This window comes from Bombina bombina, chromosome 4 (assembly GCF_027579735.1).
Source record: "Bombina bombina isolate aBomBom1 chromosome 4, aBomBom1.pri, whole genome shotgun sequence".
NCBI classification, from domain to species: domain Eukaryota; kingdom Metazoa; phylum Chordata; class Amphibia; order Anura; family Bombinatoridae; genus Bombina; species Bombina bombina.
Window position 1 is genome coordinate 1,094,711,470 of NC_069502.1, and position 72,089 is coordinate 1,094,783,558.

The following is a 72,089-nucleotide window of genomic DNA, read 5'->3' on the forward strand; positions in this document are numbered from 1 at the left end:
ATTAACTATATTAACCCTAATTATATTAGGGTTAATATAGTTAATATAGTTACTATAGTATTTATATTAACTATATTAACTCTATCTAACCCTAACTAAATTTATATTAAATTAATCTAATTCATTTATAAACTAAAATATTCCTATTTAAATCTAAATACTTACCTATAAAATAAACCCTAAGATAGCTACAATATAATTAATAATTACATTGTAGCTATGTTAGGGTTAATATTTATTTTACAGGTAAATTGTTAATTATTTTAACTAGGTATAATAGATATTAAATAGTTATTAACTATTTAATATCTACCTAGTTAAAATAATTACCCAATTACCTGTAAAATAAATCCTAACCTAAGTTACAAATACACCTACACTATCAATAAATTTAATAAACTACTAACATCTATCTAAAAATACAATTAAATTAACTAAACTAAATTACAAAAAAAAACAAACACTAAATTACAAAAAATAAAAAAAAGATTACAAGATATTTAAGCTAATTACACCTATTCTAAGCCCCCTAATAAAATAATAAACCCCCAAAATAAAAAAAATTCCCTGCCCTATTCTAAATTCAACAAATTTCAAAGCTCTTTACCTTACCAGCCCTTAAAAGGGCCTTTTGTGGGGCATGCCCCAAAGAATTCAGCTCTTTTGCATACAAGAAATACAATACCCCCCCCCCCCATTACAACCCACCACCCACATACCCCTATTCTAAACCCACCCAAACCCCCCTTAAAAAAGCCTAACACTACCCCCCTGAAGATCTCCCTACCTTGTCTTCACCACACCGGGCCGAACTCCTGATCCGATCCGGGCGATGTCTTCCTCCAAGCGGCAAAGAAGAATTCTTCCTCCGGCGATGTCTTCCTCCAAGCGGCAAAGAAGAATTCTTCCTCCGGCGACGTCTTCCTCCAAGCGGCAGCAAAGTCTTCATTCTTCTGGCGGCATCTTCAATCTTCTTTCTTCGCTCCGCCGCCGCGGAGCATCCATCCCGGCCGACTGCTGAACTTGGAATGATGTACCTTTAAATGACGTCATCCAAGATGGCGTCCGCCGAATTCCGATTGGCTGATAGGATTCTATCAGCCAATCGGAATTAAGTTAAAAAAATCTGATTGGCTGATTGAATCAGCCAATCAGATTCAAGTTCAATCCGATTGGCTGATCCAATCAGCCAATCAGATTGAGCTCGCATTCTATTGGCTGATCGGAACAGCCAATAGAATGCGAGCTCAATCTGATTGGCTGATTGGATCAGCCAATCGGATTGAACTTGAATCTGATTGGCTGATTCAATCAGCCAATCAGATTTTTTTAACTTAATTCCGATTGGCTGATAGAATCCTATCAGCCAATCGGAATTCGGCGGACGCCATCTTGGATGACGTCATTTAAAGGTACATCATTCCAAGTTCAGCAGTCGGCCGGGATGGATGCTCCGCGGCGGCGGAGCGAAGAAAGAAGATTGAAGATGCCGCCGGAAGAATGAAGACTTTGCTGCCGCTTGGAGGAAGACGTCGCCGGAGGAAGAATTCTTCTTTGCCGCTTGGAGGAAGACATCGCCGGAGGAAGAATTCTTCTTTGCCGCTTGGAGGAAGACATCGCCCGGATCGGATCAGGAGTTCGGCCCGGTGTGGTGAAGACAAGGTAGGGAGATCTTCAGGGGGGTAGTGTTAGGCTTTTTTAAGGGGGGTTTGGGTGGGTTTAGAATAGGGGTATGTGGGTGGTGGGTTGTAATGGGGGGGGGTATTGTATTTCTTGTATGCAAAAGAGCTGAATTCTTTGGGGCATGCCCCACAAAAGGCCCTTTTAAGGGCTGGTAAGGTAAAGAGCTTTGAAATTTGTTGAATTTAGAATAGGGCAGGGAATTTTTTTTATTTTGGGGGTTTATTATTTTATTAGGGGGCTTAGAATAGGTGTAATTAGCTTAAATATCTTGTAATCTTTTTTTTATTTTTTGTAATTTAGTGTTTGTTTTTTTTGTAATTTAGTTTAGTTAATTTAATTGTATTTTTAGATAGATGTTAGTAGTTTATTAAATTTATTGATAGTGTAGGTGTATTTGTAACTTAGGTTAGGATTTATTTTACAGGTAATTGGGTAATTATTTTAACTAGGTAGATATTAAATAGTTAATAACTATTTAATATCTATTATACCTAGTTAAAATAATTAACAATTTACCTGTAAAATAAATATTAACCCTAACATAGCTACAATGTAATTATTAATTATATTGTAGCTATCTTATGGTTTATTTTATAGGTAAGTATTTAGATTTAAATAGGAATATTTTAGTTTATAAATGAATTAGATTAATTTAATATAAATTTAGTTAGGGTTAGATAGAGTTAATATAGTTAATATAAATACTATAGTAACTATATTAACTATATTAACCCTAATATAATTAGGGTTAATATAGTTAATATATATAATGTAATACCTATATTAACTATAATATACTTAGGGTTAATATAGATAATATAACTGGCGGCGGGGTAGGTAGATTAAATTAGGGGTTAATCATTTTAATAGAGATGGCGGCGGTGTAAGGGGCTTACATTAGGGGTTAATCATTTTAATATAGATGGCGGCGGTGTTAGGGGCTCACTTTAGGGGGTTATAGATATAATATAGCTGGCGGCGGGGTACGGGAGCGGCGGTTTAGGGGTTAATAATTTTATTAGGTTGCGGCGGGGTAAAGGAGCGGCGGTTTAGGGGTTAATAGCTTTTTTATTGTTAGGCTAGTGAGGGGGGATAGCGGATAGAGGGTTAGACAGTGCGGGCTATGTTAGGGAGGCGTGTTAGACAGTGCGGGCTATGTTAGGGAGGCGTGTTAGACAGTGCGGGCTATGTTAGGGAGGCGTGTTAGACAGTGCGGGCTATGTTAGGGAGGCGTGTTAGACAGTGCGGGCTATGTTAGGGAGGCGTGTTAGACAGTGCGGGCTATGTTAGGGAGGCGTGTTAGACAGTGCGGGTGTTTTAAACTTTAGTCAGGTTTTATAGGCGCCGGCAGATTCTAACGTGGCGCAAGTCACTGGCGACGCCAGAAATTTGTACTTACGCAGATTTCTGGACATCGCTGGTTTGTCAGACTTACGGCACGTTAGCATCTGACGGCGACTTATATGGGATGGCTCGAGTTGCGAGCTGAAACTGCGGGCGACGCCGGTTCCCTCGCTTGCGCCGCAAACTGCGATCGATATCGGATCGCGCCCATGATACCTAAAGAGGGTTTAAAGGGCAGTTGATTTTAGAAAATGTTTCAGTATAACTTTTATGTTTTTACTGTTAGATTTTAAAGTGACCATTTTGCTTCTTTTTAAGAGAATATTAAACAGTGCTCATTTAGTAAAAATAATTATGTTAAATTGAAGTAAACATAAAAAGAAACAGGTTGTGTTAAAAACAGCAAATAACTTATTTGTTTTCTTGCTAAATGAGCACTTAGAAATTCTCGGTGTAGCCACTGCCCACACAGCTAGGTAAGAGAGCTACCATTACAGAACTTAGGTTACATGGTTACATGATTTTTGCAGCAAAATTCCAATAAGGAACATGGGCAATATGCTAATTTCAACTAGCAGATAGGTGATAGGTGTCTCCTACCAAAACTTCAAAGGAAAAACTGCAAACTTGCCTTGCTGCAGAGGCCCCAGCCCCCTTGCAGGGCTGTAACAGGAAATAACGGACACTGCACAAATTAAGTTAAAAAAAGTAATAAAAGGTAAAATCCATTTAAAGGGATAAATAATACATATTGCAATGATTAATATTAAGTATAACCATCTGCTTAGAGTTTTTTATTACAACAATAAAACAGATTTATATACTATTTATTTATACTATTTACGATTTATACAATTTATATAATTTGAGCTGCAGCACTTGTTTTTTTTTTATTATGGTTTTTGACCCCAGCAAAACTGGATACAACAACAGAAAAATTAAGTACCACATATAAAAAAAAAAAACAAGCCTTATGATACAACACAAAAATACAACCTCTTGATTGTAAACATAGATCTCTGTCTCTCACCACCATTTTGTTGGGATTTTCCATTTTAACTCCACTCGGTAATAAACCAAAAATGTGTAACATCAAAATTAAAAAAAAGAAGGAAAAGAAAAGAAATAAAGAAGAGAGTACCCCCCCAGTCAGGTTTCATTATATTAAATTAAAATAAAATAGGTTCCTCACCCTCTACTCATCAGCTCTGGGGTACAGCCATTTGCCCCTTAAATTGGATTCTAATATAAAGATTGAGTTTTTAAAAGGAAGAATGGCTAATTTTTGGGCTTTAATGTCTAGTGATTTAATATACTTCCCCCATTTTGCAAAGAAGAACTTAATATTATTTTCAGTTTCCATCTGTATTGAAACTTGTTCTAAGAACATCTGATACAATATTCCACTCAAGTTCTGAGAGCTTAGGTTCTTTATGAGACTGCCAGTTTTTCAAAATAATTTTCCTACCCAGTAAAATAACTGAATTTAATAGTAGAGTATTTCTACCAGCTTCCTCCTTGGTTATTAAAAAAAAGACATTCTGACTATTTAAACATATAAATTGGCTTAAAGTTTTAGTGGCCCAGAATGAAATTTTACCCCAAAATCTTTGGATAATTGGGCAAGACCAAAACAAATGGACCATATCTGCCAAACTAAATTTACACCTAGTACATACTGGTTTATTCCCTTCCTTGATCCAATATGAGATAATGTTAGGGGTGATAAAAATTTGATACAGTATCTTCACTTGTGGCTCCCTATAGTATTCCCCCCTCATAGTCTTGGTAGCCCTAAACACAGAGCTCATCATTAACTCCACCTCACTCTGATTTACACAAAACTCACTCCATTTTAACTTAAGATATCTAAAATTTCTTTGTTCCTGTGCAAAAAGTAAAATATTGTACATAGGTGAAATAGAAAATTTCCCTAGCCGAAATAGTACTGTTATCTGTTTCAGAGATTCATTATTCCAATCTAAGTTTTTCAGTCTCAAACATTGTTCGACATAATGCCGAAGTTGTAAATATGAAAACAATTGATGATTAGCAATCCCGAATTCTGACTTACATTCATCAAACGATGTAATACTGTTATCTTCCCTATTAATTAATTGGACCAAGTATCTAACCCCCATGCTTGACCAAGCGTCGAACCTTGCAGATTCATAACCTTCCACAAATTCAGGATTCCCTCTAATGGTCAGAAAGGGTGTTACCCTATAGTTAACACACATTTTTATACAAAATTTGTGCCACGCCCGAATAGGCTACTTCACAGTGATTTATCACAATTTCTAATTTCCTAATATTATTCACTAATGTCCTTCCTTTAATAAACCCTGTTTGGTCCGGATGAATGAGAGAGCCTGTAACCATTTGAAGTCTATTAGCCAAAATATGTGTTCAAATTTTATAGTCCACATTTAAAAGGAAAATAGGCCTATATGAGTCCATTAGTTTCAAATCTTTCCCTTGTTTTTGGATCAAAATTATTCTGGATTCAGTAAAATATTTAGATGGTGATTTTCCTTCTATAAAGAAGGAGTTAAATACCTTGTTTAATAAAGGGATAATTTTGTCATCAATAATTTTATATAACTCTTCTGGAAGGTCATCCGGACCTGGAGCCTTATTAAGCTTCAATTTGTTTATGGCTTTTTTAATCTCATCATCAGAGATAGGAGAATTCAACAAATCTAAATCTTCCTTTTCTATTTGGGGGAGTTTAATTTTCCCCCAAAAGAAATCTTTCTTTTGTTGGTCCACTACTTTCACCCCATACAATTTTTTAAAGTATTGATGAAATTCACCAATAATATCTTGGCAGTGACTGAATAATGTATCCTTAACTTTAATGACTGTTATTAATTTGTTTGGCTTCTGATTATTCACCAATCTCGCTAAAGATTTCCCTATTTTATTGCCATAAAGCATGAATTTACTATTTCTCCTAAGCTCACTTGGGTTTCTTTCGAAATATACCAGGTATCTCTTTGCCTTTTGGCTTCTAGATACTTTTTCCCAGTTTGTTTTACTATTATTCCTTAAGTAATTTTGGTATTTATTCACTATTTGATTGGTAAGTTGTATCCAATAATTATTATTTTTCCTCTTCATTCTGACCCCGTATGACTGCCTTGAAGGCTTGCCAAATGTTTTCTGTGTTCTCGACTGATTCATTATTCCTATTGTAATAATCGACCCATTTGTTAACCAAAAATTCCTGAAACTTCAAATCCTATATAATAAAAGGCCAAGTGTGTTTGTCCGAAGCTGTCATGCGTAGTAGACAGCACAGCACGAGGACAAACACACCTGTCCTTTGAGAGTCCCTAAGTCTCTGCTCTTCAGTGCGAGCAGAAATGTGCGTGACCGAGCGTGGCCGGGGGCGTGAAGGGGGCGTGGTCGAGCGCGAGGGCTGCGAGGGGGCGTGGTCAAGCGTGAAGGGGCGGGGTCAGGCGGCCCGTGAAAGGCTGTGCAGTGAGAGCTCAAAACAGCTCAAAAGAGGGGAGAGAGGGGGTAGGGAAAAGATAAGAAAGGTGAGAGAGATCAAGAGGGGAGAGAGAGATCAAAAGGGGAGATAAAGGGAGCACAAGAGAGGGAGCAAAAGAGAGGGGGAGGGAGAGCAAAAGAAAGGGGACAGAGAGATCAAAAGAGAGGGGGGGAGAGAAAGAGAGGGGGAGGGGGAGAGAGAGAGGGGAGGAGAGAGAGAGAGAGAGAGAGAGAGAGGGGAGGAGGAGAGAGAGGGGAGAGAGAGGGGGGAGGGAGAGAGGGGAGGGAGAGAGAGAGGGGGAGGGAGAGAGAGAGGGGGAGGGAGAGAGAGAGGGGAGGGGGAGTGAGAGAGAGAGGGGAGTGAGAGAGAGAGGGGAGGGGGAGAGAGAGGGGAGGGGGAGAGAGAGGGGAGGGGGGGGAGAGAGAGGGGAGGGGAGAGAGAGAGGGGAGGGGGAGAGAGAGAGGGGGAGAGAGAGAGGGGGGAGGGAGAGAGAGAGGGGAGGGGGAGTGAGAGAGAGGGGGGAGATAGAGAGGGGGAGAGAGAAAGGAGAGAGAGGGGGGAGAGAGAGAGGGGAGAGAGAGAGGGAGAGAGAAAGGAGAGAGAGAGGGGAGAGAGAAAGGAGAGAGAGAAAGGAGAGAGAGAGGGGGAGAGAGAGAGGGGAGAAAGAGACAGAGGGGGAGAGAGAGAGAGGGGGGAGGGAGAGAGAGAGAGGGGGAGGGAGAGAGAGAGAAGGGGAGGGAGAGAGAGAGGGGGAGGGAGAGAGAGAGAGAGAGGGGAGGGGGAGTGAGAGAGAGAGGGGAGTGAGAGTGAGAGAGAGAGGGGAAGGGGAGAGAGAGGGGAGGTGGAGAGAGAGGGGAGGGGGAGAGAGAGAGGGGAGGGGGAGAGAGAGAGGGGAGGGAGAGAGAGAGGGGAGGGGGAGGGAGAGAGAGAGGGGAGGGGGAGGGAGAGAGGGGAGGGGAGGGAGAGAGAGAGGGGAGGGGGAGTGAGAGAGAGAGGGGGGAGATAGAGAGGGAGAGAGAGAGAGAGAGAGAGAGAGAGAGAGAGGAGAGAGAGTGGAGAGAGAGAGGGAGAGAGAAAGGAGAGAAAGGGGGAGAGAGAGGGGGGAGAGAGAGGGGGGAGAGAGAGGGAGGAGAGAGAGAGAGGGGGAGAGAGAGAGGGGAGAGAGAGAGAGATAGAGGGGAGAGAGCGCAAAAGAGGAGGGGAGAGAGCGCAAAAGAGGGGGGGAGAGAGAGAGCGCAAAAGAGGGGGGGAGAGAGAGCGCAAAAGAGGGGGAAGAGAGAGCGCAAAAGAGAGGGGGGAAAAGAGATCTCAAAAGAGAGGGGGAGAGAAAGTGCAAAAGAGAGGGGGAGAGAGAGCAAAAGAGAGGGGCAGGGAGAGAGCGCAAGGGTTGGGACTGCTGTACCCTGCAAAAAATGGCCCGTGTGAACGGGCTTTAGGACTAGTTGTTATATAAATAGCTAGGGGAAAAGAGTTTGTTATTTGGTGGATTACCTGGCCTAATTGATAGTGACAGCAATATTGGGGCGTGGTCCGAGATAGTAATTGGGAGAATTTCTGACTTCAGAACTAAAGAGAATAAATTCTTACTAATTAAAAATATGTCAATACGAGATAAAGATTTGTGTGCCTTAAAAGATCTTTAAACATTTTGGTATCCCTGTTACCTAACAAATCCTTTTTCCCCATTTGTTTCCTATCCATAAGCCCAGAAGCGACCAAGTTCAAATCAACCCCCAATATAATATTTTTTATCAAATTCCATAAGTTTAGATTGAATAGTCTCCCAAAAAGGCCCTTTCTTTTCATTCGGACCATATACATTACAGAGTACTAATCTTTTCTTACCTATTTCCAATTCAAGTACAATAAACCTGCCAAGATGATCGACTTAACGCCTAAGAATTTGATATTGTAAATTTTTCCTAAACACTATGGCGACCCCTTTCTTCCGATGTGCCCGGCAGCATATACAACCTCCCCAACCCAGCCCCATTTTAATTTTTGGCTTTCAATTTCATCCAAATGTGTTTCCTGAAGTAGACCTAAATCTATTTTAAGTATTACGAGAACCGTCTTCCTCTTAATAGGGGAGGTAAACCCTCCCACATTCCAAGAGCCTATCCTATAAAACCCAGACATTCTCAACTACTTTGATTACCAAAAGCTTCCACTTGCTTCCCCGTAGGGGGGAGAGGGAGAGAAGAGAGAGAAAATAAAAATTAAAAAAAAAATATTATTGCCTACTTCCTTGAGACTATCCAGTATTAATCATATTTGGAAACAAATTCTCCTAAACAGTATATCTGGCTTAACGTTAATATTTAGATTCATCCCTTAAAATGCTTTCTGCTTCCAGAGGATTGTCAAAAGTTTTAAACCCTTCCTTGGTTTCTATGCTTATTCTGGCTGGGTATAGGAGCTTCACCGACCTCCCTTCCTGAATCAACAGCGAACATATTGGTGCACATAATTTCCTCTGATTAGAGGTCTCATAGGAAAAATCTTGAAATATTAAAAAATTCTTATTTTGATAAAATTACCCCCTGAACACTCTTATTTAGAGGTGCTAATTAAGAAATTCAGTAGTTACCTAAAAACCTATATGAATACAAAAACTCTAATCACCACTATAATAAATTAACCCTTGCCCACATACTGGATATCATTAGGCCTTACAGACAAACCAAAAAAAATAAAAAGGAGAAGGTCCCCAAACTGTAGCAAGAGCCTTAAAGGGCCACTGTAAGTAAATATTTTCTATGCCTGTTACTAACTAACTACCCCAAATATGCTTTTTATCAATAGCATTTCATTAACATATCTCTACCGTATATCAGAAATCTTGTCTGCAAATTTAATTGTTTTCCAAACCCACTCCGTGGGTATCCTTTGCTCTGTACCAATCCGTTTACAATACCTAGGTTTCAAAATGGCGCTTTAAACACAAAGTTATTGGTTTAAGTATTTTGAACATGCAGTGCTGAAAATAGTGGGCAGGATAACGTGACATCATCGGCGAATAAAATATATAACTTTTAGAACGTTATGAAACTTCGTTTTGGAGAAAATATAGGTCAGTAGGTTTTAATTAATGTTTATTAACTTTAATATGTTAGTTGTTTAGCTTAAAAATTATAACAGAAAGTAATCCTTTAATCGAGTTTGTAATAAATATGATACTTAAGTGAAAAGTTAAATGATAAAGTCCCAGTATTTTCCAAAGAACCAGGAGTCATACAGGTGATCCCTTTATTCGGTTGGCTTCTTGAGTATTTGAAGATTGTTCTCCACAGTTCTTTTCCCTTAGCTGCCAGCTTGGTCCAACATTCTAGGAGAAGTAATAAAGAAAGCACCCCATTTGTGTATCGATAGCGAAATAGAAATATATGACACAAGTACATACAGGGTACTCACATATTCCAGCGGCACTCAGTTGTGCTTATGGTTACAGGCTGGATCCAAAAGGGTAGCGTTGTTGATCCTCATACATATATGAAGAGGGAGATAAAATACAAACATACATACAAAACATGTGTGAATCTGTCAGGCCAGGGATGTTATAGAAGGAAGCAAAGCTGATTGCAGAATACTCACAAAGATAGCGGCACTCCAGCGTGCCAAAAGAGGCCGGCTGGGCCTTTTACAGCAGCCCAGCTAGCTGCTTATACTTTGGGTCACCGTATTCCAATTTTGAGATAGTATCCCTTTAAGAAAATAGGAGGAAAGGCTATGTCCTTTTACTTCCCCCTTCCCTCCTGTGTGCCGTAAAAGTCCCTTCTGCCAGCTTTAATTATAAGTCACTGTTGCATGTTCCACACGATGCTACCCTCTGAGAAAAATATGTTTAACAATTTAGGAGCAGGTCTTACCCCTTGGGAGATTCACCTGCAGCGACGTCTCACCAAGACCTTCCCTTGGTGCGAGTCTCAGGCGCCTACGTCAAGCGTGCACATCAGCACACAGAACCGCCCCGTCCGTTTTCTTCTTTTTTCAATAAATGCCTTGATATGGTGAAACTGCTTCTAAGAGTGTCGAGCTGCAGCACTTGTAATGAATTAGAATACACTATATGACCAAACGTATGTAGAAAGTGCATAGTGTGTAAAAAAAATGCCTATCATCTAATGCATCACTTACTACAGAGTTCCAAACTGCCTCTAGAAGCAACATCAGCACCAGAACTGTGCGTCGGAAGCTTTAAGAATTGGGTTTCCATTGTGGAGGGGCTGTACACAAGCCTTGTATGAGCGAACTTGCAGTCGAGAGTTAAGAAGCAGTGGTCATCAGACCGCTGGTTCTTAACACACTTGTTATGTGGCAAATCTTAATCCTCCCGGACCTTTCTGATCGGGGAAATTGATAGCCCCTGCTTGCACGTGATTGGCTGTGCGAGAACTGGGGACAGCGTTGCACACTAGCCATAGTGTGCAATGATAAATGCAGGGAAGCTGGGCAGGTATAGGCCCTTTGTAGCAACAGTTTGGGAAAGGCCCTCTCCTGATCCAGCATGACTGTGCACAAAGTGATGTCCATGAAGATATGGTTTGAGGGGTTTAGTATGGAGTTGCCTGCACAGAGCCCTAACCTCAAACCCATTGCACACCTTTTTGAATGAATTGGACGCTGATTGTGAATAATACCTTCTTGTGCAACATCAGTGAATGACCTCACAAATGCTGTTTTGGCTGAATGGGCACAAATTCCCACAGACACAGTCCAAAATCTTGTGGAAAGCTTTTCCAGAAGAGTGGTGTGCAGTGTCCGGTATTTCCTGCCACTTGTAATGGTTGGTTATTTATCATGTGCCCGTTAACCAGCAAATTTGCCCGTTTGAAGGCGTGCAATAAATTAGTGCTCCACTTGTAATCTAGCCCATAGGGTGGTGGAATCAACCTAATGTATCTTTCTTTAGATGGCAATACCCATTGATATAGTATCCTGTTAAGTATAATTAAAGGGACATAAAAGTCTAAATTAAACATTTGTAGTTCAGATAGAGCATGCAATTTTAAAAGATCTTCCAGTTTACATCTGTTATTTGTTCTCTTAATATCCTTTGTTGGATAGCATACCTAGGTAGGCTCAGGAGCAGCAATGCACTACTGGGAGCCATATATGGAAAACATATATTATATGTTTTTTTGTCATTGGCTCACCAGAGCCAGATCCCAGTAGTGTATTGCTACTCTGGATCTGACATGGGTTTATTTGCAGGGGCTAAACACATAGTTATATGTAAGAAACAGCGAATAATACAATTATCTAAGACATTATATTATTTTCTTTTGCACTTTTATGTCAGTTTAAAGAGCCAACAAGTGATCTTTTTTGTTAGTAGATTTCTGGTTGTGTTGTCAGAGATTACGATTAGGGCACACAAATAATTTGCTAGTGCTAGTGTTTTTTATTTTTATTTCACTTACCTCTGTTTGTATGTGACTGTGCTTTAATGGATCCCACAACACATAGACCATTAATTCTCTTTTTTTCTAATTGGTCCACCTTGTAGCACAACGGTTCAAAGAACATTTGTGCTAAATAAACCACAGTCTGGAGTTGATAATATTAGAGTTTTACAAATATTTCCTGTGAGTAATGTTTGGTTTGAAGGATTTTCATTTTCACAGTGCGTGGGTGAGAGTTCTGGTAAGTAAAAAAAATTGCTAAAAAAAGTACTGTTCCTTTAATATGTAAATGACATGACATGCAAGTGTGCAGTGTATAAAAACAGTGCTAATAAAAAGTGTACAGTGTGTAAAAGCAGTGCTAATAAAACGTGTACAGTGTGTAAAAGCAATGCTAATAACAAGTGTGCAGTGTGTAAAAGCAGTGCTAATAACAAGTGTGCATTGTGTAAAAGCAGTGCTAACAACAAGTGTGCAGTGTGTAAAAACAGTGCTAATAACAAGTGTGCAGTGTGTAAAAGCAGTGCTAATAACAAGTGTGCAGTGTGTAAAACAGTGCTAATAACAAGTGTGCAGTGTGTAAAAGCAGTGCTAATAACAAGTGTGCAGTGTGTAAAAGAAATGCTAATAACAAGTGTGCAGCATGTAAAAGCAGTGCTAATTACAAGTGTGTAGTGTGTAAAAGCAGTGCTAATAACAAGTGTGCAGTGCGTAAAAGCCGTGCTAATAAAAGGTGTGCAGTGTATAAAAGCAGTGCTAATAACAAGTGTGCAGTGTGTAAAAGCAGTGCTAACAGCAAGTGTGCAGTGTGTAAAAGCAGTGCTAATAACAAGTGTGCAGTGTGTAAAAGCAGTGCTAATAACAAGTGTGCGGTGTGTAAAAACAGTGCTAATAACAAGTGTGCAGTGTGTAAAAACAGTGCTAATAACAAGTGTGCGGTGTGTAAAAGCAGTGCTAACAAGTGTGCAGTGTGTAAAAGCAGTGCTAATAACAAGTGTGTGTGTAAAAGCAATGCTAATAACAAGTATGCGGTGTGTAAAAGCAATGCTAATAACAAGTGTGAAGTGTGTAAAAGCAATGCTAATAACAGGTGTGCAGTGTGTAAAAGCAATGCTAATAACAAGTGTGCAGTGTGTAAAAGCAGTGCTAATAACAAGTGTGGAGTGTGTCAAAGCAGTGGTAATAACAAATGTGCAGTGTGTAAAAGCAGTGCTAACAACAAGTGTGCAGTGTGTAAAAGCAGTGCTAATAAAAGGTGTGCAGTGTGTAAAATCAGTGCTAATAACAAGTGTGCAGTGTGTAAAAGCAGTGCTAACAACAAGTGTGCAGGGTGTAAAAGCAGTGCTAACAATAAGTGTGCATTGTGCAAAAGCAGTGCTAATAAAAGCTGTGCAGTGTGTAAAAGCAGTGCTAATAACAAGTGTGCAGTGTGTAAAAGCAATGCTAATAACAAGTGTGCAGTGTGTAAAAGCAGTGCAAATAACAAGTGTGCAGTGTGTAAAAGCAGTGCTAACAGCAAGTGTGCATTGTGTAAAAGCAGTGCTAATAACAAGTGTGCAGTGTGTAAAAGCAGTGCTAATAACAAGTGTGCAGTGTGTAAAAGCAATGCTAATAATAAGTGTGCAATGTGTAAAAGCAGTGCTAATAACAAGTGTGCATTGTGTAAAATCTATGCTAATAACAAGTGTGCAGTGTGTAAAAGCAGTGCTAACAAGTGTGCAGTGTGTAAAAGCAGTGCTAATAACAAGTGTGCAGTCTGTAAAGGTAATGCTAATAACAAGTGTGCAGTGTGTAAAAGCAGTGCTAATAACAAGTGTGCAGTGTGTAAAAGAAGTGCTAACAAGTGTGCAGTGTGTAAAAGCAATGCTAATAACAAGTGTGCGGTGTGTAAAAGCAATGCTAATAACAAGTGTGCAGTGTGTAAAAGCAGTGCTAATAGCAAGTGTGCAGTGTGTAAATGCAGTGCTAATAAAAGGTGTGCAGTGTATAAAAGCAGTGCTAATAACAAGTGTGCAGTGTGTAAAAGCAATGCTAATAACAAGTGTGCGGTGTGTAAAAGCAATGCAAATAACAAGTGTGCAGTGTGTAAAAGCAGTGCTAACAACAAGTGTGCAGTGTGTAAAAGCAATGCTAATAACAAGTTTGCAGTGTGTAGAAGCAATGCTAAGAACAAGGTGCAGTGTGTAAAAGCAATGTTAATAACAAGGTGCAGTGTGTAAAAGCAATGCTAATAACAAGTGTGGAATGTGTAAAAGCAGTGCTAATAACAAGTGTGGAATGGTGTGCAGTGTGTAAAAGCAATGCTAATAACAAGTGTGCAGTGTGTAAAAGCAGTGCTAACAACAAGTATGCAGTGTGTAAAAGCAATGCTAATAACAAGTTTGCAGTGTGTAGAAGCAATGCTAAGAACAAGGTGCAGTGTGTAAAAGCAATGTTAATAACAAGGTGCAGTGTGTAAAAGCAATGCTAATAACAAGTGTGGAATGTGTAAAAGCAGTGCTAATAACAAGTGTGGAATGGTGTGCAGTGTGTAAAAGCAATGCTAATAACAAGTGTGCAGTGTGTAAAAGCAGTGCTAATAACAAGTGTGGAGTGTGTGATTGCAGTGGTAATAACAAATGTGCAGAGTGTAAAAGCAGTGCTAACAACAAGTGTGCAGTGTGTAAAAGCAGTGCTAATAAAAGGTGTGCAGTGGGTAAAAGCTGTGCTAATAACAAGTGTGCGGTGTGTAAAAGCAATGCTAATAACAAGTGTGCAGTGTGTAAAAGCAATGCTAATAACAAGTGTGCATTGTGTAAAAGCAGTGCTAACAACAAGTGTGCATTGTGTAAAAGCAGTGCTAATAACAAGTGTGCAGTTTGTAAAAGCAGTGCTAATAAAAGGTGTGCAGTGTGTAAAAGCAGTGTTAATAATAAGTGTGTGGTGTGTAAAAGCAGTGCTAATAAAAGGTATGCAATGTGTAAATGCAGTGCTAATAACAAGTGTGCAGTGTGTAAAAGCAGTGCTAATAAAAGGTATGCAATGTGTAAATGCAGTGCTAATAACAAGTGTGGAGTGTGTGAAAGCAGTGGTAATAATAAGTGTGTGGTGTGTAAAAGCAATGCTAATAACAAGTGTGGAGTGTGTGAAAGCAGTGGTAATAATAAGTGTGTGGTGTGTAAAAGCAATGCTAATAACAAGTGTGGAGTGTGTGAAAGCAGTGGTAATAATAAGTGTGTGGTGTGTAAAAGCAATGCTAATAACAAGTGTGGAGTGTGTGAAAGCAGTGGTAATAATAAGTGTGTGGTGTGTAAAAGCAATGCTAATAACAAGTGTGGAGTGTGTGAAAGCAGTGGTAATAACAAATGTGCAGTGTGTAAAAGCAGTGCTAACAACAAGTGTGCAGTGTGTAAAAGCAGTGCTAATAAAAGGTGTGCAATGTGTAAATGCAGTGCTAATAACAAGTGTGCAGTGTGTAAAAGCAGTGCTAATAAAAGGTATGCAATGTGTAAATGCAGTGCTAATAACAAGTGTGCAGTGTGTAAAAGCAGTGCTAATAAAAGGTATGCAATGTGTAAATGCAGTGCTAATAACAAGTGTGCGGTGTGTAAAAGCAATGCCAATAACAAGGTGCAGTGTGTAAAAGCAGTGCTAATAACAAGTGTGCAGTGTGTAAAAACAATGCTAATAACAATTGTGCAGAATTTTTTTGGATGAACTGTCCCTTTAAATGTAAATGTTCTCCTATGCCGCTGGTATTACAAGTTGAAAAAAACTAGAGGTAACCCGAAAAGCATGTGCATGTATTCCCCGTAGAAATCAGTGGAGACAAAAAAGTGGATAAAAAAACACCCTACTCGCAAACGTCCTCGCATTCCCCATAAAAGTAAATGGGGAAAAAAAAACCTGACTTCCTACCATAAACCCCAAGCCTAATAACCGCTAATCCGCCACCCCCCCAAATTGCAAACCCCTAAATCTCCATCCCCCACATCGCAGCATACCTAAATAAACTATTATCACCTAATCCACCATCCCCCCACATCGCAGCATACCTAAATAAACTATTAACCCCTAATCCGTCACCCCCAAATTAGCAATATACCGAAATAAAGCGCTAACCCATAACCGCAATCCCCCCATATCGCAAAGTAACTATATAAACTATTAACCCCTAAACCGCCATCCCCCTACAACGCAAAGTTATAAATTAACATCTAAACCCCCTAACCTAACACCCCTAACTTAACCCAAATTAAAATAACTCTAAATTAACTAAAAAAAAATCCTAACTACCTTAAAATAAAAAAACCTACCTGTAAAATTTAATAAAACCTTAATCTTACCTTTAAAGAAAAAACTAACATTACTGAAAAATAAAAAATCCTAGCATTACGAAAAATAAATAATTCTACCACTACAAAAAATGCAAAAATCCTACCATTGCAAAAAAAAAAAAAAAAAACTACCATTACAAAAAACCCCAACAACCTACTATTACAAAAAAAAAAAATGCTTTCTCTTTTCATTTTATTTTCTGATTTGAATTTTAAGTTTCAAATCAGCCAATGGTAATGCAAGGGTACCCCTGTATAAAAAGGGTACCTTGCATTCACTGTTCAGTGTGCAAATGGAGATAGCATGAAGAGGTCCTCCGTGTTGAAGGTCTGAAGAGGTCCATCCACCACCATTGCCCCCGACCTCGTCACCTCAGGGATGAAGTTAGAAGATGGATCACGGCCGGGATGAAGATGGAAGAAGATGGAGCGCCACCCATCATTTTGAGGGGGGGGTTTAGATAAGGTTTTTTTAAAAAATTTGGGAAGAAAAAGAGCTAAATGCGTATCCTAATGCCCTTTTCGGGGGAAAGGGGAGTTTAGGATATTTTTATTAAGTTTTTTTTATTTTGTGTGGTGGTGGGGTGGGGGGGGGGTTGTAATGTTAGGGGGTTAGTGATTTTATAAAAGCAAAAGAGCTGATCACTTTAGGACAATGCCCTACAAAAAGCCCTTTTAAGGGATATTGGTGGTTTATTTTTAGAATAGAGTTTTTTTATTTTAGGTTTTTTTTTTAATAGTAGGTTGTTTTTTTGTAATGGTTGTGTTTTTTTTGTAATGGTAGGATTTTTTATTTTTTGTAGTGGTAGAATTTTTAATTTCTTTGTAATGGTAGTATTTTTTATTTTTCAGTAATGTTATTTTTTTTATTTAAAGGTAAGATTAGGTTTTTACTTAATTTTATAGGTAAGTTTTTTTTTTTATTTTAAGGTAGTTCGATTTTTTTTTTAGTTAATTTATGGATATTTTAATTTGGGTTAAGTTAGGGGGTGTTAGGTTAGGCGGTTTAGATGCTAGTTTATAACTTAAGGTTGTGGGTGAATGGCGGTTTAGGGGTTAATACTTTTATTTAGTGTTTGCTATGTGGGGGATGGCATTTTAGGGGTTAATAGTTTATTTAGGTACGTTGCAATATGGGGGGATGGCAGTTTAGGGGTTAATACTTTTATTTAGTGTTTTTGCGATGTGGGTGGATGGTGGTTTAGGGGTTAATAGTATTATTTGTTGTTTGCTATGTGGGAGGATGGCGGATTAGGGGTTAATAGTGTAGTTTATGAGTCTAAGTGTACTTTGTAATGTATTTTGTTGTGTTTTGTGAAACTTTTTTTCCGGAACCCAGTTCACCACAGCTCTTAGATCGCGGTAAGGTTTGAAGCGGAAAAGGCGATTGCGCAGGGGCAATCGTGATTTCGGTGAACTTGTAATATCATCAGAAGGAAAATGGTTTACAAAATCGCGATTGCACTAGTGCAAATCAGTTTGTGCTGTACTTGTAATCTAGTCCTTTGTGTATAAGTGATGTAATGTACTCCACTGAGTTAAAAAAAAATGTAAAAAGGGGTTTCCATAGAGCCAAACTTGAAGGCAGTATTTGTTGGCAATATAAGGGGCACAAACCAACATATACAAAATGAAATATGGACATGAGTGTAAATCTACTAATTCTTGGGGATGAATTTGACCTTCTTCTGTACTGAGTGGGCTAGTAAATTTTTTTGCCCTGACTAGCAAGTTTTTTCCCCTAATAAACACAAATTATATTTTTCCAGCATTGAAAATGTATATTAAATCTTCATGGTGAGGAGTGAAATAATCGATTTGTAGAGAAAATGTAATTCTGTTGATTGTCCGATCTTCTTTCTCCTTCATGGCTCTGAGAATTTGATTACAGACTCTAGGCCATGGGCTCTATTTATCATGGTCTGGCGGACCTGATCCAACACTGCGGATCAGCTCCGACAGACCTCGCTGAACACGGCGAGCAATAAACTCGCCGTATTCAGCATTACACCAGCAGCTCACAAGAGCTGCTGGTGCAACGCCGCCCCCTGCAGACTCGCGGCCAATCGTCCGCCAGCAGGGAGGTGTCAATAAACCCGATCGTACTCGATCGGGTTGATTTCCGGCGATGTCTGTCCGCCTGCTCAGAGCAGGCGGACAGGGTTATGGAGCAGCGGTCTTTGTGACCGCTGCTTCATAACTGCTGTTTCTGGCGAGCCTGCAGGCTTGCCAGAAACACGGGGCATCACGCTCCATTCGGAGCTTGATAGATAGGCCCCTATGTCACAAGTATAGATCTTTCTACCCATGATAACACGCTGAGATAATGTCCATTTCAATCATTTTGATTGAAGGTTATTTTGTGGAAATTTTCTTTAGGATTAGGGTTTGTATTAGGAGCAATGCATTGCAATCCTATCTGGTTAAAGGGATATGAAACCCAAAAAATGTATTTTGTGGTTCAGACAGAGCAGACTATTTAAAAAAAGTTTACAATTTATTTGTATTATCAAATTTGCTTTGTTCCCAGGACATTCTGTGTTAAAAAGATACCTAGGTAGGCATCTGGAGCACTACGTGGCAGGAAATAGTGCTGCCATATAGTGCTCCAGAAATGGACCAGCTCCTAAGCATACGTCCCTGTTTTTCAACAAATGATAACAAGAGATTGAAGAAAAATGTATAAATATGTTAATTAGAAAGTAATATTGAATGCTCTATTTTAATCATGAAAGAAAAATTGAACAAACGGTATTGCACCACTGGCTGCCGTGTTTGCAGCATTTATGCACAGGAAGAGTAGAATTAGGTAAAATGTATGACAAATGGAACATTTAGGGAAGAAAATAAGCACTTGACGGTAACATTGTGGCCCCTGGACCTTAAATGAGGCAACCGTGCTTACAATATTGCATACAAATGAACTACTGTATATTGCATTCATTCAGCCATCAATAGAGTTTCATGGTGCTACTGAGGGGGGGGGGGGGGGGGTGAGCACCCTAATTTTTTATGCTAGAACCCATTTTCCAAGGTGTCAACAACAACAAACTTGCAAGGCAGTCCAATATTATATGTCTGGGAAGTACCAAGAAGGAAAACTTTTAACATAGAAAAAGGGTGTTATATAAAGAGAAACGCAGGAATAAGGACTATAAAATGATGATCCCAGTCATTAGTAACCTATAAATCGTTACTTTTTAAAAGTATGATTGAGAACTAAGCATTTTCATGTGCCTTTCATTTCTATTCCATAATTTATTTCCACTGTACTATGTGGCAGAATAATTTGGCAGTTTAGCTTTTACCTTTTTGCTTGCTATAAATGTTTATGGTGGCTCCTAATGCAGACACAAAACATGACTCTTTAGATCACTTGAAAGCTGCTTTGTCAACAAAGCCCAAGGTGAGATAAGATTTTAAGGAAACAGTTGGAATCTGTTTCTGATTTTCTTCATACAGAAGTGCTCTCTGACCTTGTAAAGAGGTTGATGGATAACATCACTAAATCTTGCTTCTTGGAACACAACTTTTCCATCAAGCTATGTTTTTGATGCACCCCCAGGCACAGATTGCTAATTTAAACCACACATTGCTATTTTCAGTGTGCCACATTACTTTTTTTTTTTTTTATGTAAAAACCCATCTATCTATTCAGGATTATTGCTGTCTTTAGGAAAAATGTGCACACATTTTTGTTAGAAATATATATATATAAAATACAAACGTTTACATAAAATTGTAAAGCATTATATTATAGTTGCTGCACCTTAGTCGATGACCCACTTACCTTGACATTTTGACCTTCCGCCTAGTCTGCAAATCTTACTTTTATAGGTTATACTGAAATGAGGGTTAAAGATTTCAGACTATAAATCTAAATCACATAGTTATTCTCTATACATATACAAAGTTCACGAACTCTGAAGGCTGTAATTTACTTGAAATAGTTTACTGTGTTTTTGACAGTTGTTTTCTTCTTCCCCTATTTTAATTTTACGTTACGCCTATTCTAACTGCATGTGGGTCTCGTTCAGCTTCTAAATATAGTTGCGACATCACCACCGACGTCACCCATTTTTGACAACTTATGCTCAGTGGTGCATAGGGTAATGCATGTTTGTATCTCCATTAGAGCAATGTTCTGGCATAAATAATACATTTGCAGACTTGGCTTTAAACATGCATGCTAACAAATGATAGCTGTGCATGCTCTCTGCAAAAAAAGTATATTTAAATATAAGCCACTATTACCAAATTCTGCAGGAAACAAATAATGTAGAGATAGCTCTAAAAGATCAACCTTTGGTAATTTGTAGCTTTAAGACAACATTATGCTATGGAGGTTTTAATAGAGGAGTCTTCATTTTGAGTACATTTTTATGCCTTGTTAACATTTACTGAATCTGAGCATGTGCAGAGTCTCAAACAATGGGAAACAAATTAATATGATCAGTTTTATGATAAGTAGGAGGAGATAGGTGCGCCTCTCCGAGGGTGGACTCTATAGAATTCAGAGGAGAATATGATGGATAATTCACTAGCCCATACTGGTGTCACTGTCACATCACTTGAAACTCTGGAATTGCACCTACAAAACAGGAAACTCAACAAGAGAGGGTAGGAGGTCAAAACGGCAGGTAAGAGGATTTGTTTATAACTTGAGATGGGGAGGTTTATACCAGGCTGCAAGCCAGCTCCCCAGCTATCTGGCAACCAATGTCCTCTGTTGCAGTGGGAGGACCCTTAAATGGTTACAGTTTTACTGGAATCCTTACACTTCCATTATCTGAAAAATGCCCACCAAAATGTACGTTTATTATTGGGTGTATAGAGTACTTGCAAAATAAAGAGATCCAGTTATGAATTTGGAGTTATTTATGAGTCAGCACTGATTGGCTAAAAAGCAAGTTTGTAAAAAGCTAGACAATGGGTAATGAAGATTATCTATTCTTTTCAACAATAACAATTTTCAAATAACTGTCCCTTTAATATATCACCTGACCTCAGTAGATGATATGAAATAGGAAGAACAGACCTTAAAAACTAGGATCAAAAATAGCGCAGGGATTGAATATGAACGGAGCGACATAAGGGCTGGGCTCCTGGCTGGAAGGGCAAGGGGGAAGGGAGAGGGGGGGGGAAGGAGTTAGGTTAGAAAATAGGGAAGTATAAGATAAGAAGGAGAGGAGGGACTGAAAAGCAAGAGATAGGAAAGGGGGGTTGGAAAAGGTACATATAGGGGGAACAACAGGAAGTGGCTTTAGTACTAACCTTTTTTGTTTCAGGAGCTGCTTGTAGCTGATGCAGAAGAAGTTGCTGAAGATGACGGCCAGAAGCAGGAGAATTCCCAAACGGTTCCTTACAGATGATGAGACCCTCTGGAAGACGAGAGCAATCCGGGCTCAGAAGAGATTGAAGCTCCTGGAAAAAAGGCAGGGAGAGAAACAGAAGAAGCAGGAGACGGTCTTGGAGCAGAAGGCAGCGGTAACCCCCCCTGAGAGAGAGCGGATGCAAGAGGGTAACGTGAGTATGAAAGACAGGGCTGAGGCAGAGGAGGGGGCCAATTCTGATGTGAGTATGGGGGAAGTGGCGTTATTTAGTGAAACGGACCGGTCCAGCAGTCCGGAGATTCCCTTAGGCCAGGGGGGCAGTATGGGGTGCAGGCGGCGGCAGGCAATGGCGCCTCTAGGGGGCAGCAAGCAGGGCGCGCGGCGGCGTAATTGGGGCCTAGAAGATGAGGGCCATAGTAGTAGAGCAGGCGGCAGACAGTCCAGGGGCAGGGTCTGGCTTAGCAGTGAGCGGTCTGGTAGAGGCGCAGTTGCGGGCGCGAGTGGCCGCCATAGGCGCAGCAGTATACCCCCTTCCTCCCCCTCCCCCTCCCCCTCTTCTTCCCCAGTCAGTGAGCGCGATATGCGCATGCGCACGCCGATACGGCGTGCGCTACGTGATGACGTCATCATGAAGGGGGGGGGCGGGGGCCGCACGGTGCGAAAGGGATGATTCCGTTGCAGCAGGGGTAGTGGAGAGAGGGCGTCAGTCGCCGGGAAGGGGAAATAAGCACAAGGTATCAAGCGGTGCGGGTGGGAAGACGAGCAGGGAACCAAGAAGGAGGGAGGAATTAAGGAATGCGGAGGCAGATTGCTGGGGACCCGGTGGTCCAGGCACACACACATGCGAGTCAGGGGAGGAGTGGGAAGGCCAGGACAGAGCTAGAGCAAGGGGTAAGGAAAGGAAAAAGTACTGTGAAGTGTACAGAAGAGGGGCGAATAGCAGGAGGGCAGCAAAAAGGGTCAGGTTAGAAGAGAATAGTGTGGAGCGCCCCAGGATGATTAGGGATACGGAGGGGTATACATATGTGAGGGTAGAGGAAGAAGGGGAGGATGAAAGGAGCATTAGGGATACAGGGAATGGGGGGCGCAGCAGTAAGAGGGCAGAGCACATGTCTGTGAAACAGGTTCAAAGAAAAGGGGGGGATGGTACTAATGTAAATATGAATATGTTGCAGAAGAGAGACAAAGTGGGTAAAGTGAACAATGGAGCAGGTGACAAAGAGGTCGAAGGGAGCACGACAGGGCCGCAGGGAATGGCGGCAGCAGACAAGGAAGGACAAGACGGGCATCGTGTGAGCCATAAGAAACACGGTAAGCAAATGTATTATAGTGACAGTAGTGAATCTTCGTCAGATAGTTCCACGGATGATGACTTTGAGGATGATAAGCGTAATGGGAGGGGGCATAGAAAAATCTTGAAAATTGTAAGAAAGTTATATGCTAAGCAAGAGAAAAATAAGGTGGTGAAGGAAGGGTATGAGGACGGGGACAGCAGTGATAATGTGGTGAATTTAGACGATGAAGTAGCAGCGACCAAGCTCTTACCCCTTCCCACACATTTAAAAGCGAAGGTTGTTAGGAAAGCGCAGAGAGGACGGTATGTGGATGTGTTTGAAATGACTAGGGAAGCTTTGGCGGTCAAATCTAATGAGGGAAGGGGGAGAAGGGCAAAGCAGACATTTCCAGAATGGGTGAAAGGGATGGTCATATATGCAGAATGTTTTCTAACGGCCAATCCAGATAAGATGAAAGGGGTGCTGAGATACATACATTTAATAGCGGAATGCTACACCACATACGGGGGTTTCGCATGGAAGGATTATGATAGGGAATTTAGGAAAGGAAATATACAATTGGGAGGTAAAGGTAGGAAGGATTTTGGGGTAAAAATACTAGATACATGGACGAGGGTGATGAAGGTCCCTGAAGCACAAGGTAGGCCCATAGGGCAAGGGAAAACATTCAGAACAGAGGCAAAGGAATGCTGGGCGTTTAATGACAAGAGGTGCGACAGGGGGAATTCATGTAAATATAAGCACGCATGTAGGCATTGTGGCGGAGCGCACCCAGGAGTGGATTGTAGGAAGGGTAATGCCAATAACAATAGCAAGTTTTCCTTTCGAGGGCACGGGGGCAACGGTAGCGGAGGAGGAATGGCGGGTAATGGCCAAAACACCGCTGAGGGTAGATAGGATCATTGAGGAATTGGCAATGTACCCGCTGAAAGAGGAAAGGATTTTGTTAACAAACGGTTTGCGTGTAGGTTTTGTGGTCCCAGTTAAAACAGAAGTTAAAGGGGCTATGCAGGCGAGAAATTTAAAATCTGCAGCAGAATTTCCAGGAGTACTAGCGGAAAAATTGAGGAAGGAGGTTAAATTGGGGAGAATGGCAGGGCCATTCAAAGAGAAGCCGTGTGCTGACTTGATTGTGTCCCCCCTGGGAGTAGTTCCCAAGAAAGAGAAGGGTAAATACAGGATGATACAGCACCTGTCCTACCCCAGGGGGAATTCAGTCAACGACGCAATTGACAAGTTGGATTCTTCAGTGCAATATCAATCATTTGATAGTGCGGTAAGAATAGTGAAACGGCTTGGAAAAGGGGCGTTGATGGCAAAGATAGATGTGGAATCTGCTTTTAGGTTATTGCCTTTGAACACAGCTAGTTTTAATTTAATGGGTTGTAAGTTTGATGGTGATTATTACATAGATAAGTGTTTGCCCATGGGGTGTTCGGTTTCTTGTTCAGTTTTTGAAAAGTTTAGTTCATTTTTGCATTGGTTGTTTACAGAAAAAACAGGATGTGAGAGTATGTCTCACTACTTAGATGATTTTTTGGTGGTAGGCAGGAAAGAGACAGGGGAATGTAGAATCTGGAAGGAAGAGCTAGAGGCAATGTTCAAACAGTTGGGAGTGCCAGTAGCAGCGGAAAAGTCGGAGGGGCCGGGTACGAGGCTGGTTTTCCTGGGTATCATGATAGATTCCGCAAAGGGGCAATGCGAGCTCCCTGCGGATAAGATTGAGAAGGCGAGACATATGATAAAAACGATGTTGAAAAGGAATAAGGTGACTCTTAGAGAAATGCAGAGATTGCTGGGGGTTTTGAATTTTGCGTGCCGGGTAATACCGGTGGGTAGATTATTTAAAAGAAGGTTGGAAATGGGGACAAAAGGGGCAAAGCTGCCCGAGCATATGGTGCGCGTCAATAAGGAAATGAAGGAAGACCTCAGAGTGTGGGAGGCATTTTTAGATGAATTTAATGGTATCAGGATATGGGAAGAGGCAAGGTCAGTGGAAGAATTGGAGTTGTTCACAGATGCAGCAGGCAGTGCGGGGTTTGGAGCGTATTTGCAAGGTAGATGGAGCGCGGGCGAATGGCCCGCAGATTGGAAGGAAAAAGGGTGGATAAAGAACATGACTTTGCTTGAATTGTTTCCCATTATAGTAGCGATAGAGCTGTGGGGCCATGTATTAGAGAACAAAAGAATCATCTGTTGGTCCGATAATAAGGCAGTAGTGGATGTAATGAATAATTTGTCGTCATCATCTAACCCGGTTATTAAGTATTTGAGATATTTTGTATTAAAGTGCCTTAAGCACAATATTTGTTTTAAAGCACAGCATATACCAGGGTACAGGAATATTGTAGCAGACGCACTGTCAAGGTTTAAATGGGAAATATTTAGGAAGGTGGCTCCAAGGGCAAGGAAGGAAGGTGAACCCTGCCCTGTTCTTCTTTGGCAGATTGGCAACAAATAGACGGAATCAGGGAGATGGTAGAGAAGTCCGTGGCGCCAAAAACGTGGGCCGTATACAAGAAGTATTGGGAGCGGTGGTGCGAATTTAACAAGATTATAGGTCGCGAGGAAGAAACGGTTTTTCTAGAATGGCTATGGGTATTGAAGCAAGGGGGGGTGAAGAAAGGGCAGTTGGGCACAGTACTGGCGGGGGTGTCGTATTTTGCGCAGTTATATGGGAGAAAGGATATAACAAAGAGATTTGTGGTAAGGAAAGTATTCAAGGGGTGGAGCGTAGGAGAGAAGAAGCAAGGCGATAGAAGGGAGCCGATAACAGAGGATAGGTTGGCGGTAATGTTAGCAGTGCTCAGCAAAGTATGTTTCAATGACGATGAGGCATTGGTATTCAGGGTAGCTTTCTCTTTGGCTTTCCATGGGGCATTGCGCATAGGGGAATTGCTGGCGAGGAATAGGAAAGACGTGGGCGGTGGTGTAAGGCGAGAAGATGTGAAATGGGGCGTGCGAGCAGTGCTAGTTTTAATTCGGAAATCAAAAACAGATACGGAAGGAAAAGGGGTATGGGTGTCAATGGGGAGGACAGGTGGCGCGACTTGCCCGGTGGCAGCAGTAAGGGATTATGAGCTAACAGCAAGGGCAGAGGGCCCGCAATTTGTTAGGCATAGGGACGGATCCGGCGTCACGGGTTTTCAGTTTAGGAAGGTATTGGAAAGAACGGTAGAAAGACTGGGTTGGTCAGATGCATACTATGCGCCGCACTCATTCAGAATAGGGGCAGCAACCAGTGCGGCATCTAGAGGATGTTCGATCGAGCAGATTAAAAAAATGGGAAGGTGGAAATCAGCAGCATACAAGTCCTACATCAGGCCAAAAGGGGGCGTTTGATTGCGATTAGGGATGCGAAGTCATGGCGCCAACCGGAATGAATTTAATTCTCCAATTTTCTTTGTGATTTGTTACAGGAAGAGCACTAAGGATATGGGTGGTAGGGCATTCATACGTATACTGGGCGCAAGTTAGGGCTGCGACATTGGCAAAAGGGACACATTTGGGATTTAGATACACCGAAGCCAGTGTTAGGTGGATAGGAAAGAGAGGAATGAGGTGGGAAGAGTTGGTAAGCACAATACAGCAGGCAAGGCAGAGATGGGGGCGCCCGGACGTAATGATAATACATTTAGGAGGGAATGATATTGGAGCATACCCTCTGAGGGAACTGGAAGAAAGTATAAAAAGTGTAATGGGGTGGTTGGCGATAACATGGCAAGGAGTAAAGATAGTATGGTCAAACATAATATCAAGGTTGGTTTGGAGGAACACTGACACGCAGAGAGCGGGCTACAGAGCAAGGAGGAAGATTAATTTGGTAGCGGCAAAAGCAGTCAGGGGGATAGGTGGAGCGGTGCTGGAGCACCCATTGTTGGCGGCAAAAAGGGAAGAGATATTCAGGCGCGACGGAGTTCACCTGAACGAGGCCGGTAATGACCAGTTTTTGGAGGACATCAGGAGAATGTTGGAGGAAATGATCAAGGTAAGGAAAGGTCACGGGAAAAGTTTAAAGGTGTTTGGCAGAAAGAGTATTCTTTGTTGGCGGTGAAATCGGGATCTGGCACGTAGGCAGGGCTTGCGAGGGGCGGAGGGGATCCTGTAGCATACCCAGTCTAAGTCGTGATTCGGTGGTCTAGCTAAAGGCTGGTATATGCTGCAGGTTCGCTCCTCCCCTTTTGCTCTGCCACAGGGGGGGTTTGTGGTCCCCCCCCCTGACACGTGGGATCCAAGTTCAGGTTATGCAAATGCTGACGCATTTTTGAGTGTTATGTTGATTAAGGGTATGTTATTACCCAGGGTATGTTATTACCCAGGGTATGTTATTACCCAGGGTATGTTATTACCCAGTGAGAAATTTTTTGAATTTAAATTAAATTATTAAATGTGACCTTTCCATATTTAGCCAAACTCCTGTGTTGCGTCATTATTTCAGGTTGCCAGAATGGCAGAGGTGGTAATAGATGGTGGTGTTCAAAAGGTGTGTCATTTGGGTGGAAAGTATATGGAAGCTAAATGGAGCCTCTAAGACCTTAAAAATAGCGCAGGGATTGAATATGAACGGAGCGACATAAGGGCTGGGCTCCTGGCTGGAAGGGCAAGGGGGAAGGGAGAGGGGGGGGGAAGGAGTTAGGTTAGAAAATAGGGAAGTATAAGATAAGAAGGAGAGGAGGGACTGAAAAGCAAGAGATAGGAAAGGGGGGTTGGAAAAGGTACATATAGGGGGAACAACAGGAAGTGGCTTTAGTACTAACCTTTTTTGTTTCCCTCCCACCCTCCCTAGATTCAAGAGAGCAGTAAGGACAACTACGCGGAGAGGTCACAACCAGAGATATCGAGAGAAATTGGCATGGTTAGGGGCACGATGTCAGCTACTTAGTTGGATCGCAGTAAGACCGCCTGTGCCCCCTAATAAAGGGAATCGAGAGAGCTGCAGCTGGAAGCTAGCGGGTGACTCGAGCGGTCTATGCTAGCCGAAAGCGTTAAGATAAGCAAGCAGCCATATAAGAGAAAAATTGATAAGTTGTTGCGGTGAAATCGGGATCTGGCACGTAGGCAGGGCTTGCGAGGGGCGGAGGGGATCCTGTAGCATACCCAGTCTAAGTCGTGATTCGGTGGTCTAGCTAAAGGCTGGTATATGCTGCAGGTTCGCTCCTCCCCTTTTGCTCTGCCACAGGGGGGGTTTGTGGTCCCCCCCCCTGACACGTGGGATCCAAGTTCAGGTTATGCAAATGCTGACGCATTTTTGAGTGTTATGTTGATTAAGGGTATGTTATTACCCAGGGTATGTTATTACCCAGGGTATGTTATTACCCAGGGTATGTTATTACCCAGTGAGAAATTTTTTGAATTTAAATTAAATTATTAAATGTGACCTTTCCATATTTAGCCAAACTCCTGTGTTGCGTCATTATTTCAGGTTGCCAGAATGGCAGAGGTGGTAATAGATGGTGGTGTTCAAAAGGTGTGTCATTTGGGTGGAAAGTATATGGAAGCTAAATGGAGCCTCTAAGACCTTATTAAGTTACAACATCTCAGCATTTATTACTTTATAGAAACTCAGAAAAACTGGAAAAACCAACAATTTTCAGAGCTAAATCATGAAGACATGAAAAAGGGACAACATAAACTATATAAAGTAAACAATTTATAATACAATTTTAAAATATTGAATGTCTCTTTAAGCTCTGCAGTTGTGTTGACTCTCTAACTAAAAACAGTCTCCTGTTTGCTGTGACATGGCACAAGTCAAATGTATTTAACTTTGCAGTTCCAAGCTTGACTGGAATGGAATTAAAAAAATAGTGAAATCATTATTTTTTTTTATTTTAAATCAGAATTAGTATAAAATGTCTTCAAGAGAAACACTTTTGTTGAATGAAGTTGGAGTTGGTTTTACTCCCTCTGTAAGAGAAAAAAATGGGATGATTTTCTGAGCCAAGTCTGATTCAGAGATTTTGGCTTCATCTCTTTTCGTTTTGTGGCTGTTTTTTTTTTAACCAACCACACCATCCTGTATATAACTGCGATATTTTCCTAAGGCCTGAACTATAATCAAGACATTTCCATGGCTGATTTGAAGCAACATATATTCTCTGTTGACTCTGTGCTCTGTTTATGCTAGAACATAACTAGCAAATGAGGGCTATTAAATGAGAGATTTTCTGGCAGAAGGAAAGAAAACATCATACTGATAGCCTTTAAATGTTATCCATATGTTTATTAATTTTATTACACAGCTAGATGTATGAAAATATAATAACTGTATTAAACCTGATTACAAAGATGCAGCTGTTGTGGTTCTGCAATTGAAATGATGTAGTGCATTAAACTGGCCAAATAAACACCTCATTTGTCAATTTTATTACATACATGCAAAACGTTAGAGGACCTGAAAGTCATTTAAAAAAAAAAAAAATAGGAACACTAAAATTCTGTTTGTAATGACCCGTAATTTCAGTATTTTGTATCCTGTAGTGAATATGGTATTCCACGAATCCTATGATTAGAGCATAACTCTTTTAATTTGATAGATTGCTGAGGGTAGTGTTTTGTTCTATGTTTCCTAAATGGTTAATATAACTACAATACTGTATGTAATTTACTTCACTCATGGATTGCTGCTTGGAATAAGGTAGTGTAGTGAACAACAGAAGCACACAATAGTGTAAAGCAACTCACCTACTAACCACAATGCATACTTTCCAATATTTAAAGTAGGTAATCTGGCATCAATAGGTTGGGCTAGATTCTTGGTGCAATGATGGGAGGAGCTGATTGGCCTGTGGGCGTGGTTAGTTTGTCACAGAGTGGCTTTAGGGTGACGCGGAGCAGGCTGGTTGATCAAGGGGTGGGGTCTGCATAGGATTAGGTATTTATGGGTTGGGTTTAGGCAGAGTGAGATCAGAAACTAGGAAATAACCAGGTGAAGAATGGACATGGTACATGGTCTAGAATCTTAGCAAATTGCTTCTGGTATGTAGGTGTCAAAGAGACAGTAACCAAGCAACAAAACAAGAAAAGATGCTGAACCTCAAGTCACCTGTGTGTGGGAATGTGCTTTCCTTCGAACATAATGGGATTCTCAGCATATTGCAAATTCAGATTGGCAACATCCAGTAGCACTAAACTCCTCAACTCAATGGTAATAATCAGTTTGTATTTACTAGAGGTTTATTTTAATGTTTAGGATATTGTCTTTATGTGCATTCTATGCAACCCTGGATGTGATTAAATGCTCCACACAAAAATGGCACCCTTTCGCAAAGTAATATGTTCCGTGCAAACTTTTATGAGGACCCTTGAATTCTATTAAAGGGGCATAAAGGTTACATTTTAAAAGCACAGCAAAGCATTAAAAATGTGATTAAACAGAATCACTTTGATTTGCTCACCCCAACTCCACATAACCAACAACTTTAAAAACAAAATAATCTTTTAGACATAAAATAACATCCTATCGCAACAAACAGCAGTCACATCTCTCATATGATGACTGAATCTTAAGATAAACCAAACTTCTCCTTCAAACTCAGCTTCCTAGAATTTGTTCTACCATCCAATTAATTGTTGCCTTGATCATATTCCCTAATAACTAAGGCCCTCCCTTTCATCTACTCTCATACTAGTCCTCACACATATATTCAATATCTTACTTAAAGGGACAGTATACTATAAAATAGTTTTTCTCTTAATGTGTTTCCAATTACTTTTTTACCAGCTGCAGAGAATAAAATGTATGAGATTTGCCTTAAGGCTTATTTGTGTATATGAATTAGCTGATTTTTTGTTTTGAAGCCACAACCTAATAAAATGGGTTGAGCTTGTAGGTATTTTCAGATCTCATTACTTTATCACATTGTGTAAATATACCTGCTTCTTTATCTTATATCTGTCCATAAAACAATCACCAATAATGAGAGAACAATGGAAAATTAACATTTTATTACCTTATCTCTTCTACATCCCATTGGGAGTGTAATTTCTTCTGCTGGCTGTGTTAATACAGCTTGGCCTCGTGGCCAAAAACTTTCAGGATGGGTAGGGATACCACAGGCTAAATAAACTAATTAAAATGCCAATATAAGGTTAATGGAAATACTTGTAAATAATTTAATACACTTCAGCAGGTAAAGTGGATCATTGGGCACACATTAAAGGGGAGAAAAATTTGAGTAAACTGTCCCTTTAAGCCAGGAACGTTTGTACTTAATCATGAACTAGTCTCTTTTCTACTAGAAAACCCTTGATTTAGCTTACCCTTGTTATCTAACTACCGCCCTAGTTTTCCATGCTTTTTTTCATCTCAAAATTTCTTGAAAGGCTTATATACAAGCATATGTCACACTTCCTCTATGTAATCCAGCTCCCATCCACTGAGATTGCAGTCACAAATGTGACAAATGTCCTGCGTATGATTTCAATAGACTGCAGGGATATCTCATTGAAAGGGGATATTTTTTATTTTTGTAGATTGATTATAATTTTGCAGAGACTTGCAGTATTAAGAATATGTATATGCATTCATTTGAGTAATTGTATTTGTTTGATATCATATATCTCTAAGTCGAATATATGTGATGACATTTTGTATGATTCAATGTATTGTTTATTGTGGATTTAGGAGCTGTGTCTTCAATTATTTTAATTGCACATACTGAATAACAAACGAAGAAACAACAAAAAAACCTGAATAAAAAGTCACATGACCACCAATTATCAACTCTTCCACCAAAAGGTATTGCTCAGACCATGCACAGATTCACAGAAGTGACAAAAAACAACAGAGGATGTTACAATGGCATGATATCATATGGCACTAAATTAAAAACACTATAAATGTTTGCACTTACAAAGCACCTGAGGTGTGGTAAAAGTCACCATAGGACTTACCCACCCCCCTTCATTTTTTTTTTTTAATTATATTTTTATTGAGGTTTGAAAGACAAAACAGAGAAAAAAATGCTAAACAATCTTCATAGTATAAGATATATAAAAAACCCCGCAAATGAGTAACATAAACCATCTATATTCCAATTTATAACAAACAACAAAACCATTTCTTTCATTTTACATTATACAATCTTATTGAAGTTTCAAAAACAGTGGACAAAACAAATCAAAAAAGAGAAGACCCTACTTAAACTGCTTAAAGTCCATATTAACTTAGGCCTAGATTTGGAGTTTGGCGGTAGAAGGGCTGTTAACGCTCCGCGGGCTTTTTTCTGGCCGCACCATAAATTTAACTCTGGTATCGAGAGTTCAAACAAATGCTGCGTTAGGCTCCAAAAAAGGAGCGTAGAGCATTTTTACCGCAAATGCAACTCTCGATACCAGAGTTGCTTACGGACGCGGCCAGCCTCAAAAACGTGCTCGTGCACGATATCCCCATAGGAAACAATGGGGCTGTTTGAGCTGAAAAAAAACCTAACACCTGCAAAAAAGCAGCGTTCAGCTGCTAACGCAGCCCCATTGTTTCCTATGGGGAAACACTTCCTACGTCTGCACCTAACACTCTAACATGTACCCCGAGTCTAAACACCCCTAACCTTACACTTATTAACCCCTAATCTGCCGCTCCCGCTATCGCTGACCCCTGCATATTTTTTTTAACCCCTAATCTGCCGCTCCGTAAACCGCCGCAACCTACGTTATCCCTATGTACCCCTAATCTGCTGCCCTAACATCGCCGACCCCTATATTATATTTATTAACCCCTAATCTGCCCCCCACAACGTCGCCGACACCTGCCTACACTTATTAACCCCTAATCTGCCGAGCGGACCGCACCGCTACTATAATAAAGTTATTAACCCCTAACCTGCCTCACTAACCCTATCATAAATAGTATTAACCCCTAATCTGCCCTCCCTAACATCGCCGACACCTAACTTCAATTATTAACCCCTAATCTGACGACCGGAGCTCATCGCTACTATAATAAATGGATTAACCCCTAAAGCTAAGTCTAACCCTAACACTAACACCCCCCTAACTTAAATATAATTTACATCTAACGAAATTAATTAACTCTTATTAAATAACTTATTCCTATTTAAAGCTAAATACTTACCTGTAAAATAAATCCTAATATAGCTACAATATAAATTATAATTATATTATAGCTATTTTAGGATTAATATTTATTTTACAGGCAACTTTGTAATTATTTTAACCAGGTACAATAGCTATTAAATAGTTAAGAACTATTTAATAGTTACCTAGTTAAAATAATAACAAATTTACCTGTAAAATAAATCCTAACCTAAGATATAATTAAACCTAACACTACCCTATCAATAAATTAATTAAATAAACTACCTACAATTACCTACAATTAACCTAACACTACACTATCAATAAATTAATTAAACACAATTCCTACAAATAAATACAATTAAATAAACTAGCTAAAGTACAAAAAATAAAAAAGAACTAAGTTACAAAAAATAAAAAAATATTTACAAACATCAGAAAATTATTACAACAATTTTAAACTAATTACACCTACTCTAAGCCCCCTAATAAAATAACAAAGACCCCCAAAATAAAAAATTCCCTACCCTATTCTAAATTAAAAAAGTTAAAAGCTCTTTTACCTTACCAGCCCTGAACAGGGCCCTTTGCGGGGCATGCCCCAAGAATTTCAGCTCTTTTGCCTGTAAAAAAACCACATACAATACCCCCCCCCAACATTACAACCCACCACCCACATACCCCTAATCTAACCCAAACCCCCCTTAAATAAACCTAACACTAAGCCCCTGAAGATCTTCCTACCTTGTCTTCACCATCCAGGTATCACCGATCCGTCCTGGCTCCAACATCTTCATCCAACCCAAGCGGGGGTTGGCGATCCATCATCCGGTGGCTGAAGAGGTCCAGAAGAGGCTCCAAAGTCTTCCTCCTATCCGGCAAGAAGAGGACATCCGGACCGGCAAACATCTTCTCCAAGTGGCATCTTCGATCTTCTTGCATCCGGTGCGGAGCGGGTCCATCTTGAAGCAGGCGACGCGGATCCATCCTCTTCTTCCGTTGTCTCCCGACGAATGACGGTTCCTTTAAGGGACGTCATCCAAGATGGCGTCCCTTGAATTCCGATTGGCTGATAGGATTCTATCAGCCAATCGGAATTAAGGTAGGAATATTCTGATTGGCTGATGGAATCAGCCAATCAGAATCAAGTTCAATCCGATTGGCTGATCCAATCAGCCAATCAGATTGAGCTTGCATTCTATTGGCTGTTCCGATCAGCCAATAGAATGCGAGCTCAATCTGATTGGCTGATTGGATCAGCCAATCGGATTGAACTTGATTCTGATTGGCTGATTCCATCAGCCAATCAGAATATTCCTACCTTAATTCCGATTGGCTGATAGAATCCTATCAGCCAATCGGAATTCAAGGGACGCCATCTTGGATGACGTCCCTTAAAGGAACCGTCATTCGTCGGGAGACAACGGAAGAAGAGGATGGATCCGCGTCGCCTGCTTCAAGATGGACCCGCTCCGCACCGGATGCAAGAAGATCGAAGATGCCGCTTGGAGAAGATGTTTGCCGGTCCGGATGTCCTCTTCTTGCCGGATAGGAGGAAGACTTTGGAGCCTCTTCTGGACCTCTTCAGCCACCGGATGATGGATCGCCAACCCCCGCTTGGATTGGATGAAGATGTTGGAGCCAGGACGGATCGGTGATACCTGGATGGTGAAGACAAGGTAGGAAGATCTTCAGGGGCTTAGTGTTAGGTTTATTTAAGGGGGGTTTGGGTTAGATTAGGGGTATGTGGGTGGTGGGTTGTAATGTTGGGGGGGGTATTGTATGTGTTTTTTTTACAGGCAAAAGAGCTGAAATTCTTGGGGCATGCCCCACAAAGGGCCCTGTTCAGGGCTGGTAAGGTAAAAGAGCTTTTAACTTTTTTAATTTAGAATAGGGTAGGGAATTTTTTATTTTGGGGGTCTTTGTTATTTTATTAGGGGGCTTAGAGTAGGTGTAATTAGTTTAAAATTGTTGTAATAATTTTCTGATGTTTGTAAATATTTTTTTATTTTTTGTAACTTAGTTCTTTTTTATTTTTTGTACTTTAGCTAGCTTATTTAATTGTATTTATTTGTAGGAATTGTGTTTAATTAATTTATTGATAGTGTAGTGTTAGGTTAATTGTAGGTAATTGTAGGTAGTTTATTTAATTAATTTATTGATAGGGTAGTGTTAGGTTTAATTATATCTTAGGTTAGGATTTATTTTACAGGTAAATTTGTTATTATTTTAACTAGGTAACTATTAAATAGTTCTTAACTATTTAATAGCTATTGTACCTGGTTAAAATAATTACAAAGTTGCCTGTAAAATAAATATTAATCCTAAAATAGCTATAATATAATTATAATTTATATTGTAGCTATATTAGGATATATTTTACAGGTAAGTATTTAGCTTTAAATAGGAATAAGTTATTTAATAAGAGTTAATTAATTTCGTTAGATGTAAATTATATTTAAGTTAGGGGGGTGTTAGTGTTAGGGTTAGACTTAGCTTTAGGGGTTAATCCATTTATTATAGTAGCAATGAGCTCCGGTCGTCAGATTAGGGGTTAATAATTGAAGGTAGGTGTCGGTGATGTTAGGGAGGGCAGATTAGGGGTTAATACTATTTATGATAGGGTTAGTGAGGCGGATTAGGGGTTAATAACTTTATTATAGTAGCGCTCAGGTCCGCTCGGCAGATTAGGGGTTAATAAGTGTAGGCAGGTGTCGGCGACGTTGAGGGGGGCAGATTAGGGGTTAATAAATATAATATAGGGGTCGGCGGTGTTAGGGGCAGCAGATTAGGGGTACATAAGGATAACGTAGGTGGCGGCGCTTTGCGGTCGGAAGATTAGGGGTTAATTATTGTAAGTAGCTGGCGGCGACGTTGTGGGGGGCAGGTTAGGGGTTAATAAATGTAATACAGGGGTCGGCGGGGTTAGGGGCAGCAGATTAGGGGTACATAAGGATAACGTAGGTGGCGGCGCTTTGCGGTCGGAAGATTAGGGGTTAATTATTGTAAGTAGCTGGCGGCGACATTGTGGGGGGCAGGTTAGGGGTTAATAAATGTAATACAGGGGTCGGCGGGGTTAGGGGCAGCAGATTAGGGGTACATAAGTATAACGTAGGTGGCGGTCGGCAGATTAGGGGTTAAAAATTTAAATCGAGTGGCGGCGATGTGGGGGGACCTCGGTTTAGGGGTACATAGGTAGTTTATGGGTGTTAGTGTACTTTAGGGTACAGTAGTTAAGAGCTTTATGAACCGGCGTTAGCCCAGAAAGCTCTTAACTCCTGCTATTTTCCGGCGGCTGGAGTTTTGTCGTTAGAGCTCTAACGCTCACTTCAGAAACGACTCTAAATACCAGCGTTAGAAAGATCCCATTGAAAAGATAGGATACGCAATTGACGTAAGGGGATCTGCGGTATGGAAAAGTCGCGGCTGAAAAGTGAGCGTTAGACCCTTTAATCACTGACTCCAAATACCAGCGGGCGGCCAAAACCAGCGTTAGGAGCCTCTAACGCTGGTTTTCATGGCTACCGCCGAACTCTAAATCTAGGCCTTAAATAGCCCAATAGGGCGCAACCATCAACGGAAATGGGAGTCTAATGTAGCCAGTATGATGGGAAAGTGACCTTATTTATCCCAGCATTAAAAAAATTAGAGCCTTAAAATAAATTTACAATTTGTAATTGAGTTGTTCTTGGGAAAGATTATATCATTTCAGTCCACTTAAAAAAAAAGTTTTCATCCGTTTATCAGAAAATATTATCAACTCATATTGTTCAAAAAGTAATTGCCTGTGCATTGTTCTCACAAATTCAGCTATACTGAGACTCCTATTAGAGTTTCAAGATTGTAATATTAGAGGGACAGTGTACACCAGTTTTCATAACTGCGTGTAATAAACACTACTATAAAGAAGAATATGCACAGATACTGATCTAAAACTCCAGTAAAAAGCCTTTTTTTAAATTCACTTAGAAGTTACCAGTTTAGCATTGTTGATGAGGTTAGGCTGAGATACCCAGTGAAAGGGGCTGGGATATCAGGATGCGCAAACACTCCCCCCTCCCCTGCATATATAAAAAGACAATACATATTTTGTCAAGGAGATGAGGTAAACGCCGGCCTATCCAGATTCCTAAAACTCAGTGCTGGATAGGAATTGAGCCCCGGTCTGCCGCTTCTTAAAAAGGGTGTTGATTGAGTAGGGTGCAGGGGATCAGATCAAGTTGCCCTTTTAGTATGTTGTCGGCAATTTGATGAGGCACCTAGGAATACCCCTTGTTTGGGGGTGCTACCTTCTGGTTGAATGGGGGACACTTCAAATCTATATGACGCAGTTATCCAGAAAAGGTATAACAAACCCTGGGTAGCTGCAACTCAGAGACTGCATGAACCAGAGTTGAAGCATCTCTCCTTCTGGCTTTGCTACCATCTTGCTAGGAGGGTCTCGGATACCTTGACTTTAGACACCAATGGTGTTAACCTGGTTCTGATATTGGCCCAAGCACCTAGGCCTAGAGGCATCCGGCTAAGACACTAACTTCCAGGCGTGCTTCCCTGCAGGGGCCACTTACCCAGGAACATATAATTGTAGGGGCCGCCTATGGAAGAAGCACGCCACAGAGAAGGTGCAATCTCTTGTCAATTTAGAGCACACATCGCACATGAAGACATATAACTCCACCCAGTAACTAGTCCCCCTTTACCTCTAAAATCATGAATACAGTTGACAACACTGTCAACAAAGTGTACTTTTGAAGATAAATTTCAACTACAGTATTGTTTTTTGTCAAATGCTTTATGTATTATATACAATAAATGGACAGTGGATTAATGATACTGTTGCTTTAAACACTGAAGAGCGTTTAAAATTAGACTTCAGCAGACTACATCTGCTTAATCCCTTCTCTGTTCCTCTGAGAGCGAAGGGCTTAAACAGTATGCCATAAAATATTTTTTTTACAGGCTGGAAATCCCCTTCCAAAGATGCAGAGTCATTACAGAGCATTCCTCTTTAAACAATGTTTAGACATTTTGCAATTTGTTTCAGACTTCTGTGTTTAATTTTCGTGTGGCGTGTGAAATGGAACTGTTTATAGAACATAACCATGATAATACATTTTCTTGGCTTTTCTGTTTGGCAGGGGATATAGAATCCACCCAACAGGAAAGGAACAGTGACATGACACTGAAAACTGATATTTCGGTTCCTCTTTTCAATGTTAAAATAAATTATTTGGATGGCTTTTTTTAGCAGTCAAAACCATATAATTTTATTTTAAACCTTGCAGATGGAACCAAGTCTTTAGCAATAATAAAAATAAAATTGTGATTATAAGATAGATGCAAGAACATAATTTCTAGACTTGACAAACCACACAGGTATTTCAGTGAAATGCAAGAATACTCTTATTTTGCGAGTGGAGGGTATGATGGCATTATTCTGGCGGAGCAATCTATCTAACAGTGAGAACATGCCAATGATTATAATGGAGCAACTATAGTTCAGATGAGATTTGATTGGTAAAAACCCACTCCACTCATTCTTTCTCTTAACACAGATAGAGCGGAGCAAAAGCAGCTATTTAAAATATAAGAAATATACAGTAGCTGCAAGCAGCAACAGAGGTGGCCAAGTGCATCGCCTTTGCAATGGCATACAAGCACCTAAGTCACAATATAAAGCTATAAAGCAAGCAGTTGGTAAGAAAACACATTTTCGAAATGTTTGCGTTTTTCAAGATGGCTGCCACACAATATGACTACTTTCAACACGAATAGATGTAACTCTAAGTCACAATAAATGGTAATACAGCAATTTTCAGAGCTTTAACATGCAAAGAAAACACATTTTTGAAATTTTGGCATTTTTCAAGATGGCTGCCATACCATATGACCAGTACTTTCAACATGAGCAGATGTAACTCTAGATCAAAATATATGGTTATGCAGCTAATTTCACAGCTTTAACATAAGCGGTTGCAAAGAAAACACGTTTTCGAAATTTTTACAGAAGATAAGATATAAACCAAGATTCACGTCTGTCTCATAAGTGGTTTCAGAGAAGATTTTTGTAGTTTTTAAAATCAGCGCATACGAAACAAAATGGCCGGCACACTGTGTAATGTATGGCTTTCATATTGCACACACTAATGCTCACCATAGACCTCTACAATTTGCTGAAGTTACATGAACATTTGTAAGTGTTTTATTTCACAAAGGCGACTGCGCAATGCAAAATTTGACCGCAATATTGTCTTGGGTTATGGCCATGTGTAATCATGTGTCTACTACAATGTATTATAGTTAAATTGTGTAAAACTAATGCATAAAGTGCAAATTTACACAATTAAAAGTCGATAAAAATATTAATGTCTCGCGGCAGCCATGTTGATTATGGAAAAATTGCAGTTTAAACAAACTTGGTAGAGGACCTTGCAAGGAGCATATGTGCAAAATTTCGCTTCATTACACTAAGCGGTTTCAGAGAAGATGTTTGAAGATTTTCGCAAAATGCAAGATGGCTGCGACATCATGTGACCAAGGCACTTCTCTTGAGCAATAGCAATGCTAGGTAACAGCAGCAGAGAGCACAGCAAGTTTCAAAGTTGTAACATAAGCAGTTCCAGAGCTGAATATTTTTAAGCGATTGTCGAAATTTGTCGCAAAAGCAATATGACTGACAAAATGTGACCTATGAGTTTAATGTTGCATGAGATGTAGCAGAGCAATAGGCTGTACCAGAATACTTGATTTCAAGAGCTTTGCATTAGCAGTTCAAGAGTTATGGACAATAGAAAAAAGTTGCGAAATAATAATAATAATAAATATTGCTGCAAGCAGCAATAGAGGTGGCCAAGCGCATGGTCTGAATGTTAGTCATAAGATGACTCTATAAACAACATTTCAAGTCTGTGCCATAAGCGGTTTTGGAGAAGATTTTTTTTAGATTTTAAAAACAGTACATATGAAACAAAATGGCAGCCAAGCTATGCAATGTATAGCTTTCAAATTGCACATACTAATGCTCACTATAGCTCTCTACAATTTGCAGAAGTTTGTTGAAAATTTGCAAATTCTTTATTTCGCGAAGGCGACTGTGCAGTGCAAATTTTAACTGCAATATTGTCTTTCAGGGTTATGACTATGTGTAATCATGTGTCTATTACACTGTAATATTGTTAAAGATTGTAAAACGAATGCATAAAGTGCAAATTTATGCAATTAGATGTTGATAAAATGGTTAATGTCTCACAGCAGCCATGTTGATTATGGAAAAATTGCATTGTGAACAAATTTGGTAAAGGACCTTGCAAGGAGTATGTGCAAAATTGTGTTTTATTGCACTAAGCAGTTTAAGAAAAGAAGATGTTTAAAGATTTTTGCAAAATGCAAGATGGCTGCTACATCATGTGACCAAGGCACTTCTGTTGAGCAATGGCAAATCTAGGTCATAGCAGCACTGAGCACAGCAAATTTCAAAGTTGTAACATAAGCAGTTCCAGAGCTGAAGATTTTAAAACATTTCTCTAAATTTGTCGCAAAAAAAAATGGCTACCTAACCATATGACCTATAAATTCAATGTTGCATGAGATGTAGCATTGCAATAGGTTGTACCAGCATACCTGATTCCAAGAGTTTAGCATACGTATTTTGTGTTTTGTGAGCAATTGAATCAAAAGAGGCAGTATTGAATTACAAATAATTATGATAAACATAAAACCAATATTGCTGCTGCATCATGTGACTGATTCTCTCCTAATGAACAATTGTGAATCTAGATGACCATATAAGAGTATACAGCAAATTTCACAGTTCTTACATAAGTGGTTGCAGAGAAAATAGACTTTTGATATTTTTGCGTAAACGAAGATGAATAACACAAAGGTGTAGAGGTGCCTGAGGTTTAGTCAAAAATAACTGTCTTAAATATAAGGATGGGGTTGTGGACTCATTATATCCGGAAAGAAATACATTTATCAGGTAAGCATACATTTTGGTTTCTTTCCTAAGATATGGTGAGTCTGCGACGTCATCAATTACTAGTGGGAACCAATACCTAAGCTAGAGGACACAGATGACTAGGGAGGGGAAAAGGCAAGAGGAACTAAACAGAAGGCACCACTGCTTGAAGAACCTTTACCCCAAAAGAGGCCTCAGCCGAGGCAAAAGTATCAAATTTGGAAAATTTGGAAAAAGTAGGCAGAGAGGACTAAGTTGCAGCCTTGCAAATCTGTTCCACAGAAGCTTCATTTTTGAAAGCCCAAGAAAAGGAGACAGCCCTAGTGGAATGAGCTGTAATTCTCTCAGGAGGCTGCTGTCCAACAGTCTCATAAGCAAAACGAATAATACTTCTCAACCAAAAGGAAAGAGAAGTAACAGTAGCCTTCTGACCCTTACGCTTTCCCGAGAAACAAACAAAAGGCAGAAGACTGGCGGAAATCCTTAGTCGCCTGTAAATAGAATTTGAAAGCATGCACTACATCCAAGTCGTGCAACAGACGCTCCTTATATGAAGAAGGATTGGGACAGAGAGAAGGAACAACAATTTCCTGATTAATATTCCTAACTGAAACCACCTTAGGAAGAAAACCCAACCTAATATGTAGGACCACCTTATCCACATGTAAGATAAGGTAAGGAGAATCATACTGCAAAGCCGAGAGTTCCAAAACTCTCCTCCCAGAAGAAATAGCAACAAGAAACAAAACCTTCCAAGATAACAATTTAATATCTATGGAATGCATTGGCTCAAATGGAGCCTGCTGCAAAACCTTATGAACAAGGTTAAGATTTCAAGGAGGAGTAACTGAGTTAAACACAGACTTGTTTCTGACCAAGGCCTGACAAAAAGATTGAACATCTGGAACAACCGCCAAACGCTTATGCAACAGAATAGATAAAGCAGAAATCTGACCTTTCAGAGTACTGTCTGACAAACCCTTCTCCAGACCTTCCTGGAGAAAATAAAAAATTCTAGGAATCCTAACCCTACTCCAAGAGTAGCCCCTAGATTCACACCAATAAAGGTATTTATGCCATACCTTATGGTAAATTTTCTGAGTAACAGGCTTACGAGCCTGGATCATGGCCTCAATTACTGATTCACAAAAACCGCGCTTAGACAAAACTAAACGTCCAATCTCCAAGCAGTCAGTTTTAGAGAAACAAGATTTGGATGGAAGAAAGGACCCGGAATTAAAGAGGCGTAACTAGAAACCACAGGGCCCAGGTGCAAGAATCTAAAAAGAAAAAAGAAAAAAAATATGAATCAGATTACATGTCTGCAAAAGGAGGTACCCTGTGCCCACAGTCTGTGAGATGGTCTAAACCCCTATTACTGTATACAGTGACACTATTTAACCCACCAGTACTGTATATAGTGAGATAGTGACACAGTCTGTAATCTGCCGGTGAGATGGTTGGCCTGACCCTACCCACCCCAGTACTTTATAAAGTGACCACAGTAGTCAGTGACATGGTCCAGCCCCCCTGTACTGTATATAGTTGTACTGTATAGTGACACTGTTTACCCCCCGCCCCCCATGCTGTAGTAACAAGGTCTGTAATTTGCTGGTTCCACAAATATACACACACACACACACACATACATGCATAAATACACACACAGTCACATACATACATACACACAAATAAACACCAATGGGTAAAACATAAACACTAACCCCTGTAGTCAGAGACACTAGTGAAGCATCATGTCACACTAACATGATATCCGTGCAGGCAGCGGCAGGTCAACGTTTTTTATTGAAATTTTTTTTGAAGCTGGGCCCCCACCCTCAGAGGCCCAGTCGCAGTTGTGCAGTCTGCACCCCCTGTAGTTCCGTCCCTACTGAATTAGAAGATCCTTCCTCAGAGGCAGCTTCCAAGGAGGCAGAGATAACATGTTCACTAGGTCTACATACCAGATCCTGCGCGGCTATGCCTGAGCTATTAGAATTACAGAGACTCTCTCCTGTTTCATATGAGCAATGACTCGTGGAAGAAGAGCAAATGGAGGAAACAGATAAACTAGACCGAACCCCCAAGGCACTGCCAGAGCATCTATCACAGCTGGCTGCGAATCCCTTGACCTTGAACCATACCTTGGAAGCTTGGCATTCTGACGAGATGCCATCAGATCCAACTCCGACACCCCCTACTTGAGGTTTAACCTGGAGAACACCTCCAGATGGAGAGCCCACTCCCTGGGATGAAATGTCTGCTCAGGAAATCCGCCTCCCAGTTGTCCACTCCTGGAATGTGGATGGCAGATAGACAACAATTGTGAGCTTCCGCCCACTGAATAATCCGTGCCACCTCTTTCATGGCTAGGGAACTCCGAGTCCCTCCCTGGTGGTTGATGTTAGCCATTGAGGTGATATTGTCCGACTGAAATCTGATAAAGCGGGCTAAAGTGAACTAAGGCCCAGTTAACAGAGAATTTTTAAATCGCTCTCAACTCCAAGATGTTTATGGGGAGAGCAGACTCCTCCCAAGTCCATAACCCCTGTGCCTTTAACAAGTCCCAGACTGCTCCTCAGCCTAGCAGGCTGGCATCCGTGGTCACGATCACCCAAGAAGGTCTATGGAAGCATGTGCCCTGAGACAGATGTTTCTGAAAAAAGCACCACAGAAAGGAGTCTCTCGTTAACACATCTAGATCTATCCTTTGGGACAGATCCAAATGGTTTCCATTCCATTGCTTGAGCATACATAATTGCAGAGCTCTCAAATGGAATCGAGCAAAGGGAATGATGTCCATGGAAGTGACCATCAACCCAATTACTTCCATACATTGGGCTACAGATGGCCGAACAGTAGACTGAAGAGAGAGGCAAGCAGAGAGAATTTTGGATTTTCTGACCTCCGTCATAAAAACCTTAATAGATAGGGAATTTATTATAGTCCCTAAGAACACCACCCTTGTAGCTGGAAAAAGGGAACTATTTCCCAGATTAACTTTTCCATCCGTGGGAATGTAGAAAAGACAACAAGATCTCTGTATGGGAGCTTGCTTGTTAAAAAGATGGTGCCTGAACCAAATAGCCGTCTAAGTAAGGCGCCACTGCAATTCCCTAAGACCTGATCACTGCCAAGAAAGCCCCCAGAACCTTGGAAAAAATTCTGGGAGCTGTAGCATAGCCAAACGGAAGAGCCACAAACTGAAAATGTTTGTCTAGAAAAACGAATCTCAGAAATTTGTGACGATCCCTGTGAATAGGAACATTAAGATATGCGTCCTTCAGGTCTATAGTCGTCATGAACTGACCTTCCTGAACCAAAGGAAGAATGGACTGAATGGTATCCATTTTGATGGACGGCACCCTGAAAAATTTGTTGAGACACTTTAGGTCTAAAATAGGATGAAAAGTTCCCTCTTTCTTGGGAACCACAAACAGATTTGAATAGAATCCTAGACCCTGTTCCTTTACTGGAACTGGAACAATCACTCCCAGACAGAAAATAAATGCCTCTCTTTTTACCTGATTTGCAGATAACCTTGAGAGATGAAACCTGCCCATGGGAGGAAGAGAATTAAATTCTATCTTGTAAACCTGAGAAACAATGCCTGCAGCCCAAGGATCTTGGATATCTTGTAACCACTCACGAAAAAACAGGGAAAGTCTGCCCCCCACTTGATCCGACTCCGGACCGAGGGCCGACCCATCATGCTGACTTAGACTCAGCTGAGGGTTTCTTAGATTGCTTCCCCTTGTTCCAGGACTGATTGGGTCTCCAAAAGGACTTGGATCGCTCCTGTTTGAAAGCGGAAGAGGAAGGCATTTGACCCTTGAAATTACTTTGACGTCCCTTAAATCTAATTTTCTTGTCTTGCGGTAGGAAAGATCCTTTTCCACCCGTAATATCAGATTTTATTTCTGCCAGTCCAGACTCAAACAAAGTCTTACTCTTGTAAGGAAGCGCCAAAAGCTTAGACTTAGAGTAAACATCAGCTGACCAATACTTAAGCCACAAAGCCCTGCGAGCCAAGACAAAGAAACCAGACACCTTGGCCCCAATTTAATAACTTGCATGTTAGCATCAGAAATAAAATAATTGGCTAGCTTAAGAGCCTTAATCCTATCCTGAATTTCCTCCAACAAAGTTTCCTCTACAATAGATTCAGATAAAGCATCGCACCAATAAGATGCTGCACTTGTCACTGTGGCAATGCAAACTGCAGGTTGCCATTGAAAACCCTGACGCACATACATCTTCTTCAAATATACCTCCAGCTTCTTATCCATCGGATCCTTAAAAGAGCAACTATCCTCTATATGGATCGTAGTTCTCTTAGCCAGAGAAGAAATAGCACCTTCTACTTTGGGCACCATGCGCCAAGAATCCTTAATGGATTCAGCAATAGGAAACATCTTCTTAATAACTGAAGACGGGGAGAAAGGAATCCCTGGTTTTTCCCATTCCTGCGCAATAATCTCTGTCATACGATCTGGAACAGGAAACACTTCCATAGAGGAAGAGACTTCATAGAATCTATTAAGCTTACTAGATTTCTTAGGGTTAGCGCCTACAACAGGAGAGTCAGAATCATCCAAAGTAGCCAAAATCTCCTTTAAAGGGACACTGAACCCAATTTTTTTCTTTCGTGATTCAGATAGAGCATGCAATTTTAAACAACTTTCTAATTTACTGCTATTATCAATTTTTCTTTGTTCTCTTGCTTTCTTTATTTAAAAAAGAAGGCATCTAAGCTATGTTTTTGGTTCAGACCATGGAAAGCACTTGTTTATTGGTAGGTGAATTTACCCACCAATCAGCAAGAACAACACAGTGTGTTCACCAAAAATGGGCCTGCATCTAAACTTACATTCTTGCATTTCAAATAAAGATACCAAGAGAATGAAAAGAATTTGATAATAGGAGTAAATTAGAAAGTTGCTTAAGATTGCATGCTCTATCTGAATCACAATAGAAATTTTTTTGGGTTCAGTGTCCCTTTAATAAAACATGAAAGTGTTCAAGCTTAAACCTAAAGCTTATTTCTGCTACCTCAGACAAAAGATTAACACTGTCAGCATCAGAGATTTCACCCTCAGAAGGAACTGAGGTAACATCCACCCTAGAAGGAAGATTTACCTGTATAGTAGCTGCTGAAACAGGCACTTTACAATCTATTAAGTGTTTAGTTTTCCTCTTGCATTTTCCTAAAACAGGAAAAGCAGATTAAGCTGCAGATACCGCAGAAGATATCTGTTCGGCGAAATCTGCAGGCAAATATACCCCACCAGAAGGTTGAGAGGAACCGCAGGGCACTGCATGTGACGCCATAGGGGCTTGGGACGTTTGAGGAGAAGGTTGCGGTATTGCCTGAACAGCATCATCCTGAGAGACATTAGGCTCATAAGTAATAATTTTTATTTATATTGAAGCGTTCTAGCTAAACAAGTAGTACAAGATTGCAAAGGAGAAACAATTTGTGCCTCTAAACATAATAAACATTTATTAAAAACAATATCATCATTTCACTTTAAGAGAAACCTAAAAACAAAAAAATCAAAAAAACTAAAGCTTGATAACCTCTACACCTTAGCAGACTGAGGTGCCTACCGCAACTCCAGAAGATTTGAAAAGGACACAGAGGCTAACACACAACTGCACACACACTGAGACAGACTGCAGCAACAACACAGAGACGCTGATCCGTTCCGTATAACTGAAGCACAAGGATCACATGACCAGCACGTCCGGAAAAGACAAGAAAAAGGCGCAATTCCCAAAAAAATCATTTGCAAAAAATAAAAATCAAGCAACACCCTGTCCCTACGTGCAATACCCAAATCACATAGTGCCTGCATACTGCCTATCAAATCCTATTTAAAGATTACTAAATCACTTAAAGGGACAGTCTAGTATAAATTAAACTTTCATTATTCAGATAGGACTTTTAATTTTAATCGACTTTCCAATTTACTTTTATCATCAAATTTGCTTTTTTCTCTTGGTATTCTTAGTTTAAACTAAACATAGGCAGGCTCATATGCTAATTTCTAAGCCTTTGAGGGCTGCCTCTTATCACATGCTTTTTAAATCTCTTTTCAACACAAAGAGAGAGAAAGTACACGTGAGCCATATAGATAACACTGTGTTCAGGCACAGAAAGTTATTTAAGATCTAGCACAAAACAATGCTAAATTTAACCTCTTAAGGACATATGACGGAATTTTTCCGTCATAAAACAATTGAGCAAACTGAAAGCTGTGTCCTTAAAGGGTTAAGACAATAGATAATAAACAGTCACAGTCATGTGATCAGGGGGCTGGAAGAAGGTTCCTAGATACAAGGTAATCACAAAGGTAAAAAGTACATTAATATAACTGTGTTGGTTATGCAAAACTGGGGAATGAGTAATAAAGGGATTATCTATCTTTTAAAACAATAACAATTTTATGGTTGAATGTCCCTTTAAAGAAAAACTGCAGAATATAAATAATGAATCTTTTAAAGTGCAAAGTCTCCTATACCTAGAAGAGAAAAAAGCACTTACCTGCAGTCTAGCTGTCCGGCAGGAAGACAGCTCACAAGGCGTGAAAGGACACAAACTCCTTACAGAGACCTGTGGAAAAAAAGAAAGAACAGAGTAACCAATTCTGGCTTTCTATACTTAGGGCAGCAATGTGTTAGGAAACAAAGTAAGCACCACCTTACAACTTCCTACCTGCTTAAAAGCCACCACTACTCTGGAGCAGAGATTGACATGGACTACAGCTATACCCAAATTCTTGCTTGCAGGGAAAACTATTCCCATAAAGGATTTCATTTTCTCAGACACAAAAACTTCATATGTGCAAAATTGTTTCATTGCACTAAGCGGTTTAAGAGAAGATGTTTAAATATTTTCCCAAAATGCAAGATGGCTGCTACATCATGTGACCAAGGCACTTCTGTTGAGCAATTGCAAATCTAGGTCATAGCAGCACTAAGCACAAAGTTTCAAAGTTGTAACATAAGCAGTTCCAGAGCTAAAGATTTTTATGCTTTTCTCGAAATTTGTCGCAAAAAGCAATATGGCTGCCTAACCTTATGACCTATGAGTTTAATGTTGCATGAGCTGTATCAGAGCAATAGGCTGTACCAGCATACCTGATTTAAAGAGCTTTGCTTTAGCAGTTCAAGAGTTATGGGCAATAGAAAATGGGTCGTAATAATAATAATAATCCTGACAATAACAATAGGTTGTCCAGCAACTACGTTGCTTGGTAACCTAATAACAATACTGACAATAACAATAGGTTGTCCTTTCATCCAGTGCTGCACTGATGATTCTGGATTTTGACTCATGGGGAAAGCAAAAGAATTGTCAAAGGATCTGCGGGAAAAGGTAGTTGAACTGTATAAAACAGGAAAGGGATATAAAAAGATATCCAAGGAATTGAGAATGCAAATCAGCAGTGTTCAAACTCTAAAAAAGAAGTGGAAAATAAGGGGTTCTGTTGAAACTAAACCACAGTCAGGTAGACCAACTAAACTTTCAGCAACAACTGCCAGGAAAATTGTTCGGGATGCAAAGACAAACCCACAAATAACTTCAGGTGAAATACAGGACATGTGGTAAGGCTGTTTCAAGATACACAATAAGGAGGCACTTGAAGAAAGATGGGCTGCATGGTCGAGTCACCAGAAGCCATTACTACGCAAATGCCAGAAAGTATCCCGCTTACAATACGCCAAACTGCACAGAGACAAGCCTCAAACCTTCTGGCACAAAGTCATTTGGAGTGATGAGACCAAAATTGAGCTTTTTGGCCACTACCATAAACGCTACATTTGGAGAGTAGTCTACAAGGCCTATGATGAAAGGTACACCATTCCTACTGTGAAACACGGAGGTGGATCGCTGATGTTTTGGGGATGTGTGAGCTACAAAGGCACAGGAAATTTGGTCAGAATTGATGGCAAGATAATTGCAGTATGTTATCAAATAGAACGCCTCATTTTCCACTTCTTGATTAGAGTTTGAACACTGCTGATTTGCATTCTCAATTCCTTGGATATCTTTTTATATCCCTTCCTGTATTATACAGTTCAACTACATTTTCCCACAGATCCTTTGACAATTCTTTTCTTTCCCCCATGACGCAGAATCCAGAAACGTCAGTGCAGCACTGGCTGAAAGATGCAAGGGTCTGTCAGGACACACTAATTACAAGCAAACAGATCACAGGTGAGGATGGTTACCTTTAATAGCCATTCAAACCACTTTGTGTCAACTTGTGTGCATGTTATCAGACCAAAATCAACAGGATATGTAAACTTTTGATCAGGGTAATTTGGGTAGTTTCTGTTGTCATTATGATTTAAAAAGAGTAAACACAGTTGATTGATAAAAAATGGCTACAGCCAAAAACTAACCATGAGTGAAAGAAAAGTTTTTGTGTTATCATTCATATTCTCTGAAAAATGGCCAAGAAATCATAAATTCTGCCATGGTATGTAAACTTATGAGCAAAACTGTATGTATATATATATATATATATATATATATATATATATATATATATATATATATATATATATATGTGTGTGTGTGTGTGTGTGTGTGTGTGTGTGTGTGTGTGTTGTGCATTAGAGCCTTTTGCCATTAAGTAGATGAAAACATGTAAAAACATATTTATGCAATATTGATTTTTGATAAAGATTTTAACTATGTATTTACTGTAAATATTTCACATTCCAATTTTCTGTACATAGGGGAATATATTCTTTGTACTTTTAAATAGACATATATGTATCATATATGTATATGTATCAGGCCCGGACTGGCCATAGGGCATACGGGGCAAATGCCTGGTGGCCCAGGCTCTTATGTCAGCCTTGCTGTTGTTACAGTCTATTTTGTAAAGCAGAAAGCACATTTTCTGTCTGTCTCTTAAGCAGAGGTGCTGCAGAATGAGAGTTCTGGTCTATTATGGCTACCTAGCTGACAGAAGCCTAACTGATGTGGGCTGCTCCACTTTTAAATGCCCGGGCCTATTTTTGTTACTAGTCCGGTCCTGATATATATATATATATATAAAACTGTAAATATCTATAATTATATATAATTTACATATATATATATATTTATTTATATAGGTATAAATATATATTTGTTTAAAAAAAACATCAGATATATGTAGAAATATTTATTTATGAATAAAAAGAACATTTTCCGTTACGTAAAGAACATTGGAGTATGAAATATTCATATTTTTATGTTGGGTTAGTGCTAATGAGAACATGTGATGGTGCTTATGCGAGAGTGGGTTGCTTTTTTCCACTTTTTTTTCTCCATTGACTTCCATGGGGAAATATATGAACGTGAATGCGATATTCTAAGTTTATTTTTTTGCGCCAGTCAGGTTACTGCTAGAGAAAAAACTGTTTACTTTCAACTTGTAATACGAGCGCTACCCAACTAGCACAAGAATCTTAATTTTAGTGGAGTTAGTGCTCTAGCGGAAACGCAAAATACTGCTCCATTTGTCCCTATCCCTCTATCCCTGTCCCTAACCCTCTGTCCTTGCCCCTCTCCCTCATATTCTATAAGTTATGCACTATTGGCACATATTTAATTTTAATTGAAATACTTTTTCTTATAAACATAGTACAAATAATAAAAAGGGTGGGTCACAGCCCATACATATATCAAACAGACAATAACATGCCTTCCTCTCATTGACTTCAGATATCAGAATCACAACATGATGAATCCGGCGGGTCTAAGACCGCCACACCCTATATCTTAGCGATTAATTAACAAAACATTATAGACTAAAAAACCTAACTTCCCCTACCCCCCCCACCACCCCCATGCCAGCATATTTCATTTTAAAGGGACAGTGTACAATGATATTGCTCTCCTTTAATGTGTTCCACTTCCCAATGATCTATTGTGTGGTAAATTGTTTTTGCATGTTGTATCCTTACCTATACTGAAAAATGTAGTACTTCAAGGGATATAAACAGTGCAAGTTAAATCAAAGTATTGTTACTTTATTAGGGATGACTGCTGTAACTGACTGAAGTATTAATTAAGATATCAATATGATAATTCATTTTGTTAAAGGGACACTAAATTCAAAATGAAACTTCCATGAGATAGAGCATATAATTTAAATTACCACTAAATACCATGCAATGTAATAACTGACTAATACACTATAAAAAGACAATGCAATAATACTTACTTTGAATTTGAAATGAGCAGTAGAATATTTTCTGGCAAATTTCAAAGTTTACCCAAATTGTCCCTCCCCTTGTATCATGTGACAGCCATCAGCCACTCACAAAATGCATATACGTATATATTGTGCACTTTGCACATGCTTAGTTGGAGCTGGAGCCTCAGAAATTGTGCATATGAAAAGAATGTGCACGTTTTAATAATGGAAGTGTAATGAACCATATTTTAAATTGGATGCTTTATCTGAATCATGAAACTTCAGTGGCCCTTTAAATACTTTTTAATTTTTTTAACTGTTCAAATTGTGCACAAATTTACGTATTATTAATTATGCTTAGTTCACTTGGTATGCTTTGTTAAAGAGTAATCCTAGGTGAGCTCAGGAGCGTTCACTTTTTTTAAGCCATCTGGCAGCTGTATTTGTAACATTGTTTATAGCAGTGTTATACATAGTTACAAACACTGCTGCCATAGACTGCTATAGACACGTGCATACTCCTAAGCACCTATCAGCCTACCTAGGATTTTTTCTTTAACAAAGCATACCAAGAGAGCGATGCTAATTTGATAACAGAAGTACAATTGAAAGTTGTTTCAAACTGCATGCTCTATCTGAATCATGAAAGTTCACTTTAGACTTTCCTGTTCCTTTAATGGTATTTTAAACCGTTGAACATTTTTGGTTTATTATTAACCTTGCCTCCCCTGTTAACCTCTTAAGGACATATGACGGAATTTTTACGTCATAAAACAATTGAGCAAACTGAAAGCTGTGTCCTTAAAGGGTTAAACACATCTCTATTTCCTAATGGCTAGATTTAGAGTTTTGTTGGTAAGGACCCGCGTAGCTAACGCCGGCTTTTTTCTGGCCGCACCATAAAAATAACTCTGGTATTGAGAGTCCACATAAAGGCTGCGTTAGGCTCCAAAAAAGGAGCGTAGAGCATATTTAACGCAGCTTCAACTCTCGATACCAGAGTTGCTTACGCAAGCGGCCAGCCTCAAAAACGTGCTCGTGCACGATTCCCCCATAGGAAACAATGGGGCTGTTTGAGGTGAAAAAAAACCTAACACCTGCAAAAAAGCCGCGTTCAGCTCCTAACGCAGCCCCATTGTTTGCTATGCGTAAACACTTCCTACGTCTGCACCTAACACTCTAACATGTACCCCGAGTCTAAACACCCCTAAGCTTACACTTATTAACCCCTATTCTGCCGCCCCCGCTATCGCTGACCCCTGCATATTATTATTAACCCCTAATCTACCGCTCCGGACACCGTCGCTACTTACATTATCCCTATGTACCCCTAATCTGCTGCCCTAACATCGCCCACCCCTATATTATATTTATTAACCCCTAATCTGCCCCCCACAACGTCGCCTCCACCTGCCTACACTTATTAACCCCTAATCTGCTGAGCGGACCTGAGCGCTACTATAATAAAGTTATTAACCCCTAATCCGCCTCACTAACCCTATAATAAATAGTATTAACCCCTAATCTGCCCTCCCTAACATCGCCGACACCTAACTTCAATTATTAACCCCTAATCTGCCGACCGGAGCTCACCGCTATTCTAATAAATGTATTAACCCCTAAAGCTAAGTCTAACCCTAACACTAACACCCCCCTAAGTTAAATATAATTTACATCTAACGAAATTAATTAACTCTTATTAAATAAATTATTCCTATTTAAAGCTAAATACTTACCTGTAAAATAAATCCTAATATAGCTACAATATAAATTATAATTACATTGTAGCTATTTTAGGATTAATATTTATTTTACAGGCAACTTTGTAATTATTTTAACCAGGTACAATAGCTATTAAATAGTTAAGAACTATTTAATAGTTACCTAGTTAAAATAATTACAAAATTACCTGTCAAATAAATCCTAACCTAAGTTACAATTAAACCTAACACTATACTATCATTAAATTAATTAAATAAAATACCTACAATTACCTACAATTAAACCTAACACTACACTATCAATACATTAATTAAATACAATATCTACAAATAACTACAATGAAATAAACTAACTAAAGTACAAAAAATAAAAAAGAACTAAGTTACAAAAATAAAAAATATCTACAAACATAAGAAAAATATTACAACAATTTTAAACTAATTACCCCTACTCTAAGCCCCCTAATAAAACAACAAAGCCCCCCAAAATAAAAAATGCCCTACCCTATTCTAAATTACTAAAGTTAAAAGCTCTTTTACCTTACCAGCCCTGAACAGGGCCCTTTGCGGGGCATGCCCCAAGAAGTTCAGCTCTTTTGCCTGTAAAAAAAACATACAATACACAAATTAAGGTAGGAATATTCTGATTGGCTGATGGAATCAGCCAATCAGAATCAAGTTCAATCCGATTGGCTGATCCAATCAGCCAATCAGATTGAGCTCGCATTCTATTGGCTGTTCCGATCAGCCAATAGAATGCGAGCTAAATCTGATTGGCAGATTCCATCAGCCAATCAGAATATTCCTACCTTAATTCCGATTGGCTGATAGAATCCTATCAGCCAATCGGAATTCGAGGGACGCCATCTTGGATGACGTCATTTAAAGGAACCGTCATTCGTCGTTCAGTCGTCGGCCAGGATGGATGTTCCACGTTGGAGGTCTTCAGGATGCTGCCGCTCCGTTCCAGATGGATGTCGATAGAAGATGCCGCCTGGATGAAGACTTCAATCGGATGGAAGACCTCTTCTGCCCCGCTTGGATGAAGACTTCTACCGGATCATGGACATCTTCAGCCCCCCGCTTGGGCTTGGATCAGGACATCGGAGGAGCTCTTCAGGACCGATCGGTGAACCTGGTATGGTGAAGACAAGGTAGGAAGATCTTCAGGGGCTTAGTGTTAGGTTTATTTAAGGGGGGTTTGGGTTAGATTAGGGGTATGTGGGTGGTGGGTTGTAATGTGGGGGGGTATTGTATGTTTTTTTTACAGGCAAAAGAGCTGAACGTCTTGGGGCATGCCCCGCAAAGGGCCCTGTTCAGGGCTGGTAAGGTAAAAGAGCTTTTAACTTTAGTAATTTAGAATAGGGTAGGGCATTTTTTATTTTGGGGGGCTTTGTTGTTTTATTAGGGGGCTTAGAGTAGGTGTAATTAGTTTAAAATTGTTGTAATATTTTTCTTATGTTTGTAGATATTTTTTTATTTTTTGTAACTTAGTTCTTTTTTATTTTTTGTACTTTAGTTAGTTTATTTCATTGTAGTTATTTGTGGGTTTTGTATTTAATTAATGTATTGATAGTGTAGTGTTAGGTTTAATTGTAGGTAATTGTAGGTATTGTATTTAATTAATTTATTGATAGTGTAGTGTTAGGTTTAATTGTAGGTAATTGTAGGTATTTTATTTAATTAATTTAATGATAGTATAGTGTTAGGTTTAATTGTAACTTAGGTTAGGATTTATTTGACAGGTAATTTTGTAATTATTTTAACTAGGTAACTATTAAATAGTTCTTAACTATTTAATAGCTATTGTACCTGGTTAAAATAATTACAAAGTTGCCTGTAAAATAAATATTAATCCTAAAATAGCTACAATATAATTATAATTTATATTGTAGCTATATTAGGATTTATTTTACAGGTAAGTATTTAGCTTTAAATAGGAATAATTTATTTAATAAGAGTTAATTAATTTCGTTAGATGTAAATTATATTTAACTTAGGGGGTGTTAGTGTTAGGGTTAGACTTAGCTTTAGGGGTTAATACATTTATTAGAATAGCGGTGAGCTCCGGTCGGCAGATTAGGGGTTAATAATTGAAGTTAGGTGTCGGCGATGTTAGGGAGGGCAGATTAGGGGTTAATACTATTTATTATAGGGTTAGTGAGGCGGATTAGGGGTTAATAACTTTATTATAGTAGCGCTCAGGTCCGCTCGGCAGATTAGGGGTTAATAAGTGTAGGCAGATGGAGGCGACGTTGTGGGGGGCAGATTAGGGGTTAATAAATATAATATAGGGGTCGGCGATGTTAGGGGCAGCAGATTTGGGGTACATAAGGATAACGTAGTTGGCGGTCGGCAGATTAGGGGTTAAAAAAATGTAATCGAGTGGCGGCGATGTGGGGGGGCCTCGGTTTAGGGGTACATAGGTAGTTTATGGATGTTAGTGTACTTTAGAGTACAGTAGTTAAGAGCTTTATGAACCGGCGTTAGCCCAGAAAGCTCTTAACTACTGACTTTTTTCCTGCGGCTGGAGTTTTGTCGTTAGAGTTCTAACGCTCACTTCAGCCACGACTCTAAATACCGGAGTTAGAAAAATCCCATTGAAAAGATAGGATACGCAATTTACGTAAGGGGATCTGCGGTATGGAAAAGTTGCGGCTGAAAAGTGAGCGTTAGACCCTTTTTTGAGTGACTCCAAATACCAGAGTTAGCCTAAAACCAGCGTTAGGAGCCTCTAACGCTGGTTTTCACGGCTAACGCCAAACTCCAAATCTAGGCCTTAGACATTTATCAATCAAACTGACATTGATTCAACAGTTGTCTATACTTTGTCTTGTTTGGATGGGAAATAAATAAATAAATATATATTTGGCTTTAAATTATTTAGAAACATATAAATCTCACATATCAAGGGTTATTTTATATGCGTGATAGAAAAAGTGTTAGTTCTGTATTCCTTTAATTAGAAGGCAAATGTGTGCCAGCAGAAAGCTTTTAGAGTGAAATTTAAAACAGGGGCAGACTAGACATGTGAAGGTTATCTGGGTCTACACTAAAGCTCTAGCTTCGTTACAAACCCAGCAGGGCAAATGCAAGACACTATCTTATTGATGGAGTCAGAGTGAAAAGGAAACAGGTTTAATAACTCTGTATTTGCCTCAAATCTAGTCTGCATGACTAATGCGGTCACGTGACTGACTTATTCTTGCAGATAGCAGCTTAGCAGTCACTCTCATCTGATGTGTTGAATTCTGTAAGTTTAGAAACGTCCTTACAAGGAGAAGCAAAAACACAAACTAAACAACATACTTGGCTTGTGTTTAGGAAATGAATAGAACAGCTCAGAGCATTTGCCATTATGGTCACTTTAAAAAGCATTTCATTTCCATGTGTTCCATTAGCCAAATTAGCTTTTTAAAATAATTTCATATTATTGTTCAATTAAATATATTATTTAAAGGAACTTGAAATCTTAGGAATACAGATCATGAGACCCATTTGTAATGGGTATAGTAAATGTAGACTCATTTTTTAAAAATATATCTATTCAAATACGCACTGTAGCATTTTTAGTAGAAGGCCATGACCATGGGCAAAAACTTCCCTTCAGAATATTCAGGTCTCCTCATTTGTCATTCCTCCAACTAGCATGCATAATGACTGCTATAAACATATCAGTGCAATAAAGATTGTGAAAATTGAATGATGATGTCATTCCTTAGCGCTTGCATAACTGAGCATGTGCTGCCCATTCCTTTTAGCACTGGTTCTGTGTGATGATGCAGTTACAGGCACTGCAGAACATTGCTTGTCACAGCAGGCTATGTATGTGGTGACGTCACCGGCATTGTTGTGCACTTGCACAGTGCACGTACCATCTGGGATGGGATATAGAAAGTACAGCCCATTGAAAAGGATGTTCCTACCGCTTCTTTGAGTTCAGTGAACTCTTATCAGTTGCTTGCCTGAGTATATGTTCCATTTAAGTTTTGTTGGTCAGTACTAGATATGAAAGTATTCCTTTCTACGTTGAGCAGGGCATGTTCCAACTAGGGTTGCCACCCGTCCCTTAAAATACAGAACACTTATAAGTTACACATGCTGCAGGGTGTGCAGGGAGGAATATGAATAGTGCTGTCCAGAAACACAATACATGTTCCTCCCTGCACACCCTGCAGCATGTGTAACTTATAAGTGTCCAGGAAAACATGGCTGAGGTGGCAACCCTAGTTCCAACATGTTAGGTAATGCAGGCAGATAGAAAAGGAAGTACATTATGTTTTTACCCTAGGCTGATTGAGAGTGAACAGTTCTAGGGAGTACTCCAGAAAACACAACGGATTACTTGGGCAGGAAGTGAGAGGTCCTTAGCCGGTTCCCTGGATCAAGTCACAGGGAAACCCAGGAAGAGAACCATAATGAGTAAACAGGTAAAACAGTGAACCAGCTCTCTCACAAAAAAACATGAAAATGTAATTTTAATTATATATGAGTTGTACTAATTTAATAAGAGAAATTAGAAAGTGCATCTGTGTCTTCAAGCTTTAACAGTCTAGGGTTTTAGCGTTGCTGTATCTTATGTAGGCAGGTTTTCAGGCGTATATAATTTCATGGTAACGTTACCTCATTTAATTGAGAGGTTAGGGAATGAGGCTGGAAGGACATCAGGGAAGAACTCTCTAACTGTGTCAATACCATAAAATGGGTGATAATTAGGATCTCTGCACTAGTGGTGCAATCAAAAACCTTGATTCACTGAGCAAATTGGACCAGATTACTAGTGGAGTGCTATTTAACGCTCCCGCTCGAGCATTAATTGCGCTAGAAGTAAGTTTCTTGCACTCTTCAGGTTGCACATATAGTATGAGTTGAAAGTAAACTGTTTTTGCTTGTGTGCAGAAAGCCAAAGTTAGAATATGTGCGCATTCACGTATTTCCCCATATAAGTCAATGGAGCCATAAGCCCTCTACTCTTATAATCCATAAACCGCCACATAGCCCACCTCAAAGTCCCCACTATACTATTAACCCCTAAACCCCCACACCCCCACATCGCAAACTAACCCTCTACACTATTAACCCCTAAACTGCCACATCCCCACATCACAAACTACCCCTTTACACTATTAATCCCTAAACCACCACAACCCCATTGAAAACTACACAGTAACCTCTAATCCCCCTAACCAGATAACACCACTGGCATCCATAATCTAACACCCCTAAATTACCACAAAAAAACTAACATTAAATTTAAAAAAACAAAAAACTAACATTACATCAAGAATAGAAAAAAAACAAACATTACAGAAAAAAAAAGCTAACAATCCCGAAAATGAAAAACCTAACATTACTGAAAAAACAAACAAACATATTACTAAACCCCCCCAAAACCCCCCCAGCTATGCCCATTGTAAAACCAAAGCCCCACTGGTGAGTACTGTCAGATCTAACTTATGTTGTGGATCTCAACTGCGGAATTATATGAATGTATGCCTAAACCCTAGATACAGAGAGAGTGATTACAATGTATCTTATGGTTTTGGGCAGAACAAGATTACTTTTGAAAATAGATGTTCCTGATCAGTATTCTCTGAATCAGGAATAGTAGGCGTTATAGAATGTAACTCTCTGAGTCTGAGTTATATCACCTCTTAGCCAATGTTGTTTGTTGCTAGGAGTACTTGTTAGCTAATTGAGATAATTTATCTGAAGTTAAGCACCTTCAGAATATTGTAAGTTATTGGTAGGGCAGATTTGTGGAAGTTGTCAGGCTGAAACCTGTGAGCGGTCTGGCTCAGAGTGAAGCGTTAGGTTAGTATGAGCTGACAAGCTGAAGTCCGTATGCGGTCTGTATCAGGTTGCGCTGACAAGCTGAACTCCGTGTGCGGTCTGTAATAGGGTGAGCTGACAGGCTGATCTCCGTGTGCGGTCAGTATCAGGTTGAGCTGACAGGCTAGAGAGAACTGACAGGCAGCTTGTTTGTGACGTGACTCGCAACTGATGGGGCATGTTCAGGCACTCACAGCGGTACTCCGGTTCTGAGAGTTGTTAGATAAACTTTGTGAGCAAAGTCCTTAACCGAAATAGTAAAGTCCAGTTGAAAACCGCAAGAGCGGTTAGAGAGAGCGGCTTGGAAGGTGAAAAAGTTCTCAATGTAAGTCAGAGAAAATAGGTGCGGTGTTTTGCGCAGCAATGCGCTCCAAACAATTCAGAGCTAGGTTGTAAAATCCTATTCCGAATTCAGGGTAGGCTTCTTCTTAGCGTCAGGTTAATCCTTCAAAAAGGTGAAGATAGTCTGGAAAGGTAATTCCTAACGTCTGTCTGTTTGCTGCTAATACAACCAAATAACATTACTGAAGCAAGGAGGAAGGGCGTGTCCAGGCATTAAATAACCTTGCTAGGTGTGAGCACAGGTAAATTTAAAGGGGCAGAGAGAAGTGAGGAAAATCCATGACAAGTACCATCTTTGGGATTTAGTGATGGGCTTTTTTTGGGTGGGATTTTGTTTTAAGAATAGGGTGTTTTATTTTTTTAATTTTCTTTTGGGCAGCAAAAGAGCTTTTGGATACTGCCCTTCCTCTAATGGGCAATGCCCAACCAAATGCTCTTTTCAGGGCAATTTTTAGAGTAGTTTTTTTTAGATAGTGTTTTTTTTGGGGGGTGGGGGTGGGAGGTTACTTGCATTGTAGAATGGGCTTTTTTGTGTGAAAAAGAGCTAAATCACTTTAGGGCAATGCCCTACAAAAAGCCATTCTAAGGGCTATTGCTATAGTTTATTTTAGTATTAGTTATTTTTTAAGTGTGTAATGCTCGTGGGATATTCCTCTATCACAGTGTTATTCAACCAGTGTGCCGTGGCACACTAGTGTGCCGTGAGAGATCCTCAGGTGTGCCGTGGCAGACTGACAATCCATATGATTGTTTGTGAATGAATGTCAATATGTCATGTATAGTTTGTAGGAGGCATGGCATGACAGCACAGTACAGTGTGTATATATATATATATATATATATATATACTGTATATATATACTGTATATATATCCTGTATTAGGCTACAATGTGTGATTTTGTTAAATTTTGGGATGGTGGTGTGTCACAGAATTTTTTAATGTAAAAAAGTGTGCCACAGCAAAAAAAAGGTTGCAAATCACTGCTCTATCAGACCAAACTTGGCCAGTAGTCTTCTTATCCTGACGTCAAGCTGAAATGATAGGAAATATCCCAGAGTAGAGAAAGCAAGCAGAATAGTCAGACAGGCAGAGTTCAGGAACAGAATAACAATCCAGTTCTTTAGGGGTTAAGCACTCAGAGTAGTCAGACAGGCAGAGTTCAGCAACATTATGGCAATCCAGTACTTTAGGGGTTAAGCAAGCAGAATAGTCAGATAGGCAGAGTTCAGTAACATTGTGGCAATCCAGTACTTTAGAGGTTAAGCAAGCAGAGTAGTCAGAGAGGCAGAGTTCAGTAACATAAAAACAGTCCAGCATATACAGATAATAGCACCCAGGAGCACACACAGAATCACCTTGGGCAATAATGTAAGGTGAATGGAGTACTTACATAGGCGCATATTGGTGCCAAGGAGGACACACAGGTGTAATCAGGAGCGGCATCCAGAAGAGAGCTGCATGCTCTGAACCACCGTCTGCGTCTATGGCAGCGGCCATAGCAACGAGTCATTACAGGGGCGGTGTGACAAAGTAGGGGCTTTAGTTTTAGAATAGGCATAACTGTTTTTTTATTTTTGGTAATTTGTTTTTTCTGTAATGTTAGTTTTTTTTATTCTTAATGTAATGTTATTTTCTTCATTTTTTTTGGTAACTTAGGGCATGTTATGTTAGGGGTTTTAGGGTGGTTAGCTGGTTAGGGGAATTAGAGGTGAGTTGTTAGCTTGCGAGGGGGGTTGTGGCGGCTTAGGGGTTAATAGTGTAGGGGTATTTTGTGATGTGGAGGAGTGGTGGTTTAGGGGTTAATAGTGTTGCAAGGTAGTTTGCAATGTGGGATGTGGTGGTTTAGGGGTTAATAGTGTTGGTTAGTGCAACTTTTTCCTCAGGACAAACTCGTTATGCAAACTTTCAGGACACGTAAAAAGTTTGAGCTTTAAATGTGATTGCGTTTAAAAGATCACATTTACTTTCAACTTGTAAAGCGAGCGGACATTGCCGTTCAATGCCGCCCATAGAAAATATAGGGAGCACAAAATACAGCATGCTACTTGTAATAAGGAGTCGAGCGTAAAAAACACAGTGATCGTGTTTATGCCCCTCGCGCTAGCTCGGCACTCGTAATCGGGCCCATAATGTTTTAGTCACTGGTAATTTGGGTGCTATCACTTAATAGGTTACTGGCAATAAGTAGGTTAAATAACTACACAGTGTAAGTTTGCTTAGGTCAGTACAGAACCTAAATACCCCACAGTAACATGGTAAGTTTGCAGCAATAACTGGCTGCTTTACATATCTGTGCTCCATACTTAGGGTTCGATTTATCAAGCTGCAGCGGACAGGGGCACACATATGCGCCCTTTCCGCCGTAGCTCGCCTCTGGCAGACTGAATTCAGCATTACACACGAGCCCTATTTTGCACTTGCGTGCAATCCCGCCCCTGCCCGCGCACAGCGAAAGGTTAGGGAAGCAGCGGTCTGATGACTGCTGCTTGTTAAATACGGACTGCAGGTTCTCTTGTGAGAACCTGCAGCCGTAGTGGGGCAAAGGGGTTGATAAATTAACCCCTTACTTGTCAAATTTACAATGCAGGTGGGGGCGAAAAGAATTAAATACTGCAGCTGATTTATCTTGCATTATTGGACTCAAGAAATATATTATTTTTCTCAACCTGGAGTGAAAAGCAAGATTTTATGTCAGAGTCTGCTTTGTGTCATTATGAAAATGGTTTAGAATTCTTTTAAGGGTAGTTTGATGTTACATTTTAGATTTGAAAAGACTCAGGAAATCTCCTTCTCTTCGCTAATATAAATAAATACACCATGCTAAGGTAGGATAAATCCAAATGCACATAAAATCACCTTATTTTGATAAATGTTTAGGATAAATCCCCTAATTCTGTGCTCTAATGAGCTAGATAAAATTGAGAACCTTACAAATCCTGTATTGCTAGATTTAAATCCCAACAATACAGAAAGCTATGAGATCTAAATCTTTAAGAGGCAAGATGAAAGACCTTTGTTGAGATCATCTTGAAGATAAGAGAGAAATAAGGTACTTTTGAATGCATTGATTATATAACTAGTAAACTTGCATGTTTTATGGTAAGCTTTAAAGGGACGTTAAACACTAATTAATCTATATATAATAATGTATTTAAACAAAAGATAAGATTGAAAATAATATGCAGACTTGGGGCTAGGTTACAAGCCAAGCTTGCGGTAGCATTTAGCACTTATAAAATTAACCATAGGTCAGATCTCTATAAATGTGCCCCAAATGCCCCCAAAATACAGTGTAGTGTATTTTATTAAAAAATAAACAGCGAGATTACGAGTTTTGCGTTAGCCTTAAAAAGCAGTGTTGAGAGGTCCCAATGCTGCTTTTTATCTAACGCTGGTATTACGAGTCAGGCAGGAAAGGGTCTACCGCTCACTTTTCTTTCGCGACTCAAGGCTACCGCAAATCCCCTTACGTCAATTGCGTATCCTATCTTTTCTATGGGATTTGCCTAACGCTGGTATTACAAGTCTTGGAAGAAGTGAGCGGTAGATCCTCTCCTGGCAAGACTTCTACCGCATTTGAAAGTCAGTAGTTAAGAGTTTTATGGGCTAACACCGGAACATAAAACTCTTAACTAAAGTGCTACAAAGTACACTAACACCCATAAACTACCCATTAACCCCTAAATCGAGGCCCCCCCCACATCGCAAACACTATTATAAATATTTTTAACCCCTAATCTGCCGACTGGACATCGACGCCACCTACATTATACTTATGAACCCCTAATCTGCTGCCCCTAACATCGTCGCAACCTACATTATAGTTATTAACCCCTAATCTGCCGCCCCCAACGTTGCCGCAACCTAACTACACTTATTAACCCCTAATCTGCCAACCGGACATCGCCGCCACTTTAATAAATGTATTAACCCCTAAACCGCCGCACTCCCCCTCGCAAACACTAGTTAATTTTTATTAACCCCTAATCTGCCTGTCCTAACATCGCCAACATCTACTTACATTTATTAACCCCTAATCTGCCACCACCAATGTCGCCGCTACTATAATAAAGTTATTAACCCCTAAACCTAAGTCTAACCCTAACACCCCCCTAATTTAAATATAATTTAAATAGATCTAAATAAAATAACTACAATTAAATAAATTATTCCTATTTAAACTAAATACTAATCTGTAAAATAAACCATAAGATAGCTACAATATAATTAATAATTACATTGTAGCTATCTTATGATTTATTTTTATTTTACTGGCAACTTTGTATTTATTTTAACTAGGTACAATAGTTATTAAATAGTTATTATTTAATAGCTACCTAGCTAAAATAAGTACAAAATTACATGTAAAATAAATACTAACCTAAGTTACAATTACACCTAACACTACACTATCATTAAATAAATTACCTAAACTACCTACAATTAATTACAATTAAATACAATAAACTAAATTACGAAAACAAACAAACACTAAATTACAAAAAAAACACACTAAATTACAGAAAATAGAAAAAGAATACAAGAAGTTTAAACTAATTACACCTAATCTAAGCCCCCTAATAAAATAAAAAAGCCCCCCAAAATAATAAAAAGCCCTACCCTATACTAAATTACAAATAGCCCTTAAAAGAGCCTTTTGCGGGGCATTGCCCCAAAGTAATCAGCTCTTTTACCTGTAAAAAAAAGAAAAAAAAGAATACAATACCCCCAACATTACAACCCACCACCCACACACCCCTACTCTAAAACCCACCCAATACCCCCTTAAAAAAGCCTAACACTACCCCATTGAAGATCACCCTACCTTGAGCCGTCTTCACCCAGCCGGGCACAACTGGTCATCCGATCCGTCCAGAAGTCTTCATCCTATCCGGGCAGAAGAGCACATCCGGACCGGGAGAAGGCTTCATCCAAGCGGCATCTTCTATCTTCATCCATCCGACGAGGAATGACTCCATCTTGAAGACCTCCGGCGCGGAACATCCTTCTAGGCCGACAAACTAACAACGAATGACGGTTCCTTTAAATGACGTCATCCAATATGGCGTCCCTCGAATTCCGATTGGTTGATAGGATTCTATCAGCCAATCGGAATTAAGTTAGGAAAAATCTGATTGGTTGATGCTATCAGCCAATCGGATTGAAGTTCAATCCGATTGGCTCATTGGATCAGCCAATAGAATGCGAGGTCAATTCTATTCTCTGATCCAATGAGCCAATCGGATTGAACTTCAATCCGATTGGCTGAGAGCATCAACCAATCAGATTTTTCCTACCTTAATTCCGATTGGCTGATAGAATCCTATCAACCAATCGGAATTCGAGGGACGCCATCTTAGATGACATTATTTAAAGGAACCGTCATTCATCGTTAGTTCATCGGCCTAGAAGTATGTTCCGCGCCGGAGGTCTTCAAGATGGAGTCGCTCCTCGTTGGATGGATGAAGATAGAAGATGCCGCTTGGATGAAGCCTTCTCCCGGTCCGGATGTCCTCTTCTGCCCGGATAGGATGAAGACTTCTGCCGGTCTGGATGTCCTCTTCTGGCCCATTGGATGAAGACTTCTGGATGGATCGAATGACCAGTGGTGCCCGGCTGGGTGAAGACGGCTCAAGGTAGGATGATCTTCAATGGGGTATTGTTAGTTTTTTTTTAAGGGGATAATGGGTGGGTTTTAGAGTAGGAGTGTGTGGGTGGTGGGTTGTAATGTTGGGGGGTATTGTATTCTTTTTTTTTTTACAGGTAAAAGAGCTGATTACTTTGGGGCAATGCCCCGCAAAAGGCCCTTTTAAGGGCTATTTGTAATTTAGTATAGGGTAAGGCTTTTTATGATTTTGGGGGGCTTTTTTATTTTATTAGGGGGCTTAGAATAGGTGTAATTAGTTTAAACTTCTTGTATTCTTTTTTTATTTTCTGTAATTTAGTGTTTGTTTTTTTCCGTAATTTAATTTATTGTATTTAATTGTAATTAATTGTAGGTAGTTTAGGTAATTTATTTAATGATAGTGTAGTGTTAGGTGTAATTGTAACTTAGGTTAGGATTTATTTTACATGTAATTTTGTACTTATTTTAGCTAGGTAGTTATTATATAGTTAATAACTATTTAATAACTATTGTACCTAGTTAAAATAAATACAAAGTTGCCAGTAAAATAAAAATAAATCATAAGATAGCTACAATGTAATTATTAATTACTAGTCCTAAAGCCCGTTCACACGGGCCATTTTTTGCAGTATAGCGGTTCTACCCCTTACGCTCTCTCCCTCCCCCTCTCTTTTGCTCTCTCTTTCTCCCCCATCTCTCTCCCCCTCTCTATCTACCCCCCCTCTCCCTCTCCCCCTCTCTCCCCCCTCTCTTTCTCTCCCCCCCTCTCCCCCTCTTTATCTCCCTCCTCTCTCCTCCCTCTCTCTCCCTCCCCCTCTCTCTCTCCCCTCCTCTCCCCCCTCTCTCTCTCCCCTCCTCTCCCCCTCTCTCTCCCTCCCTCCCCCTCTCTCTCCCCCCCTCTCTCCCCCCCTCTTCTTTTGCTCTCTCTCCTCCCCTCTCTTTTTCTCCCCCCTCTCTCTCTCCCCCCTCTCTCTACCCCTCCCCTCTCTCTCCCTCTCCCCCCTTCCCTCTCCCCCTTCTTTCTCCCCCCTCCTCTTTCTCCCCCTCTCTCTCCCCTTCCCTCTCCCCCCTTCTCTCTCCCCCCTCCTCTCTCCCCCCCCTCTCCCTCTCTCTCTCTCTCTCTCTCTCTCTCTCTCTCTCCCCTATCTCTTTCTCTCCTGTCTTTCATCTTTCTCTCTCTCCCCATCTCTCTCTCTCCTCTCTCTCCTCTTTCTCTCTCTCCCCTATCTCTCCCCCTCCTCCCCCCCTCTCTCTCTCCCCTATCTCTCTCTCTCTCTCCTCTCTTTCATCTTTCTCTCTCCCCTATCTTTCTCTCTCCTCTTTCTCTCTCTCCCCTATCTTTTTTTTTTTTAACTAAAATATTTGTTTTCTACTGAGCTTTCAATTACATAAGTAAGTCCAGAGCAATTTTTTTTTTTTTTAACTTTGTTTACTATGTGCTGTGTAGCACATACATAAGTCCGGAGCTTTGAATTGACTGCGTTGCGCTGTTTTATTAATTTTTGTGAAGCCTCGCGACGCTTTCAACTAATAGTCACGCGACTACTCGCGCCGGTGTCGATTCAGCTGCTGTCTCGCGCTGAGGCTAAGTGTGTGGGTGCGTGCGGGTGCACGTGCGAGGTGCGGCCAAGTTTGTGGGCGAGGGTGCGCGTGCGAGGTATAGGTGCGCATGCGGCCAAGTTTGTGGTTGTGTGGGTGCGAGGGTGTGCGTGTACAGCCTAGTGTGTGGGTAGGTCCTGTCAGTTTGTGGGCGAGGGTGCGCGTGCGAGGTATAGGTGCGCGTGCGGCCAAGTTTGTGGGTGTGTGGGTGCGAGGGTGTGCGCGTGCGGCCAAGTGTGTGGGTAGGTCCTGTCAGCTGTGCGCGTGCGAGGTGTCTTCTCAGCTCGGAGGTGCGCGTGCGAGGATCTAAGGCCAAGTGTGTTTGTCTCTACTGCGCATGACGGCTTCAGACAAACACACTTGGCCTTTTATAATATAGGATATTGTAGCTAGCTTATGGTTTATTTTACAGGTAAGTATTTAGTTTTAAATAGGAATAATTTATTTAATTGTAGTTATTTTATTTAGATGTATTTAAATTATATTTAAATTAGGGGGGTATTAGGGTTAGACTTAGGTTTAGGGGTTAATAACTTTATTATAGTAGCGGCGACGTTGGTGGTGGCAGATTAGGGGTTAATAAATGTAAGTAGGTGTCGGCGATGTTAGGGCAGGCAGATTAGAGGTTAATAAAAATTAACTAGTTTGCGAGGCGGGAGTGCGGCAGTTTAGGGGTTAATACATTTATTAAAGTGGCAGCGATGTCCGGTTGGCAGATTAGGGGTTAATAATATAATGTAAGTGGAGAGGATGTCGGGGGCGGCAGATTAGGGGTTAATAAGTGTAAGGTTAGGAGTGTTTAGACTCGGGGTTCATGTTATGGTGTTAGGTGTAGACTTAGAAAGTATTTTCTCATAGGAAACAATGGAGCTGCGTTAGAAGCTGGATGCTGCTTTTTTGCAGGTGTTACGTTTTTTTCCCAGCCAGCTCAGCCCCATTGTTTCCTATGGGGAAATCGTGCACGAACACGTTTTAGCCAGCTTACCGCTACCGTAAGCAACGCTGGTATTACAGTGAGAAATGGAGCTAAATTTGCTCAACGCTCACTTTTCTGAGGCTAATGCAGCCATTCAGAAAACTTGTAATACCAGCGTTGTTTAAAGTGAGCGCTGGAAAAAAAAAGGAGCATTAGACCCGCAAGTCTTTACCGACAAAACTCGTAATCTGGCAGAAAAATAGCAGCATCTTTATTTTTTAATAGAATAACTGCACTAGGCAGTATTTTGGGGCTAAAGTTGACGGGAGTGAAAAGTGCCTTTACATTGGGGTCTATGGGAACTGTGTGTTCCCAGTAAATATATATGCTTATATACATATATATATATTTCGTGTTAATATGTGTATATAACTATACTAACACATAAATATATATATAATCATATACTCCACAGTGTTTGCAGCGTCGCGCTCTGCCCTACCCTCCACACACGCTGTCACGGCACTCTGGAGCTCCAAGGGGGGATGACGTCACCCTAATGTCCCGGATATGCTGCTGAGAAGGTACTGCTCATCTTTCAGTGCCAATGTGTAAGTAGAAAACATAGTTTTCTATATAATCATATACATATATATTTAAACATGCTGCCATCGCTGACGGCATCAGAACAAGGCTCCCATTGGAGCCTATGGAAGTGCGCTCTTGTGAGCACAATGCTTCCCAGCAATGCGTATGCAAGCTCGCATTCGCATTGCTGTTAACTTGTAATTTCAGCACACATCAGTGTGCGCTGGTATTACACAGTGGAGCGCAAATATTGCTTTCATGTTTATTGTTTTAACATTATCAGATTGATAACAATCTATTGTTTTAAAAATTATTAGCCTATTTGGTTAATCCCAATCTAAATTCTTGATTTAAATTTATAGAGTCAAAGCATCAGGCTCATAGCGTGACTGCAGGGCCAGTGGGCCTGATCTGAGGTGTGAAAACTCATTTATTTATAGGGACAGTCTACTCGAAAATTGTTATGGTTTAAAAAGATAGCTAATCCCTTTATTACCCATTCACCAATTTTGCACAGCGAATATGGTTATATTAATATACTTTTAACCTCTGTGAATATCTTGTATCTAAGCCTCTTCGGATAGCCCCCTTATCTCAGTGCTATTTATTTATTATCTATTGACTTGCATTTTAGCCAATTAGTGCAGTCCACTGGAGTGAGCACAATGTAATCTATATGGCACACATGAATTAGCAGTGTCTTATTGTGAAAAGCTAATAAAAAAGCATGTGATAATAGACTGTCGGTAGTGGCTTAGAAACAGGCAGAAATTTAGATGTTTAAATGTTATAAAGTAAATTAATATAATAATGTTGATTGTGCAAAGCTGAGGAATGGGTAGTAAGGGCGTTATTTATCTTTTTAAACAATAACAATTTTGGTGTAGACTGTACCTTTAAAGAGGCTAACCAACTCTCCTAGAACTGTTTTTCCTCCTAACCAAAATAAATCTTGAACTGCCTTGACTCACTGCTGCACCCTCTACCTGTAGACTGTAAGCTCCTCGGAGCAGGGTCCTCCACTTCCTGTACTAGTTCAGTCTGTTAGGTATTTGTATCGTACCGTACTCTTTGTCATTGTGTACCCAGCACTACAGAATGTTGTGGCGCTATATAGATAAATGGTAAGAATAATAATGTAGCCATGTGACTCACAGTATTCAATAGGCTAAATTCACTGCACCAGACATAATGGTTAAAATTAGTTTAGATGCCGGAGAAAGCACAGCACACTGGACTAGATTAATACACAGAGGTTGCCGAGAAGTAAATATCATGTCTGAAGTTAGTTGGGCATCACTTCACCTATATTACAGCATGTTTGTTAGTGGACTTCCTGCCATAAATATCTTTAGGTGCCGAATACATATATATATATATATATCCCACACCTCCACAGTAAAAAACAATGTTATCAGCATTCCAAAGTAGTTTAGAAGCCCAATCCTTTATTTAATAAGTCAAAGAACATTAATATTTAAAAGAGCCATTGCTTATATCAGACCTCATATAAGACATTCCTGGCCCCCCAAAGCTCCTCTGTGATTCTGATGCTTATACCAGACTCCAGACCAGACCCCCTGGCCTCTCTGTGAGCTTGATGCTTATATCAGACCTCAGATCAGATGCCCCTGGCCCTGTATCCTCTCTGTGAGCTTGATGCTTATATTAGACCTCAGATCAGACACCCCTAGCCCGTAGCCTCTCTGTGAGCTTGATGCTTATATCAGACCTCAGATCAGATGCCCCTGGCCCCGTAGCCTCTCTGTGAGTTTGATGCTTATATCAGACCTCAGATCAGATGCCATTGGCCCTGTAGCCTCTCTGTGAGCTTGATGCTTATATCAGACCTTCAGATCAGACACCCTTGGCCCCTTAGCCTCTCTGCGGGCTTGATGCTTATATCAGACCTCAGATCAGACACCCCTAGCCCCGTAGCCTCTCTGTGAGCTTGATGCTTATATCAGACCTCAGATCAGATGCCCCTGGCCCTGTAGCCTCTCTGTGAGCTTGATGCTTATATCAGACCTCAGATCAGATGCCCCTGGCCCCGTAGCCTCTCTGTGAGCTTGATGCTTATATCAGACCTCAGATCAGACACCCCTGGCCCTGTAGCCTCTCTGTGAGCTTGATGCTTATATCAGACCTCAGATCAGATGCCCCTGGCCCCGTAGCCTCTCTGTGAGTTTGATGCTTATATCAGACCTCAGATCAGATCAGATGCCCTTGGCCCTGTAGCCTCTCTGTGAGCTTGATGCTTATATCAGACCTTCAGATCAGACACCCTTGGCCCCTTAGCCTCTCTGCGGGCTTGATGCTTATATCAGACCTCAGATCAGACACCCCTAGCCCCGTAGCCTCTCTGTGAGCTTGATGCTTATATCAGACCTCAGATCAGACACCCCTAGCCCCGTAGCCTCTCTGTGAGCTTGATGCTTATATCAGACCTCAGATCAGATGCCCCTGGCCCCGTAGCCTCTCTGTGAGCTTGATGCTTATATCAGACCTCAGATCAGACACCCCTGGCCCTGTAGCCTCTCTGTGAGCTTGATGCTTATATCAGACCTCAGATCAGATGCCCCTGGCCCCGTAGCCTGTCTTTGAGCTTGATGCTTATATTAGACCTCTGATCAAACACCTGGCCCCTGAAGCCCTCCTATGACCCTGGTGCTTCTATCAGACTCCAGATCAGATCCCCTGGCTCAAAAGCCCATCTGTGAGCTTGATGATTCTATCAGACCTAAGATCAGACACCCCTGGCACCGCAGCCCCTCTGTGAGCCTGATGCTTTTATCAGACTCCAGATGTGACCCCCCAGGCCAAAGCTCCTCTGTTAGACTTATGCTTATATCAGACCTCAGATCAGATGCCATTGGCCCTGTAGCCTCTCTGTGAGCTTGATGCTTATATCAGACCTTCAGATCAGACACCATTGGCCCCTTAGCCTCTCTGCGGGCTTGATGCTTATATCAGACCTCAGATCAGACACCCCTAGCCCCGTAGCCTCTCTGTGAGCTTGATGCTTATATCAGACCTCAGATCAAATGCCCCTGGCCCTGTAGCCTCTCTGTGAGCTTGATGCTTATATCAGACCTCAGATCAGATGCCCCTGGCCCGTAGCCTCTCTGTGAGCTTGATGCTTATATCAGACCTCAGATCAGACACCCCTGGCCCTGTAGCCTCTCTGTGAGCTTGATGCTTATATCAGACCTCAGATCAGATGCCCCTGGCCCCGTAGCCTCTCTGTGAGTTTGATGCTTATATCAGACCTCAGATCAGATCAGATGCCCTTGGCCCTGTAGCCTCTCTGTGAGCTTGATGCTTATATCAGACCTTCAGATCAGACACCCTTGGCCCCTTAGCCTCTCTGCGGGCTTGATGCTTATATCAGACCTCAGATCAGACACCCCTAGCCCCGTAGCCTCTCTGTGAGCTTGATGCTTATATCAGACCTCAGATCAGATGCCCCTGGCCCCGTAGCCTCTCTGTGAGCTTGATGCTTATATCAGACCTCAGATCAGACACCCCTGGCCCTTTAGCCTCTCTGTGAGCTTGATGCTTATATCAGACCTCAGATCAGATGCCCCTGGCCCCGTAGCCTGTCTTTGAGCTTGATGCTTATATTAGACCTCTGATCAAACACCTGGCCCCTGAAGCCCTCCTATGACCCTGGTGCTTCTATCAGACTCCAGATCAGATCCCCTGGCTCAAAAGCCCATCTGTGAGCTTGATGATTCTATCAGACCTAAGATCAGACACCCTTGTCACTGCAGCCCCTCTGTGAGCCTGATGCTTTTATCAGACTCCAGATGTGACCCCCCAGGCCAAAGCTCCTCTGTTAGACTTATGCTTCTATCAGACCTCAGATCAGACACCCCAATCCCCCTCTTTGATCCTAATGCTTATATCAGACTCCAGTTCAGACCCCCTTGCCGAAGCCCCTCTGTTATCCTGATTAGTGATGTTGCGAACCTAAAAATTTGGGTTCGCGAACGGCGGACGCGAACTTCCGCAAAAGTTTGCGAACTGGCGAACCGGGCGAACCGCCATTGACTTCAATAGGCAGGCAAATTTTAAAACCCACAGGGACTCTTTCTGGCCACAATAGTGATGGAAAAGTTGTTTCAAGGGCACTAACACCTGGACTGTGGCATGCCGGAGGGGGATCCATGGCAAAACTCCCATGGAAAATTACATAGTTGATGCAGAGTCTGGTTTTAATCCATAAAGGGCTTAAATCACCTAACATTCCTAAATTGTTTGGAATAACGTGCTTTAAAATATCAGGTATGATGTTGTATCGATCAGGTAGTGTAAGGGTTACGCCCGCTTCACAGTGCGCAGTGTAGGTGATATACCTGCCCTGACCATGCTTTGCAGACCAGGTATCA

At 40.4% G+C, this 72,089-nt stretch overlaps 1 protein-coding gene across 2 annotated transcripts; it reads left to right on the forward strand.

The window, feature by feature from the left end:
• Nucleotides 1-21,418: 21,418 nt before the first annotated feature.
• Nucleotides 21,419-28,272, forward strand: LOC128657862 (uncharacterized). 2 transcript variants are annotated; one of them, XM_053712291.1, is made up of 3 exons: nt 21,419-21,773; nt 22,756-22,891; nt 27,662-28,272. In XM_053712291.1, the coding sequence occupies exons 1-3, from the start codon at nt 21,552-21,554 to the stop codon at nt 27,676-27,678; spliced, it is 375 nt and encodes a 124-aa protein (XP_053568266.1). In that variant the 5' UTR covers nt 21,419-21,551; the 3' UTR covers nt 27,679-28,272. The 2 variants fall into 2 exon arrangements, with proteins under 2 accessions (XP_053568266.1, XP_053568265.1); XM_053712290.1 differs by lacking the exon at nt 27,662-28,272 and having other exon boundaries at nt 22,756-27,288.
• Nucleotides 28,273-72,089: the final 43,817 nt, after the last annotated feature.

Bases quoted from the DNA above. Each gene is read 5' to 3' on its own strand.
- LOC128657862 (XM_053712290.1), top strand. From the start codon at position 21,552: ATGCAGAAGAAGTTGCTGAAGATGACGGCCAGAAGCAGGAGAATTCCC. The intron at 21,774-22,755 runs GTGAGTATGAAA...AATATGTTGCAG, and splicing joins AGCGGATGCAAGAGGGTAAC to AAGAGAGACAAAGTGGGTAA.